General features: G+C 46.1%; 5 non-coding genes across 5 annotated transcripts; 4 read left to right on the plus strand and 1 right to left on the minus strand.

The window, feature by feature from the left end:
• Nucleotides 1–17,377: 17,377 nt before the first annotated feature.
• On the plus strand, nt 17,378–17,450 carry trnav-cac (transfer RNA valine (anticodon CAC)). Its single transcript has one exon. It is a non-coding gene; the product is annotated as a tRNA-Val (tRNA).
• Nucleotides 17,451–26,164: 8,714 nt separating this feature from the next.
• Nucleotides 26,165–26,237, plus strand: trnav-cac (transfer RNA valine (anticodon CAC)). Its single transcript has one exon. It is a non-coding gene; the product is annotated as a tRNA-Val (tRNA).
• A 3,875-nt stretch (nt 26,238–30,112) lies between these two features.
• Nucleotides 30,113–30,185, plus strand: trnav-uac (transfer RNA valine (anticodon UAC)). Its single transcript has one exon. It is a non-coding gene; the product is annotated as a tRNA-Val (tRNA).
• Nucleotides 30,186–44,456: 14,271 nt separating this feature from the next.
• On the plus strand, nt 44,457–44,529 carry trnak-cuu (transfer RNA lysine (anticodon CUU)). Its single transcript has one exon. It is a non-coding gene; the product is annotated as a tRNA-Lys (tRNA).
• Nucleotides 44,530–60,352: 15,823 nt separating this feature from the next.
• Nucleotides 60,353–60,441, minus strand: trnar-ucg (transfer RNA arginine (anticodon UCG)). Its single transcript is given in 2 exon segments — nt 60,353–60,388; nt 60,405–60,441. It is a non-coding gene; the product is annotated as a tRNA-Arg (tRNA).
• Between the last annotated feature and the right edge of the window lie 11,648 nt (nt 60,442–72,089).

Here is a 72,089-nt window from a genome sequence, read left to right on the forward strand (position 1 = left end):
ATCTTTTCCTTACCCCTGCTACGTGACAATTGAAACTTTTAAAAGTATTACCGAACACAACTGCCCAACTTCTGATGGAAGGTCATTAACCTGAAACGTTAACTCTGTTTCTCTCTCCACAGATGCTGCCTGGCGTGCTCAATGATTCCAGCATTTACTCTTTAATTCATCAAACTAATAATCAGAGTATCACTTCCCTTGTCATCTAACTACACTCCTTCCTGATATGTAGCCTTGTCCTACAAACAGGCTCCTTTCGCACGATATAGGCATTCATTGGAATTATAACTTCTTAAAGATAACAATTATGTGATGTATGTAACTCTGTAATACTTGCCACCAGAGGGCGCGACTGTTGGAGTCCTAATGGTCACCTGCCCACACAGGGCCAATATAAAAGGTAGGCTGCCATGTTGTTCAGACACTCTGGAGTTGTAATAAAGAAGACTAAGGTCACACTAAGTTTAGGTCACAGTACTCAGCCTCGGGGAGTTCTTCTATACACAACAATTGGCGACGAGTAACAGAATACGAACCTTCACGCAACCATGGCTGTTGTTGGAATATTAGAGAGATCCGTAGAGGGTGATGATTGGGAAGCCTTCGTCGAGCAGCTGGACCAGTACGTTGTGGTCAACGAGCTGGAAGGAGACACTAACATGGCGAAGCACAGGGCGGTTCTCCTCACCGTCTGTGGGCCTAAAATATACAGCCTCATCAAGAATTTGCTCACACCGACAAAACCAACGGAGTAGGAATATTCAGCTTTGTGCACACTGGTTTGCGACTACCTCAAGCCGAAGGAGAGTATCCTCATGGTCAGATATCGTTTTTACACGCACCATCGCTCCAGGGACCAGAACCTGGCGGATTATGTCACCGACCTGAGACACCTCACGGGAACTTGCGATTTTGCAGCTGCGTTGGGGCAAATGCTGTGGGAATTTTACGTGCTGGGAATCAGCCACGAGGTCATTCTTCGAAAGCTGCTGGCTGCTGAAACCCTAGACCTGAGCAGGGCCATCGCGATCGCCCAGGCAGGCATGGCCACGGACGATAACACGAAACAGATACCTTCTCAACATCGAAGCTCACCGGCAAGTACTGTGCATAAAATGATGTCGCTAGCTGGCCGAACTGTATATGGCAGAGCCTTTACGTCTGTGGCTGCAAGACCTGTGATGACTCAGAGTGCGCCATCGGGGGTGAATGTGAATCTATGAGCACCGTGTTGGTGCTCCGGGGGCAATCATCGTGCCCATCAATGTCGATTCAAGCACTACGTGTGCAAAGGCTGCACAATGATGGGGCACCTCCAGTGAATGTGCAAACGTGCTGTGACAAACCACGTGGCAGAGGATGATCGATCCGGCATGGATCACGCAGCACAGGCAACTCAACCCGAGGAACAAGGACTCCCAGGTGCCGCTGGGGATGTTGCATTTTATCAGGGAGGCTTTGAGTGTGTCCCCGAAACATTTCCTCTGCCTGTAAAATCCTGACCCTTGCAGTATAGACATGCACGAGGCACATGCTGAAGTCAAGGTCACTCTGGACCTGCACCTTTATTTCACAGATCTCAAGTGCCAGTCTTGCCTGAGACCTGCCTTTATATACATGTGTGGAACAGATATGCAGTGTCCCCTGCAAGTGCACCCTGGTGGTAAAGTACGCTTTGGTTCGAGGTCATATCTAGTTACAGTCATGTATAGCATGGTAAGGTACAGTTATATATAGTAGTGTGAGATACATGACATAACCCTCCCCCAAGGTATTATTGTCTTTATAGGTTCAGTCTCTCAGGTGGTCTCCGCTCTCGCGTGGAGCGTCTTAGTTGTGGTTCAGTTGTTTGCCTTGGTGCCTGTTTTTCTTTCGGTGTGATTGCTGGTATCTCGCCTGGGCTGTCGTTTGAGACTGCCCTTTTCTCAGGTTGTTCCCTCTGTCTGTCCACCAGGTGTGGTGTGAGTTCCAATTTGTAGTCTGCCTCTGGTTCTACAGTGTTATCAGTGAATCTGCTTTTTACTTGGCCTACATGCCTCCGGCAGGTTTGGCCATTGTCCATTTGTACCACAGTAGCCTGTTTACTTCCTTATCTGTTACTGTCCCTGCAAACCATTTGGGACACCGGCCATAGTTGAGCACAAACACTTTGTCCTCTATCATATTCCACCTCCCCCTCGAATTTCGGTCATCGTACTCAGTTAGCTTCCGGCGCTTTGCCTCAACAATTTCATGCATATCTGGGAGGATTAAAGGGAGTCTCGTCTTTAAGGTTCGTTTCATCAATAGTTGCGCGGGGGGAACCCCAGTCAACGAATGCGGACGAGGTCTGTATGTCAGCAGCAGTCGCGGCTCTGCAGCGTGGGACCTTGGATTTTTCGCATTCTTGTTTCACGATTTGCACTGCTCGCTCCACCTGGCCATTGGAGGCCGGCTTGAATGGTGCCGTCTGAACGTGATTTATGCCGTGGTCAACTATGAAATCTTGAAATTCTGCGCTGTTGACACGGACCATTATCACTGAGCAATATGTCAGGGATTCCGGGCGTAGCAAACATGGTTCTAAGGCTCTCCACAATGGTGGAGGTGGTGCTCGAGTTTAAAATGGTGCATTCGATCCACTTTGAAAATGCATCAACGACTACGAGGAACATTTTGCCCATGAATGCGCCCGCATAGTCTACATGCACCAGCGACCACGGTTTTGTGTGCGAGGGCCAGGGGCTTAGGGGGGCCTCACTGGGGGTATTACTGCGTTGGGCACAAATGGTGCATCGACGGACGCAGAGCTCCAAGTCCGCGTCAATGCCAGGCCAGCAGAAGTGGGATCTGGCTATGGCCTTCATCAGGATGATCCCTGGCTGCTCGCAGTGGAGCTCCGGGACAAACGCTGTCTACCTCGCAAGGGCATAACTACTCGGCTGCCCCACGTCAGGCAGTCTGCCTGTGGTGATAGTTCATGCATGCGCCTATGGAAAGGTTTGATCTCCTCGGACAGGCATCACGAGTCTCTGCCCAGTCACGAGTTAAAACATATCTTTTGACGAAGGATAACGAGGGGTCGCTGGTCGTCCAAGCTCTGATTTGGCGAGCCGTCATGGGTGAACCTGTGGATTCAAAGGCATTGATTGCCATGACCATCTCACAGTCCTGTTCGTCGGACCCTTCCGTGGTCGCCAGGGATAGCCTACTAAGCGCGTCGGCACAGGTGTCTGTGCCAAGTCTGTGCCTTATTGTACAGTCGTAAGACGCTAGCATGAGTGCCAACCGATGAATGCGCGCCGAGGCGTTGTCGTTTATTGCCTTGCACTCGGATAGCAGGGACGTGAGGGGTTTGTGGTCAGTTTCTCACGCGAACTTGGCCCCGAAAAGGTATTGGTGCAACTTTTTGACACCGTACACGCACACGAGCGCCACCTTCTCAACCATACAGTACCCGAGCTCCGCCCGCGAATGTGACCTGGAGGCAGAAGCTATGGGTTGTAATTTACCCGCATCATTGACATGTTGTAAAATGCACCCGACCCCATACGCTGACGCAGCAGATGTGAGAACTAGCTCTTTACCTGGATCAAAGAAAACCAAAACACTGTTCGAACATAGAAGGTTGCATGCCTTATTGAAGGCGCGTTCCTGGGTCTCCCCCCAAAACCAATCGCACCCCTTCCTGAGTAGCACATGGAGAGGCTCCAGCAGCGTGCTTAATGTCTGCATAATGTTCCCAAAGTAATTGAGTAGCCCGAGAAAGGCGCGCAGTTCTGAGACATTCCGGGGCCTGGGTGCCAGGCGAATTGCTTCTGTTTTGGATTCTGTTGGGCAGATTCCATCAGCGGCAATCCTTCTGCCCAAAAATTCAACCTCGGGCGCGAGAAACAGACACTTCGATTTCTTAACTCTTAGGCCTACCCGATCCCATCGACTTAGTACTTCCTCCAAATTGCAGAGATGGGAGTCGGTGTCCCTGCCCGTGATAAGTATGTTGTTTTGAAATACAACCGTCCCCGGGATGGACTTGAGCAGACTCTCCATTTTGTGCTGGAATATAGCAGCTGCCGACTTGATGCCGAATGGGCATCGATTGTACATGAAAAGGCATCGATATGTGTTGATGGTGGTGAGTAGCTTAGTCTCTTTGGTCAGTTCTTGCGTCATATACGCAGATGTGAGATCTAGTTTCGAGAAAAGTTTTCCTCCAGCCAATGTGGCAAATAGATCCTCCGCTCTGGTCAGCGGGTACTGGTCCTGCAGGGAGACTCTGTTTATGGTAGACTTATAATTCCCACAGATTTTTACGGATCCATCAGGCTTCATGACGGGGACGATGGGACTTGCCCAGTCGCTTAATTCCATGGGTGAGATAAAGCCTTCCCGCAGAAGCCTGTCCAGTTCGTGTTCAATCTTTTCCCTCATCACATAAGGCACAGCTCTAGCCTTGTGATGGACCGGTCTGGCATCCTGTGTGACGTAGATTTTAACTTTCGCCCCTTTGAAGGCTGAAAGAGATGTTCAAAACGACTTGAAACTGTTGAGCAGGAGGTCCGTTCCTCTGACGACACGGTGTGAACATCATCCCATTTCCAATTTAGTTTTGCCTGACAGCTTCTTCCCAACAATGTTGTGAGATCTCGGGGGACAATCCACATGAAAATCGGTTCACTGTCCCTTTGTGTGTGACAGAGAGCATGGCGCTGCCAAGGACTGGGATAATTTCTTTGGTATAGGTCCTTAGTTTGGTGCCGATCCTTGTGAGTTTTGGTCTGTTGCTTTTGTGCGGCCACAGATGTTCAAATTGTTGAACGCTCATGAGAGATTGACTAGCTCCAGTGTCCAGTTCCATGTTGACGGGTATCCCGTTGAGTAGGACCCTCATCATTATTGGAGGCGTCTTGTTGTAAGAACAGTGGACATTGATCGTGTTGACCCGCTGTACCTCGGTGTCCCGGGCACTGTCCCCACCTTCTTCTGGTCCGCTTTCCGACCCTTCTGATTCGTATACCAGCCGAGCTGCTGGTTTTTTGCACGTGAGCCAGATGTCCTGGAAAGTTGCAGTTTCTGCAAACAGCATGCTGAAATCGACACCCCCTTGTTGAGTGCCTTCCCCCACATCTCTATCACAGACCGCTTCCTTTGTTTCCGAAGGATGAGCTGCGTCTGGCTGATCTCTCTTGAGCTTCTCTCATTCTGAAGTTGATTGCTCGCATTGTGGGTTGATGAGGTGTGAATGGCCGCTCATTTGGCCCTTTATCGGCTTCTGGCGCCACTGCCTGCTGTGAAGCCCTGCTCTCCTGCCTTTGTCTGTGTGTGTGGGTAGCGGCTTGTTTCAAGCTGTGAACCCCTTGTTGCGATGTTTCGTTAGTTGTCGTACCCGCAGTGTAGATGAACCTTGTTTCTTCTTCTACTGCCAAGAATGTCTGTGCAATCAGTGCTGCTGCCTCTAGGGTCAAGTTCTTGGTCTCTATAAGCTTTCGGAATATGCCTGCGTGGCCTATTCCTTCAATAAAAAAAGTCTCTCAGTACTTCTCTCCTTAGTTCATTGAAGAACACACATAAACTAGCCAACGTCCGAAGTTCCGCCACAAAGTCGGGTATGCTCTGGCCCACACAGCGTCTGTAGTTGTAGAACCTGTGCCTGGCCATATGTAGGCTGCTCGCTTGCTTCAGGTGTTCTCTCACCAGTGTGCTCAACTCCTCAAACGACTTGCTTGCTGGTTTCTCGGGTGCCAGCAGGTCCTTCATTAAGGCGTATGTTTTCGAGCCACAGCTGGTCAAGAGATGGGCTCTTCTCTTGTCTGCCTTATCGTCGCCTAACCAGTCTTTGGTTACAAAGCTTTGCTGGAGCTTTTCTATAAAGTCCTCCCAATTGTCTCCAGCATTATATTTCTCATCTGAGCCGTTGGTAGCCATTCTGTGGATTCTGTGATCCCGTAACTCGTCGCCACTTTAAAGTCCTGACCCTGCAGTACAGACTTACACGAGGCACATGCTGAAGTCAAGGTCACTCTTGACCTGCACCTTTATTTCACAGCTCTTGAGTGCCACACTTGCCTGAGACCTGCCTTTATATACCTGTGTGGAACAGGTATGCAGTGTCTGGTGCAAGTGCATCCCTGGTGGTAAAGTATGCTTGTGGTTACAGGTCATATCTAGTTACAGTCATGTATAGCATGGTAAGGTACAGTTATATACTGTAGTGTGAAACAAATTACACTGCTCACCTGGGGCTCGCTTACCGTGTCGGAATTTTGAGTAGAGCGCTTGCTTAGGGAGTCTCGTGTCGGGCATGTGGACAATGTGGCCCGCTCAGCGGAGCTGGTCGAGTGTGGTCACTGCTTCAGTGCTGGGGATGTTGGCCTGAGCGAGAACACTGATGTTGGTGCGTCTGTCCTCCCAGGGGATTTGCAGGATCTTGCGGAGACAGCACTGGTGGTATTTCTCCAGTGATTTGAGATGTTTGCTGTATATAATCTATGTCTCGGAGACATACTGCGGGGCAGGTATCACCACCGTCCTGCACACCATAAGCCTGGTGTCAGATTTGACGTCCTGGTCTTCAAACACTCTCCTCCTCAGGTGATCGAAGGCTGTGCTGTCACACTGGAGGCAGTGTTGGACCTCGTCATCGATGTCTGCCCTTGCTGATAGTAGGTTCCCGCGGCATGGAAAATTGTCCACGCTGTCGAAGGCCACACTTACAGCCTTCCTAAATATAGCACCGTCATTCTATTCTCTTAAAACAAGTTCCTGAATTCTCGGCTAGCTGTGTAGGTTAGAGCTGTGGTTTTATCCTCAGATAGATTATATCACAGTGTTTCCGTAGTGAAGTAGATATCACATTCGCCTCACACACGAAAGGTCCCCGGTCCGAAACCGGGCGGATAAATCTTGAAAACTTGAAAATGAGACGATTGGCTGACTCCTGTTCCTAACGCTTACGTTCGTATGATCTCTTGACCTTTCACAGGAGAACAAACTCTCCTCTGAACATGCATGAGAAAGCTCCAGAAAATATTTTCCCCCGAGGTGCTTTCGTTTGTGAGGCGAACGTGTTAACCATTACACTGCAGAAACATCTCCATCTTTAGCACCAGATTACCAAAATTAAACCCAATGAGATCGGGATAAAAGTTCCTCACATGCTCAGGGCAAAACATATGATTGCCGGTCTACAAAAGAATGAAAACACTTCAGTACCAGGTCAGACGGAAATGTTAAGCGAGCAGGTGGACTGCTGAATTGTACTTTTAAGAAGTTGGTGCTGACAAAACAAATGGATTCCGCTTAATGATTAAGTATAAGAAATGTCAGAAGTGGGACATAAACCGACATTTCCAGAGGAAACAGTGACCTGAACACAGCACCTTACACCGCTCGGCCATCCTGAATATTCAGTGCTGCCTATGGCCACCTGCAGGTTGATTTTGAACTTTTGTGTCCTGTCACATGAAATAAATGAGGGCAGAAATCGTATCTCTGCCTGACACCGGGGAAACAGTTAGACAGACCTTGGAGCAAGGGTCTGGTTATTGCCAAACAGCCAAGGAAATAATAATTCTGGAAGAAAAATATCCAAGAGAACAGTGACCCCGAAGTGATGTGAACACACAACCTTCGGATCTGGATTCAGACACACTACTGTTGCACCATGAGACCTACACAGTGAGCTGGAGATATTTTACTATATGAAGGTTCTGCATACAAGGGGCTTTAAAATCCCCTCCCATTCCCACCAGGTGTCACAGGCAGCGCTCAGCTGAAAGGCACCGTATGATTTCTTCTTCAACTATTCTCTTGCTTTCACGGGAAACCATCAATAATTAACCCCTCACCTTCTGTTGCACAATCAAACAAATGCTTACGCAGGAACAGTCCATACTTCAATCATTTGTCCTGTGCTTTGCATCTTAACTCGAAAACCATATCCCATTTTACTCACTGTATTTTAGCTTTCTGGTTCAAAGTCTTCAGGGATCTGGGGCAAATTTATTATCAAATTTATCAGCACCGGTTATTCCTATCGTGCACACAAAATATAATCAGTAGTGAAGATAATATCCCACCGTGCGTATTTGCAGATTCAAAGGAATAGGATTTCAAATAAAGTGAAAGAATTTTACACTGAAAAGATTTGCAAGTGTTACTTGTATTTGTGTCTTTAATGAAACTTTGTGGCGTCTGACTCCCGTTCATGCCTCTGCTGAATAAGAAAGGAGGGTGTGACGTTGACCAGACTGCACTGCCCCTGATATTTGTCAGCTCATCCTGTATATTCAGTGGTTTCTCGCCCTTTGATGGGCTGCAGTGTGGCGGATATCACGTTGGCCTCACACGCAGAAGGTCCCCGGTGGATCCGTTTTCTCTCAGTCAATGTTATCCATTTATTGAAGTGAAATAAAGAGCAATTAATAAATAAGGGAGCCCTTTTGCCAGGAGAACAAATAGCAAATAAAAACAACAAATGCTGGAAATCTCAGCAGGTCAGGCAGCATTTTCCGGGAGACGAAACTCGCCTCCGATTGTTCATCCACAGAAAGTTTAAACATAAAGTTTCTGCCCGGGATTAAACCAGGGACCTTGTGCGTGTAAAGCAAACGTGATAAACACTGCACAAGTTTTAACAGCAAGTTTCAACATCTGGGGCGGAGCCAACAGGCGCCTGGCTGCAATGAGCGATAAAAACCTGCGTTGGGCGAAAGCCCGTCGAGCTCAGTCGGTAGAGTATGAGACTTTTAATCTCAGGGTTGTGGGTCCGAGCCCCACGTCAGGGATTACATTTATTTTAATTTAATGCAGCTTTCATGGAAAAACATCATTAATTAACCCACAATCTTCTTTTGCACAATTAAAGAAATGCTAACTGAATGAACTCCATAATTCAAGTTTGTGAGATACTTAATCATGATTTCAATCATCATTAATCCACCCACAATATTTGACAGACGTCAAGGATGCCACATTTGCCCAGCCAGGCGAGCTCAGTCGGTAAAGCTTGAGACTTTTAATCTCAGCGTCGTGGGTTCAGGGTTGGGCGAATAAGTTTTGTTAAACTTTTCTGTTGCTTTCACGCGAAAACATCATTAATTAACTGATCAATTGGAGAGGCTGGGTCCGTTTCCTTTGGAACAGAGTATTTGTCCTCCAGGATCGATAGTTTCCTTGCTGAATCACAATAACCAGACCCTTTATCTCCCTCTGGATGTTCGGGGGTGTCCCGTACATTCCCAGTCGTGTGATTGCCCCTTTTCTGTTCTCCAATTCAATCGATATGGCCTCGTCCAAAAATCTGTCCATCTCCACCTGAAATATATTCAATGACGCAGCCTCCACAGCTCTCTGGGGCAGAGAGCTCCAAAGATTCACCACCCTCTGAGAGAAGAAATTCCTCCTCATCTCCGTTTTAAATGAGCGACCCTTAAACCTTCAGGGAATAAGGGGTTATGATCGTATTGCATGGTGGAGCAGGATCGAGGGACCATGTGGCCTAATCCTGCTCCGACTTCTTATCTTCTTATGACCCCTTATTTTGAAACTGTGCCCCCAAGTTCTAGATTCCCTCACAAGGGGAAACATAGAAACAGAGAAAATAGGTGCAGTAGTAGGCCATTCGGCCCTTCGAGCCTGCACCACCATTCACTATGATCATAGCTGATCATTCCCTCAGTACCCCTTTCCTGCTTTCTCTCCATACCCCTTGATCCTTTTAGACATAAGGGACAAATCTAACTACTTTTTGAATGTGTGGGTTAATTCGCGTGAAAGTAACATAAACGTTTAAGGAAAATAATTCACGCAAGGTGGGGCTCGAACACATGACCTTAAAATTAAAAATCTCATGCTTTACAGACTGAGCTCGCCAGACTTGCCCACATCTACATTGTCAATGGTGACGCCCAGGATGTTGATGTGTATTAGTCAAAGGAACGTAAGAAATAGGAGCAAGAGTCGGCCATACGGCCCCTCGAGCCTGCTGCACCATTTAATAAGATCATGGCTGATCCGATCATGGACTCAGATCCACTTCCCCGCCCGCTGCCCATAACCCCTTAACCCCTTATTGTTTAAGAAACTGTCTATTTCTGTCCTAAATATATTCAATTTCCCAGCTTCCGCAGCTCTCTGGAACAGTGAATTCCACAGATGTACAGCCCTCTGAGAGAAGAAATTCCTCCTCATCTCAGTTTGAAATGGGCGGCCCCTTATTCTAAGATCATGCCCCTAGTTCCATACTCCCCCATCGGTGGAAACATCCTTTCTGCATCCACTGTTGGTGAAAATAAATTCACATAGACTCTGGTAAGGTAAGAGAAACAACTTTATCGCTAACAGAGCTCTGGGAGAAGAGTTGAGATCCAGCGATCTCCCCCAGTGCCTTGTGCCGCAGGCTTCTAAGCAGTTTACAGGGGGCGGAATACAATCATTTAAATTGATTGACAAACAACCAATCGATCCATATGGCAACGCAATTAATTTACATTCAACTTTTTAGTCCTAGTAAAACCTGATAGCATGGTGCGAGTTTGCGGGCCCTTCCTCTTTATCTTCTTTTGTGGTTAATTATTCTGTTGCAAAGCTTTCGATGAAACAATGGCCTGCACCTGGCCAGGAGTCACTTGTTGCTGCAGAGTTCATATCAGGGACAGCAGATAGGCTTCTTGGTACAAAGTTCATTTCGTGGTGGCTTACCCCATCATGCTTTGCTTTGTCTGAAAATCCACTCCAACATCGTCATTCTATTCTCGGAAAACCAGCTGCTGAAGTATCGGCCCGCTGTGTAGGTTAAAGCTCAGATTATATTCCTAAGATTACTTTAACCACTCCGTTTCTGTAGTGTAGCGGTTATCACACTTGCCTCACACGCGAAAAGTCCCTGGTTCAAGCCCAAGCGGAAACATTATTTTGGAGCCTATTTTGTTGTAAATAAATTGAACAAAAGTCGCCCAAGGTTCCTTGTCGCATGAGCAGTGAATATTTTAAACCAGTCTCCTACACACAGAGTGGATAAAGTCAGATAGGGGAGAAAACTTCATCAATGATTAAGCTCTTTAAATGATTGACATAAGAACAGAAGAAATACGAACAGGAGTCGGCCATTCGGCCTCTTGATCCTGCTCTGCCATTCAATAAGATCATGGCTGATCTGACCATGGATTCTGAGTTAAGGGACTCGGGGGCCTGTTCTCTCTCCCCTGAGAAGGTTCACTTTCTACAGTCCAGCCTCTAAAAGGCACCACTCTGTGCACAGTACTTGCCGGGTTTGAGTCCTGAGGATGAGTCATCCGCCTCGAGCCACAGGTCGAGGTCATGAATGCTTGGCTCACGGATATGGCCTTCTGCAGTGTGACTTTGGTATCCGCTGACAGTAGCTTATGAAGAAGGCCCTCGTGGCCGATTCCGATGACAAAGATATACCGCAGTGTTTCGGTGAGGTGGTCACCAAAATCCCACGGTGCCGCCAGCCTCCTGAGGTCTGCAGCATATTTCGATCTCCTGGCCTTCGGGCCGTCGGTGTGTATAAAACCGCTGTCTGGCTGTGAAGATGCTCTCTTTGGGCTTGAGTTGAGTGGGCCCACAACTGGTTAGCAGGATAGCTCTGAACTTATCAGCCAGTGTGACCGGGTTGTCACCTGCCAGATAGTTTGCTATGAAGAAATGGACAAGCCACTCCACAAAGGCTTCCCAATCATCACCATCGGCGAACTGCTGCAACGTACCAAGTTTAGCCATTTTCGTGTGAAGGGCCGTAATCGCGTCGCCAATTGTTACACCTTCAGATGCTCTGATAATGACTCCACGAGACAATGTGTAGTGCTTGAACTGTAGTGACCTTCGTCCTTTATTGATAACCACAGAGTTATCATCACACCTGATGGCTTGCCTTTTATACGAGGCCAGGCACACCTGAACAGGTAAGCTACAAGCCTCCCACTGCAGTGCCCTCTGGTGCACAACTTGCAATAGTACAAGCAATAACCATGCAGGACACATGACAGGTGTCACTGTGGAACCGTTTCTCTCACTCAAAGTTAGACACACTACCGTGGGCACCACGAGGTATAGGTAGGTTGCCATTGACATTCAGGTTCATATATAAATATATATAAATATATCGACATGTATCATAACTGTTCCCTGGTGGTCAAGGGGTTAAGATCCAGTGCGCTAACCTGGTTTCAATCCTCGATCAATTCATCGCATAAAAATAATTGAGGTCTGTGAGACGATTAATAATTGCTGTAATCACCATGAATACCAATACATTCTGTGATAGACCGACCTCACAGACGAACTGGCTTCTCCTGCCCTTTGCCAGGCACGTGTTCGAGGTATAATTTTGTAAACAGGGTGAGTTCGCTGATTGCGGGGAGATGGTAGGAGACTCTGTGGCCCCATTGTGAGGAAGTGAACACGGGGGCTGGGTGATTGGTTACATTTCTGTAAAGGTCAGCGGAGGAGAAGGATTGAGAACTTTCAGTGTGGGACAGAAGTTGTTTAAGGTGAGCCAACACATTCCCACTCAGCACAGAGGGAGCTCACTGGTCATTGTTCTTTTGGATATTGTCCTTCCAGAATTAATATTTCCTTTGCTGTGTCGAAATAACCAAACCCTTGCTCCAAGGTCTGTCTCACTGTTTCCCCGGTGTCAGGCAGAGATACGCCTGCTGCCCTCGTTTATTTCATGTGAAAGGACACAATAGTTCAAAATCAACCTGCAGGTGGCCACACACAGCACTGAATAGTCAGGGTGGCCGAGCGGTGTATGGTGCTGTGTTCACGTCACTGTTCTCCTCTGGAGATGTGGGTTCATATCCCATTTAATCATTAAGCGAAACCAATTTGTTTTGTCACCACCAACTCCTTAAATGTGCGATTCAGCTGTCCACCTGCTCGCTTAACATTTCCGTCTGACCTGGTGCAGAAGTTTGTTCATTATTCTGTCGACCATCAATCATATATTTTGCTCTGAGCATGTGAGGAACTTTTATCCAGATCTCATTCGGTTTAACTTTGGTAATCTGGTGCTGAAAGTGGAGATGTTTCCACAGTGTAACGGTTAACACGTTCGCCTCACACGCGAAAGCACCTCGGGGGGAAATATTTTCTGGAGCTTTCTCATGCATGTTCAGAGGAGAGTTTGTTCTTCTGTGAAAGGTCAAGAGATCAGAAGAACCGAAGAGTTAGGAACAGGAGTCAGGTATTCGGCCCATATTAAAGTTTTCAAGATCTTTCCGCCCGGTTTCGGAACGGGGACCTTTCGTGTGTGAGGCGAATGTGATAACTACTGCACTACGGAAACACTGTGATCGAATCTATCTGAGGATAAAACCACAGCTCTAACCTACACAGCTAGCCGAGAATTCAGGAGCTTGTTTGAAGAGAATAGAATAAGAGTGCTATATTTAGGAAGGCTGTAAGTGCCTTTTCCACGCCTCGGGAACCTACTATCAGCAATGGCTGACATCGATGACGAGGTCCAGCACCGCCTCCAGTGTGCCAGCACAGCCTTCGATCACCTGAGGAGGAGAGTGTTTGAAGACCAGGACCTCAAATCTGGCATCAGGCTTATGGTCTACAGGGCGGTGGTGTTACCTGCACCGCGATATGGCTCCGAGACATGGACTATATACAGCAGACATCTCAAATCACTGGACAAATACCACCAGGGCTGTCGACGCAAGATCCTGTAAATCCCCTGGGAGGACAGACGCACCAACATTAGTGTTCTCGCTCAGGCCAACATCACCAGCATTGAAGCACTGACCACACTCGACAAGCTCCGCTGGGCGGGCCACATTGTCCACATGCCCAACATGAGACTCCCTAAGCAAGCGCTCTACTCAGAACTCCGACATGGTAAGCGAGCCACAGGTTGCCAATGGAAACGTTTCGGGCACACCCTCAAAGCCTCCCTGATAAAATGCTACATCCCTACCTGCACCTGGGAGTCCTTGTTCCTTGGGTTGAGTTGCCTGTGCTGCGTGATCCGTGCCGGATCGATCATCCTCAGCCACGTGGTATGTCACAGCACGTTTGCACATTCACTGGAGGTACCCCATCGTTGTGCAGCCTTAGCACACGTCGTGCTTGAATCGACATTGATGGGCCAGAGGATTACCCCCGCAGCACCAACACGGTGCTAATAGATTCACATTTACCCACGATGGCGCACTCTGAGTCATCACAGGTCTTGCAGCAACAGACGTATCGACTCTGCCATATGCAGTTCGGCCTGCTAGCGACATCATTTTATGCACAGTATTTGCCGGTGAGCTTCGATGTTGAGAAGATATCTGTTTGGTGTTACCTTCCGTGGCCATGCATGCCTGGGCGATCGCGATGGCCCTGCTCAGGTCTCGGTTTTCAGCAGCCAACAGCTTTCAAAGACTGACCTCGTGGCTGATGCCCAGCACGTAAAAGTCCCACAGCATTTGCCCCAACGCAGCAAGGTCCCGCGAGGTGTCTCAGGTCGGTGACATAATCCGCCAGGTCCTGGTCCCCGGAGCGACGGTGCGTGTCAAAACGATATCTGGCCATGAGGATACTCTCCTTCGGCTTGAGGTAGTCCCAAATGAGTGTGCACAACTCTGAATATTCCTTCTCCGTTGCTTTTGTCGGTGTGAGCAGATTCTTGATGAGGCTGTATATTTTATGCCCACAGACGGTGAGGAGAACGACCCTGTGCTTGGCCACGTTAGTGTCTTCTTCCAGCTCGTTGCCCACAAAGTACTGGTCGAGCTGCTCGACGAAGGCTTCCCAATCATCACTCTCTACGGATCTCTCTAATATTCCAACGGCAGCCATGGTTGTTTGAAGGTTCGTATTCTGTTACTCGTCGCCAATTGTTGTGTAGAGAAGAACTCCCCGAGGCTGAGTACTGTGAGCTAAATTTAGCGTGACCTTAGTCTTCTTTATTGCAACTCCAGAGTGCCTGAACAACATGGCAGCCGACCTTTTATACTGGCCCTCCACGTGTGGGCAGGTGACCATTAGGACTCCAACAGTCGCGCCCTCTGGTGGCAAGTATTACATAGTTACATAATTCACATAATTGTTATCGTTCAGAATTTATAATTCCAATGAATGCCTGAATCATCCGAAAGGAGCCTGGTTTGTAGGACAAGGCTACATATCAGGAAGGAGTGTAGTTAGATGACAAGGGAAGTGATTTTCTGATTATGAGTTAGGAGAATAAAAAGAGTAAATGCTGGTAACAGTGAGCAGGTCAGGCAGCATCTGTGGAGAGAGAAACAGAGTTAACGTTTCAGGTTAATGACCTTCCATCAGAAGTTGGGCACTTGTATTAGGTAATACTATTAAAAATTTAAATTGTCACGTAGCAGGGATAAGGAAAAGATATAAAATGTGGCATTTGGAACAGATAGTTTCGAATCCGATTAATTTTTGATCAATTTGTTTACCGAGCTGGGAACTGTAACGTGTTTGAGTTCTTCGGCGAACATTCGCAAGGTTTGGGTGTAAGTACTGTTGTTAAGTGTATGTTTAATTATTGTCTGTTTAATAACTCTGACATTTAATGTTGCGGACCATATTACTGCACTTCGCGTGTTCCAGCTCTGTTTGAAGCACCGATCCCTTCAATCTGTCGCTTGACTGGGACAGTTGGATTCACCGTATCTTTGTTTGGTGAAATTTCAAAGATTGAAAGCGGCGCACATCAACCTGGTCACCTACTCACTATCCGCTACACGCTGCTCCCGTGAGATGAAGCCCAGTTGCTGTTTCAAGCTTGAATGCAGGTACAAGCAGAACTCATTCACAGAAAGGCCAAGTCCCTGAGATACCTGATTCTTTGCACCGAACTCCTTCGCAAAGAGTTGCAGTTCGTGTGGGTTAATTAGGGCACATCTTTCCCCACACTCCAACACTTCAAACAAAACTCAACGGCTGTGAAGCGCTTTCGGGCGTCATGAGTTCCTGAAAGGTGCTGTCGAAATGCAAGTCCTTCTTTGCAAAAATTCGATGCAAGTTCAAAATTCGTGGGTAAATTGAGGGCTCGTCCAGGATTTGAACGCGGGACCTCTCGCAAATATCAAATAACAACCCCAAAGCGAGAATCATTACCCCTAGACCAACGAGCCAACTACTGCGCAACTGTGGAGCTCAGGTGTAACCATTATTGAAGCATGTTTAGTGTGTTGCTATTCTTGATCGGAGGAGCACATGGGACGGAATCAGTGAATTTGCTTTTTCGACCTGTCTTCTGAAGTACGGCACAGTCCCACTCCGACAGTCAATGAGCTGTTGGGACGTTACTGTATCCAGGCTGCGGGTGGGCAACAGGCGCCTGGCTGCAATGAGCGATAAAATCTAGCGTTAGCCAGAAGCCCGGCGTGCTCAGTCGGTAGAACATGAGACTCTTAATTCCAAGGTCCTGGGTTTGAGCCCCATGTGGGCGATTGCATTTCCTTTAATTTTATGTTGCTTTCATGGAAAATCATCATTAATTAACCCACAATCTTCTTTTGTACAATTAAAGAAATGCTAACTGAAGGAACTCCATAATTGAATCATTTCTTCTCTGCTCTGCTAGTGAACTCTGAAACCATAAACCATTTTACACACTGTGCTTTCGGGGTCTGGGTCAAAATGTTCATTGCTGATAACATCAACAGGAGACTGGGGAAACAGTGAGACTGACTTTAGAGCAAGGGTCTGGTTATTGTGAAACACGAAAGAAAATAGCAATTCTGGAAGAATAACATCGAAACGAAATGTGAGCTGACACCCTGAAAGAAGTGTTAAGGCAGAAGGTTAAATGCTGCATCCCTTTCTGCAAAAAATTCCTTTCACAAATATTTCAATGTCCGAAACGGTACAAAGCAAAAATGTTCCTTTCAAAGTCAATAAACACCTGAATTTCTGCACCCCGCGAATCTCCTGAATCAGATGCCTCTAGTTTTGCCGACTCAATCCATGTCCCTTTGCAATGTTGTGCTCCCACCCACACTGTGAAACGTGCCACTAACTTATCGAATCATGGAATGGTTACAGCACGGAAGGCCATTCGGCCAATCGAGCCCGTGCCGACTCTCAGAGAGTCCCGCTCCCCCGCCCTTCCCCAGTAGCCCTGCAATTGTTTTCCTTCAGACACTTATCCAACTCCCGTCTGAAAGATAAGATTGATTCTTCCTCCACCGCCCTTTCAAGCCGTGCATTCCAGATCATAACCACTCGCTGCTAAATGGCCATCTCCTGTTCCTATGTGTAAAGTCTTGGAAACATGAGATCAATTCCTGCCACACTAACAGCCTGGCTAAATACAGCACCGTCATTCTATTCTCGTAAAACCAGCTCCTGAAGTATCGGCCAGCTGTGTAGGTTAATGCTCTGGTTATATTCCTGAGATTACTTGAACTGCAGCGTTTCTGTAGTGTAGCGGTTATCACGTTCGCCTCACACGCGAAAAGTCCCCCGTTCAAGCCCGGGCAGAAACATTATTTTGGAGACTATTTTTGCTGTGAAATAAATTGAACAAAAATCGCCCCAGGTTCCTTGTCGCATGAGCACTGAACATTTTAAACCAGTCTCCTAAATACAGAGTGTGTAAAGTCAGATAGGGGAGAAAACTTCATCAATGATTCAAAATCCTTAAATAATTAAAGTTCAGTTATTGAAGTTTCCACTGTCCCTCAGTAACGATTCTACAAAACAACGCTGTCGGTTAATGAATGGGGAAAAAACAAATAATCTTCACCCATCCCCATCCCACAACACAGAGTTTAATTCGTTGCATGTCATTCTTTTAAAGATTTTGAATGAAATAGTTACTTTCTGATTCCGGGATCCCTCTGTGAGCGCCGCACCACTAAACGAGCAGGAAACACATTAAATAGTTGACCACAATTGCTGAAATTTCTTTAGCTTTTTTCTTGTGTTTTTTCAGCTATTCGTCCTTTTCAGCTCCTGACTGCGGATATTGCTGTGATTAAACCTGAACACAATGCAATGTCTCACAGTCCCTGCCTCGGTTAATACCAGCAGATCTAAGCCGAATTTCAAACCCACAAACAACTCATTAGTTATTCGCTCTTCCCAGTTCCAGAGCTCAGAGGGTTATTGTCCATCCCTGTGATGCAAGCTACCTCAGACCCAGGCCAAAGCTCCCGTACACCGAGCACACGCTGAGGAAAACTCCGGGGGAGAGGATATCCTATTGTGTGGGGCTACAGGACCCTCGGACTCTTAAATAATCTCTCACAGCTCATCTGAAAGCAGCCGGAATGTGCCTGCCTCAGCCGTGAGGTAACACTTGTTTATTTATAAAAAGAGAAGCAACTATCCTCTTTCAGCAAATATAAGGCAAGATATCATCAAAAGAGGTTTATGGACATTTTAAGTGATGTGTTTAATGCTTCAGTACTTTTTGTGTTTAATTCCCACCCCCTCTCTGGCTGTGCCTGCACTGAGCTTACCTCCAGGTAAGTTTGTTCTGAACTTACAAAAGTGGGCACTTACTCCAGCCGGAGTTAATATGTAGTTAGTTTTCACTGTCGAATCTTGCAAAACAGGCTTGAGTGGCTGGACACACCCCCTTTTGAAAAAAAATACCTTACCTGAAGCCAACCTCAACGAACTCAGTTGAACTGGAGCAAACTAATATCCGAGAATTGCAATTTCTAACATTCTCCAAAGTAAACTAGTTGCTCCAAAAAACTAGGAGCAACTCCACCCGAAACTTGCGCCCTCAGTGTGGGACAGAAGTTGTTTAAGGTGAGCCAACACATTCCCGATCAGCACAGAGAGAGCTCACTGGTCAGCTCCCCTCTGTTGGGGCTGTTGTACCAGAAGTTTCTGTAAGGCAATAAACGGCAACGCCTCGGCGCAAATTCAACGGTGGGCACTCATGCTGGCGTCCTACGACTATACCATAAGGCACAGACCAGGCACAGACAACTGTTCCGACGCGCTCAGCATGCTACCCTGGCCACCACGGAAGGGTCTGACGAACAGGACTGTGAGATAGTCATGGCAATCAATGCCTTTGAGTCCACAGGTTCGCCCATAACAGCTCACCAAATCAGAGCCTGGACGGCCAGCAACCCCAAGTTATCCTTAGTAAAAAGATGTGTCCTAACCGGTGACTGGGCAGAGGCTCGTGATGCCTGCCCTGAGGAATTAAAACCCTTTCACAGGAGCATGCATGAACTATCACTTCAAGCAGACTGGCTAATGTGGGGCAGTCGAGTAGTCATGCCTCTGCGAGGCAGAGAGGCATTTGTCTGGCAGCTCCACCGCGAGCACCCGGGGATTGTTCTCATGAAGGCCATAGCCAGATCCCACGTCTGGTGGCCTGGTATTGACGCGGACCTGGAGCTCTGCGTCCGAAGGTGCACTATTTGTGCCCAGCTCAGCAATGCCCCCAGGGAGCCTCCACTGAGCCCCTGGCCCTGGCCTACCAAACCGTGGTCGCGGGTGCACGTAGACTATGCGGGCCCATTCATGGGCAAAATGTTCCTCGTAGTTGTAGATGCATTTTCAAAGTGGATCGAATGCACCATTTTAAACTCGAGCACAACCTCCACCACTTGGAGAACCACACGTGAAAGGTCCCCGGTTTGAACCGGTGTACAAACATTATTTTAAGACTACATTTGCTGTGAAATAAATTGAACAAAATTCGCCCCAGGTTCCTTGTTGCATGAGCACTGAAAATTTTAAACCAGTCTCCGAAATACAGAGTGTGTAATGTCAGATAGCGTAGAAAACTTCATCAATAATTCAAGCTCCTTAAATGATTAACAAAAGAACAGAATAAATAGGAACAGGAGTCGGCCATTCGGCCCCTCGATCCTGCTCTGCCATTCAATAAGATCATGGCTGATCTGACCATGGACATTGAGTTAAGGGACTCGGGGGCATTTTCTCTCTCCCCTGAGAAGGTTCACGTTCTACAGTCCAGCCTCTAAAAGGCAGCACTCTGTGCACAGTACTTGCCGGGTTTGAGTCCTGAGGATGAGTCATCCGCCGAGAGCCACAGGTCGAGGTCATGAATGCTTGGCTCACGGAGATGGCCTTCTGCAGTGTGACTGTGGTATCTCCTGACAGTAGCTTATGAAGAAGGCCCTCGTGGCCGATTCCGATGACAAAGATATCCCGCAGTGCTTCGGTGAGGTGGTCACCAAAATCCCACGGTGCCGAATGCCTCCTGAGGTCTGCAGCATATTTCGTGATCTCCTGGCCTTCGGGCCGTCGGTGTGCATAAAACCGCTGTCTGGCATGAGGATGCTCTCTTTGGGCTTGAGTTGTTCTTGGATCAGTGTTACAAGCTCCTCGTACATCTTGGTCATTGTCTTCGCTGGTGCCAGCAATTCCCTGACGAGGCTGTAGACGGTGGGCCCACAACTGGTTAGCAGGATAGCTCTGCACTTATCAGCCAGTGTGACCGTGTTGTCACCTGCCAGATAGTTTGCTGTGTAGAAATGGACAAGCCTCTCCATAAAGGCTTCCCAATCATCACCATCGGCGAACTGCTGCAACGTACCAAGGTTAGCCATTTTCGTGTGAAGGTCCGTAATCGCGTCGCCAATTGTTATACCTTCAGATGCTCTGATAATGACTCCACGAGACAATGTGTAGTGCTTGAACTGTAGTGACCTTCGTCCTTTATTGATAACCACAGAGTGAGGATCACACCTGATGGCTTGCCTTTTATTCCAGGCCAAGCACACCTGAACAGGTAAGCTACAAGCCTCCCACTGCAGTTACCTCTGGTGCACAACTTGCAATAGTACAAGCAATAACCATGTAGGACACATGACAGGTGTCACTGTGGAACCGTTTCTCTCACTCAAAGTTAGACACACTACCGTGGGCACCACGAGGTCTAGGTAGGTAGCCTTTGACATTCAGGTTCATATATAAATATATATAACTATATCGACATGTATCATAACTGTTCCCTGGTGGTCAAGGGGTTAAGATCCAGCGAACTAACCTGGTTTCATTCCTCGATCAATGCATCGCATAAAAATAATTGAGTTCTGTGAGACGATTAATAATTGCTGTAATCACCATGAATACCAATACTTTCTGTGATCGACCGACCTTACAGACTATCTGGCTTCTCCAGCCCTTTGCCAGGCACGTGTTCGAGGTATAATTTTGTAAACTCGGTGAGTTCGCTGATCGCGGGGAGATGGTAGGAGCCTCTGTGGCCCCACTGTGAGGAAGTGAACACGGTGGCTGGGTGATTGGTGACATTTCTGTAAAGGGCAGCGGAGGAGAAGGATTGAGAACTTTCAGTGTGGGACAGAAGTTGTTTAAGGTGAGCCAACACATTCCCAGTCAGCACAGAGGGAGCTCACTGGTCATTGTTCTTTTGGATATTGTTCTTCCAGAATTAATATTTCCTTTGCTGTGTCGAAATGACCAAACCCTTGCTCCAAGGTCTGTCTCACTGTTTCCCCGGTGTCAGGCAGAGATACGCCTGCTGCCCTCGTTTGTTTCATGTGACAGGACACAAAAGTACAAAATCAACCTGCAGGTGGCCACACACAGCACTGAATAGTCAGGATGGCCGAGCGGTGTAAGGTGTTGTGTTCACGTCACTGTCCTTCTCTGGAAATGTGGGTTCATGTCCCATTTAATCAGTAAGCGAAACCCATTTGTTTTGTCACCACCAACTCCTTAAAAGTGCGATTCAGCAGTCCACCTGCTCGCTGAACATTTCCGTCTTACCTGGTGCTGAAGTTTGTTCATTCTTCTGTCGACCATCAATCATATATTTTGCTCTGAGCATGTGAGGAACTTTTATCCCGATCTCATTGGGTTTAATTTTGGTAATCTGGAACTGAAAGTAGAGATGTTTCTGGAGTGTAATGGTTAACACGTTCGCCTCACACGCGAAAGCACCTCGGGGGGAAATATTTTCTGGAGCTTTCTCATGCATGTTCAGAGGAGAGTTTGTTCTTCTGTGAAAGGGCAAGAGATCAGAAGAACGTAAGAGTTAGGAACAGGAGTCAGGTATTCGGCCCATATTCAAGTTTTCAAGATCTTTCCGCCCGGTTTCGGACCGGGGACCTTCCGTGTGTGAGGCGAATGTGATAACTACTGCACTACAGAAACACTGTGGTCGAATCTATCTGATGATAAAACCACAGCTCTAACCTACACAGCTAGCCGAGAATTCAGGAGCTTGTTTTAAGAGAATAGAATAAGGGTGCTATATTTCGGAAGGCTGTCAGTGCCTTTTCCACGCCTCGGGAACCATTTCCACGCCTCGGGAAACTACTATCAGCAATGGCAGACATCGATGACGAGGTCCAACACCGCCTCCAGTGTGCCAGCACAGCCTTCGATCACCTGAGGAGGAGAGTGTTTGAAGACCAGGACCTCAAATCTGCCATCAGGCTTATGGTCGACAGGGCGGTGGTGATACCTGCACCGCGGTATGGCTCCGAGACATGGACTATATACAGCAGACATCTCAAATCACTGGACAAATACCACCAGGGCTGTCTACGCAAGATACTGCAAATCCCCTGGGAGGACAGACGCACCAACATCAGTGCTCTTGCTCAAGCCAACATCACCAGCTGTGAAGCACTAACCACACTCGACAAGCTCCGCTGGGCGGGCCACATTGTCCACATGCCCAACATGAGACTCCCTAAGCAAGCGCTCTACTCAGGACTCCGACACGGTAAGCGAGCCACAGGTGGCCAAAGGAAACGTTTCGGGCACACCTTCAAAGCCTCCCTGATAAAATGCTACATCCCCACCTGCACCTGGGAGTCCTTGTTCCTTGGGTTCTCTTGCCATATCGATCATCCTCAGCCACGTGGTATGTCACAGCACGTTTGCACATTCACTGGAGTTACCCCATCGTTGTGCAGCCTTTGCACACGTAGTGCTTGAATCGACATTGATGGGCCCGAGGACTACCCCCGCAGCACCAACACGGTGCTAATAGATTCAAATTTACCCCCGATGGCGCACTCTGATTCATCACAAGTCTTGCACCCACAGACGTATCGACCCTGCCATATGCAGTTCGGCCGGCTAGCGACATCATTATATGCACAGTACTTGCCGGTGAGCTTCGATGTTGAGAAGATATCTGTTTGGTGTTATCGTCCGTGGCCATGCATGCCTGGGCGATCCCGATGGCCCTGCTCAGGTCTCGGTTTTCAACAGCCAACAGCTTTCAAAGAATGACCTCGTGGCTGATGCCCAGCACGTAAAACTCCCACAGCATTTTCCCCAACGCAGCAAGGTCCCGCGAGGTGTCTCAGGTCGGTGACATAATCCGGTAGATCCTGGTCCCCGGAGCGATGGTGCGTGTAAAAACGATATCTGGCCATGAGGATACTCTCCTTCGGCTTGAGGTAGTCCCAAACCAGTGTGCACAACTCTGAATATTCCTTCTCCGTTGGTTTTGTCGGTGTGAGCAGAATCTTGATGAGGCTGTATATTTTAGGCCCACAGACGGTGAGGAGAACCACCCTTTAATGGGCCACGTTAGTGTCTCCTTCCAGCTCGTTGGCCACAAAGTACTGGTCGAGCTGCTCGACGAAGGCTTCCCAATCACCCTCTACGGATCTCTCTAATATTCCAACGGCAGCCATGGTTGTGTGAAGGTTCGTATTCTGTTACTCGTCGCCAATTGTTGTGTAGAGAAGAACTCCCCGAGGCTGAGTACTGTGAGCTAAACTTACTGTGACCTTAGTCTGCTTTATTACAACTCCAGAGTGCCTGACCAACATGGCAGCCGACCTTTTATACTGGCCCTCCACGTGTGGGCAGGTGACCATTAGGACTCCAACAGTCGCGTCCTCTGGTGGCAAGTATTACATAGTTACATAATTCACATAATTGTTATCGTTCAGAAGTTATAATTCCAATGAATGCCTGAATCATCCGAAAGGAGCCTGGTTTGTAGGACAAGGCTACATATCAGGAAGGAGTGTAGTTAAATGACAAGGGAAGTGATTTTCGGATTATAAGTTAGGAGAATAAAAAGAGTAAATGCTGGTAACAGTGAGCAGGTCAGGCTGCATCTGTGGAGAGAGAAACAGAGTTAACATGTCAGGTTAATGACCTTCCATCAGAAGTTGGGCACTTGTGTTAGGTAATACTATTAAAAATGTAAATTGTCACGTAGCAGGGGTAAGGAAAAGATATAAAATGTGGCATTTGGAACAGATAGTTTAGAATATGATTAATCTTTGATCAATTTGTACACCGAGCTGGGAACTGTAACGTGTTTGAGTTTTTCGGCGAACATTCGCAAGGTTTGGGTGTAAGTACTGTTGTTAAGTGTATGTTTTATTATTGTCTGTTTAATAACTCTGACATTTAATGTTGCGGACCATATTACTGCACTGCGCGTGTTCCAGCTCTGTTTGGAGCACCGATCCCTTCAATCTGTCGCTTGACAGGGACAGTTGGATTCACCGTATCTTTGTTTGGTGAAATTTCAAAGATTGAAAGCGGCGCACATCAACCTGGTCACCTACTCACTATCCGCTACACGCTGCTCCCGTGAGATGGAAGCCCAGTTGCTGTTTCAAGCTTGAATGCAGGTACAAGCAGAACTCATTCATAGAAAGGCCAATTCGCTGAGATACCTGATTCTCTGCACCGAACTCCTTCGCAAAGAGTTGCAGTTCGTGTGGGTTGATTCGGGCACATCTTTCCCCACACTCCAACACTTCAAACATAACTCAACGGCTGTAAAGCGCTTTGAGGCGTCATGAGTTCCTGAAAGGTGCTGTCGAAATGCAAGTCCTTCTTTGCAAAAATTCGATGCAAGTTCAAAATTCGTGGGTAAATTGAGGGCTCGTCCAGGATTTGAACCCGGGACCTCTCGCAAATTTCAAGTAACAACCCCAAAGCGAGAATCACACCTCTAGACCAACGAGTCAACTACTGCACAACTGTGGAGCTCACGTGTAACCATTATTGAAGCATGTTTAGTGTGTTGCTATTCTTGTTCGGAGGAGCACATGGGACGGAATCAGTGAATTTGCTTTTTCGACCTGTCTTCTGAAGCACCGCACAGTCCCACTCCGACAGTCAATGAGCTGTTGGGACGTTACTGTATCCAGGCTGCGGGTGGCCAACAGGCGCCTGGCTGCAATGAGCGATAAAATCTAGCATTAGCCAGAAGCCTGGCGTGCTCAGTCGGTAGAACATGAGACTTTTAATTGCAAAGTTCTGGTTTTGAGCCCCATGTTGGGCGATTGCATTTCTTTTAATTTTATGTTGCTTTCATGGAAAATCATCATTAATTAACCCACAATCTTCTTTTGCACAATTAAAGAAATGCTAACTGAAGGAACTCCATAATTGAATCATTTCTTCTGTCTCTGCAAGTGAACTCTGAAACCATAAACCATTTTACACACTGTGCTTTCGGGGTCTGGGTCAAAATGTTCATTGCAGATAACATCAACAGGAGACTGGGGAAACAGTGAGACTGACTTTCGAGCAAGGGTCCGGTTATTGTGAAACACCAAAGAAAATAGCAATTCTGGAAGAATAACATCGAAACGAAATGTGAGCTGACATCCTGAAAGAAGTGTTAAGGCAGAAGGTTAAATGCTGCATCCCTTTCTGCAAAAAATTCCTTTCACAAATATTTCAATGTCCGAAACGGCACAAAGCAAAAATCTTCCTTTCAAAGTCAATAAACACCTGAATTTCCGCACCCCGCGAATCTCCTGAATCAGATGCCTCTAGTTTTGCCGACTCAATCCATGTCCCTTTGCAATGTTGTGCTCCCACCCACACTATGAAATGTGCCACTAACTTATCTAATCATGGAATGGTTAGAGCACGGAAGGCCATTCGGCTAATCGAGCCCGTGCCGACTCTGAGAGAGTCCCACTCCCCCGCCCTTCCCCCGTAGCCCTGCAATTGATTTTCCTTCAGACACTTATACAACTCCCGTCTGAAAGATAAGGTTGAGTCTTCCTCCACCGCCCTTTCAAGCCGTGCATTCCAGATCCTAACCACGCGCTGCTAAATGGCCATCTCCTATTCCTTAGTGTAAAGTCTGGGAAACACGAGATCAATTCCTGCCACACTCACAGCCTTCCTAAATATAGCAGCGTCATTCTATTCTCGTAAAACAAATTCCTGAAGTATCGGCCAGCTGTGTAGGTTAAAGCTCTGGTTATATTCCTGAGATTACCTAAACCGCAGTGTTTCTGTAGTGTAGCGGTTATCACGTTTGCCTCACACGTGAAAGGTCCCCGGTTCGAGCCCGGGCAGAAACATTATTTTGGAGACTATTTTTGCTGCGAAATAAATTGAACAAAAGTCGCCCCAGGTTCCTTGTCGCATGAGCACTGAACATTTTAAACCAGTCTCCTAAATGCAGAATGTGTAAAGTCAGAAAAGGGAGAAAACTTCATCAATGATTCAAAATCCTTGAATGATTAAAGTTCAGTTATTGAAGTTTCCACTGACCCTCAGTAACAATTGTACAAAACAACGCTGTCGGTTAATGAATGGGGAATAACACAAATAATCTTCACCCATCCCCATCCCCCGACACACAGTTTAATTCGTTGCATGTCATTATTTTAAAGATTTTGAATGAAATAGTTACTTTCTGAATCCGGGCTCCCTCTGTGAGCGCCGCACCACTGAACCAGCAGGAAACACATTAAAGAGTTTACCACAATTGCTGACATTTCTTCAGCTTTTGTCTTGTGTTTTTTCAGCTCTTCGTCCGTTTCAGCTCCTGACTGCGGATATTGCTGTGATTAAACCTGAACACAATGCAATGTCTCACAGTCCCTGCCTCGGTTAATACCAGCAGATCTATGCCGCATTTCAAACCCACAAACAACTCATTAGTTATTCGCTCTTCCCAGTTCCAGAGCTCAGAGGGTTATTGTCCATCCCTGGGATACAAGCTACCTCGGACCCGGGCCAAAGCTCCCCGTACACCGAGCAGAAGCTGAGGAAAACCGCGGGGGAGAGGATATCCTGCTGTGGGGGGCTACAGGGCCGTCGTACCCTTAAATAATCCCTCACAGCTCATCTGAAAGCAGCCGGAATGTGCCTGCCTCAGCCGTGAGGTTACACTTGTTTATTTATAAAAAGAGAAGCAACTATCCTCATTCAGCAGATATAAGGCAAGATATCATGAAAAGAGGTTTTTGGACATTTTAAGTGATGTGTTTAATGATTCAGTCCTTTTTGTGTTTAATTCCCACCCCCTATCTGGCTGTGCCTGCACTGTGCTTACCTCTAGGTAAGGTTGTTCTGAACTTACAAAAGTGGGCACTTGCTCCAGCCGACGTTAGTTTGTATTAAGTTTTCACTGCTGAAACTTGCAAAACAGGCCTGAGTGGCTGGACACGCCCCTTTTTGAAAAAAAATACCTTACCTGAAGCCAACCTCAACTAACTCAGTAGAACTGGAGCCAACTAATATCCGAGAATTGCAATTTCTAACATTCTCCAAAGTAAACTAGTTGCTCCAAAAAACTAGGAGCAACTCCACCCGAAACTTGGGCCCTCAGTGTGGGACAGAAGTTGTTTAAGGTGAGCCAACACATTACCGATCAGCACAGAGGGAGCTCACTGGTCAGCTCCCCTCTGTTGGGGCTGTTGTACCAGAAGTTTCTGTAAGGCAATAAACGGCAACGCCTCGGCGCGAACTCAACGGTGCGCAATCATGCTGGCGTCCTACGACTATACCATAAGGCACAGACCAGGCACAGACAACTGTGCAGACGCGCTCAGCATGCTACCCCTGGCGACCACGGAAGGGTCTGACGAACAGGACTGTGAGATAGTCATGGCAATCAATGCCTTTGAGTCCACAGGTTCACTCCAAACAGCTCACCAAATCAGAGCCTGGACGGCCAGCAACCCCACGTTATCCTTCTAAAAAAGATGTGTCCTAACCGGTGACTGGGCAGAGGCTCGTGATGCCTGCCCCGAGCAATTAAAACCCTTTCACAGGAGCATGCATGAGCTATCACTACAAGCAGACTGCCTGATGTGGGGCAGCCGAGTAGTCATGCCTCTGCGAGGCAGAGAGGCATTTGTCCGGTAGCTCCACCACGAGCACCCGGGGATCGTTCTGATGAAGGCCATAGCCAGATCCCATGTCTGGTGGCGTGGTATTGACGCGGACTTGGAGCTCTGCATTCGAAGGTGCACTATTTGTGCCCAGCTCAGCAATGCCCCCAGGGAGGCTCCACTGAGCCCCTGGCCCTGGCCTACCAAACCGTGGTCGCGGGTGCACATAGATTATGCGGGCCCATTCATGGGCAAAATGCACCTCGTAGTAGTAGATGCATTTTCAAAGTGGATCGAATGCACCATTTTAAACTCGAGCACAACCTCCACCACTTTGGAGAACCACACGTGAAATGTCCCCGGTTTGAACCCGTGTAGAAACATTATTTTGGAGACTACTTTTGCTGTGAAATAAATTGAACAAAATTCGCCCCAGGTTCCTTGTCGCATGAGCACTGAACATTTTAAACCAGTCTCCGAAATACAGAGTGTGTAATGTCAGATAGGGGAGAAAACTTCATCAATGATTCAAGCTCCTTAAATGGTTAACAAAAGAACAAAAGAAATAGGAAAAGGAGTCGGCCATTCGGCCCCACGATCCTGCTCTGCCATTCAATAACGTCATGGCTGATGTGACCATGGACATTGAGTTAAGGGACTCGGGGGCATGTTCTCTCTCCCCTGAGAAGGTTCACGTTCTAGAGTCCAGCCTCTAAAAGGCTCCACTCTGTGCACAGTACTTGCCGGGTTTGAGTCATGAGGATGAGTCATCTGCCTAGAGCCACAGGTCGAGGTCATGAATGCTTGGCTCATGGAGATGGCCTTCTGCAGTGTGACTTTGGTATCTGCTTACAGTAGCTTATGAAGAAGGCCCTCGTTGCCGATTCCGATGACAAAAATATCCCGCAGTGCTTCAGTGAGGTGGGCACCAAAATTCAACGGTGCCGAATGCCTCCTGAGGTCTGCAGCATATTTCGTGATCTCCTCACCTTCGGGCCGTCGGTGTGTATAAAACCGCTGTCTGGCTGTGAGGATGCTCTCTTTGGGCTTGAGTTGTTCTTGGATCAGTATTACAAGCTCCTCGTACGCCTTGGTCGTTGTCTTCATTGGTGCCAGCAAGTCCCTGACGAGGCCACAGACCGTGGGCCCACAACTGGTTCGCAGGATAGCTCTGTACTTATCAGCCAGTGTGGCCGGGTCGTTTGCTGTGAAGAAATGGACAAGCCTCTCCACAAAGGCTTCCCATACATCACCATCAGCAAAATGCTGCAACGTACCAAGGCTAGCCATTTTCGTGAGAAGATCTGGAATCTCGTCGCCAATTGTTATACCTTCAGATGCTCTGATGATGACTTTCCGAGACAATGTGTCCTTTATTGATAACCAGAGTGAGGATCACACCTGGTGGCTTGCCTTTTACACTAGGCCAGGCACACCTGCACAGGTAAGCTAAAAGTCTCCCACTGCAGTGCCCTCTGGTGCACACCTTGTAATAGTACAAGCAGTAACCATGTAGAACACATGACAGGTGTCACTGTGGAACAATTTCTCTCACTCAAGTTTGGACACACTACCGTGGGCACCACGACGTCTAGGTAGCTAGCCATTGACATTCAGGTTCATATATAAATATATATAAATATATTGACATGTATCGTATCTGTTCTCTGGTCGTCAAGGGATTAAGACCTGGCGCACTAACCTGGTTTTCATCCTCGATCAATTCATCGCATAAAAATAATTGAGGTCTGTGAGACGATTAATAATTGCTGTAATCACCAGAATACCAATACTTTCTGTGATAGACTGAGCTTACATACTATCTGGCTTCCCCTGCCCTTTGCCGGGCACGTGTTCAGGGTTTAATTTTTTAAACTGGTTGAGTTAGCTGATCGCGGGGAGACGGTAGGAGCCTCTGCGGCCCCACTGTGAGGATGTGGAAGTGAACACAGTGGCTGGGTGATCCGTGACATTTCTGTAAAAGGCAGCGGAGGAGAAGGATTGAGAACTTTCAGTGTGGGACAGAAGTTGTTGAAGGTGAGCCAACACATTCCCGATCAGCACAGAGGGAGCTCACTGGTCAGCTCCGCGCTGTGGGGGCTGTTCTGCCAGAGGTTTCTGTAGTGTAGTTGTTATCACGTTTGCTTTACACGCAAAAGGTCCCTGGTTCGATCCTGGGTGGAAACATTATGTTTAAACTTGCTGTGGATGAACAATCGGAGGTGAGTTTCGTCTCCCTGCAAATGCTGCCTGACCTGCTGAGATTTCCAGCATTTGCTGTTTTTATTTGCTATTTATTCTCCTGGCAAAAGGGATCCCTTATTCCTTAATTGCTATTTATTTCACTTTGATAAATAGATTACTTTGAGTGAGAGAAAACGGATCCACCGAGAACCTTTCGCGTGTGAGGCCAACGTGATATCCGCTGCAATGCAGCCCATCAAAGGGCGAGAAACCACTGAATATAAAGGATGAGCTCACAAATATCAGGGGCAGTGCAGTATGGTCAATGTCAAACCCTCCTTTCTTATTCAGCAGTGGCATGAACGGGAGTCAGACGCCACAAAGTTGAATTAAAGACACAAATACAAGGAACACTTCCAAATCTTTTCAGTGTAAAATTCTTTCACTTTATTTGAAATCCAACTGCGTTGAATCTGAAAATACGCATAGTGGGATTTTATCTTCACTACTGATTGTATTTTGTGTGCACGGTAGGAATAACCGGTGCTGTTAAATTTGATAAAAGTTGCCCCAGATTCGTGGTGTCATCGGCAATGAAGAGTTTGAACCAGAAAGCTAAAATACAGTGAGTAAAATGGGATATAGTTTTCGAGTTAAGATGCAAAGCACAGCACAAATGATTGAAGTATGGAGTGTCCGAGTTAGTATTTGTTTGAATGTGTAAAAGAAGGTGAGGTGTTAATTAATGATGCTTTCCTGTGAAAGCAAGAGAAAAGTTTTCGAACAAATCATCCGGTGACAGTCAGGTGAGCGCTGCTTGTGATACCTGGTGGGAATGGGCGAGGATTTTAAAGCCCCTTGTATTGCAGAACCGTCATATAGACGAACATCCGTTAACTACTGTGTCGACCTTGTGGTGCAACGGTAGTGTGCCTGACTTTGGGTTAAAGGGTTGCGTGTTCAAATCATGTCGGGGTCACTGTTCTTTTAGCAATTGCTGTTTCACAATAACCAGACACTTGCTGCAATGTCTGTCTCACTGGTAAGTAGTGGTAAGGTTGGTGACAGCATCAAACAAGAAAGAAGGGATGTGTGCAGTGGTGGTACAGCAGTTATCATGGGTGACTTTAATCTACACAGTGATTGGGCTAACCACATGGCAGTAATGTGGTGGAGGAGGATTTCATGGAGTGTGTTGTGGATGGTTTTCTCAACCAAGAAGGGAGCTGGCCATCCTTGACTGGGTGATGTGTAATGAGAAGGGACTAATTAGCAATCTTGTTGTGCGAGACCCCTTGGGGAAGAGTAACATAATATGGTAGAATTCTTCATTGAGATGGAGAGTGTCACAGTTAATTCGGAAACTTGGGTCCTGAACTTAAGGAAAGGTAATTTTGACGGTATGAGGTGTGAATTGGCTAGAATAGACTGGCCAAGGATACTTAAAGGGTTGACGGTGGATAGGCAATGGCAAATATTTAAAGATCACAAGGGTGACTTCAGCAATTGCACATCCCTGTCTGGAGTAAAAATAGAACGGAGAACGTTGCTGAACCGTGGCTAACAAGGGAAATTAAGGATAGTGTTAAAACCAAGGAAGAGACAGATAAATTGGCCAGAAAAAGGAACAAACCTGAGGACTGGGAGAAATTTAGAATTCAATGGAGGAGGACTGAGGGTTTCATTTGGAGGGTGAAAATGGATTCTGGGAAGAAGCTTGCTTGGAACATACAAACAGACTGCAAAAACTTCTGTAAATATGAAGAGTAAAAGATTAGTGAACACAACTCTAGGTCCCTTCCAGTCGGATTCAGGTGAATTTATAATGGGGAACAAAGATATCGAAGGCCAATTGACCAAATACTTCAGTTCCGTCTTCACGCAGCAAGACACGAATAACCTTCCAAAAGTACGAGGGGACCGAGGGTCTAGTGAGAAGGAGGAACTGAAGGATATCCTTATGAGGTGGGACATTGATGGGATTGAAGGATGATACATCCCTGGGGCCTGATAGTCTACATCCAAGAGCACTTAAGGATGTCGGCCTAGAAATGGTGGATGCATTGGTGATCATTTTCCAACAGTCGATTGACTCGGGATCAGTTCCTATGGACTGCAGGTTAGCTAATGTAAAACCACTTTTTAAGAAGGGAGGGAGAGAGAAAGCGAGTAATTATGGACCGGTTAGCCTGACATCAGTCATGGGGAAATGTTGGAATCAATTATTAAGGATGAAACAGCAGCGCATTTGGAAAGCAGTGACAGGATCGGTCCAAGTCAGCATGGATTTATGAAAGGGATGGATTTATGCTTGACAAATCTTCTGGAATTTTTGAGGACGTAACTAGCAGAGTGGACAAGGGAGAACCAGTGGATGTGGTGTATTTGGACTTTCAAAAGGCTTTTGACAAGGGTCCAAACAAGAGATTGGTGTGCAAAATCAAAGCACATGGTATTGGGGGTAATATACTGACGTGGATCGAGAACTGGTTGTCAGACAGGAAGCAGAGAGTCTGGAATAAAGGGTCCTTTTTAAAATGGCAGGCAGTGAATAGTGGAGTGCCGCAGGGCTCAGTGCTGGGTCCCCAGCTCTTTACAATGTAAATCAATGATTTGGATGAAGGAATTGAGTGTAATATCTGCATGTTTGCAGATGACACTAAACTGGGTGACGGTGTGAGCTGTGAGGGGGACGCTAAGAAACTGCAGGGTCACTTAGACTTGTTAGGTGAGTGGGGAAATTCATGGCAGTTGCAGTATAATGTGGATAAATGTGAGGTTATCCACTTTGAGGGCAAAAACGTGAAGTCAGAATATTTTATGCATGGTGGCAGATTAGGAAAAGGGAGGTGCAACGAGACCTGGGTGTCATGGTTCATCAGTCACTGAAAGTTGGCATACAGGTACAGCAGGCAGGAAAAAGGTAAATGGTATTTTGGCCTTCATAGCTAGGGGATTTCAGTATAGGAGCAGGGAGGTCTTACTAGCGTTGTACAGGGCCTTGGTGAGGCCTCACCTGGAATATTGTTTTCAATTTTGGTCTCCTAATCTGAGGAAGGACGTTCTTGCTATTGAGGGAGTGCTGCGAAGGTTCACCAGACTGATTCCCGGGATGACTGGACTGACATATGAGGAGAGACTGGATCAACTGGGCCTTTATACATTGGAATTTGGAAGGATGAGAGGGGATCTCATCGAAACATACAAGATTCTGATGGCACAATACTGGTTAGATGCGGGTAGATTGTTCCCGATGTTGGGGAAGTTGGAGCAGGCTCGAAGAGCTAGATGGCCCACTCCTGTTCCTAATTCTTATGTTCTTATAGCAATTCTGGAAAAATAACATTGAAACGAAATGTGACCTGACACCCAGAAAGAAGTGTTAAGGCAGAAGGTTAAATGCTGCATCCGTTTCTGCAAAAAATTCCTTTCCCAAACATTTCTCTGACCGAAACGGCACAAAACAAAAATGTTCCTTTCAAATTCATTGAACTCCCGAATTTCCATGCCCCGCGAATCTCCTGAATCAGATGCCTCTACTTTTGCCGACTCAATCCATGTCCCTTTGCAATGTTGTGCTCCCACCCACACTATGAAATGTGCCACTAACTTATCGAATCATGGTATGGTTACAGCACGGAAGGCCATTCGGCCCGTCGAGACCGTACCGACTCTCAGCGAGTCCCACTCCCCCGCCCTTTCCCCGGAGCCCTGCAATTGTTTTTCCTTCAGACACTTATCCAACTCCCATCTAAGAGATAAGATTCAGTCTGTCTCCACCGCCCTTTCAAGCCGTGCATCCCAGATCCTAACCACTCGCTCCTGTTCCTATGTGTAAAGTCTGGGAAACACGAGATCAATTCCTGCTACACTCACAGCCTTCCTAAACAGAGTACCATTATTCTATTCTCATAAAACCAGCTGCTGAAGTATCGGCCAGCTGTGTAGGTTAAAGCTCTGGTTATGTTCCTAGCACCATGTTAATCGCAGTGTTTCTGCAGTGTAGTGGTTATCACGTTCGTCTAACACGCGAAAAGTCCCTGGTTTGAAACCGGGTGGGAACATTTTGAACATTGTTCAATTAAATATTAGAAAAAATGGAATAATTGACATTAATGGTTCAATATTACAAAGTTGGTGTTTGTTTCTGCTGATGTTAGTAACCCTTCAACTAGGCTGGAGTTTAATATTTTGATATTTCAAATAACAGTGTTGATATTTGATGTCTCCAAGATAAGAGAGGCTAATTGATGTCCTATTTCTGACTGCTCCATTTTTGATCGGAGCGGAGGAGCGGTGAGAGATCGGGGCCCAGGAGCGTCGTGATCGGTGCTCAGGAGAGGCGAGGGACCAGGGACAGCACGGGCCAGCCCACACTTCGATCTATGGATAGTCGGCGCATGTGTACACACTAGGTCCATGCAGCAGAGCTTGGTCTATGGTCGTCTTGGGTAATCCTTGCCACTGAACCAAGACCTCGCCCATGAACCAAGACCTCGCCCCCGTGTGGTGGCTGGTGTGCAACGGTCACCCCACATTAAAACAATCCACTCACAAGCATCTTCCACCCTTCAGGATGTAGTTCGGGACCTAGATTGTCAGATCCCTCATCGAAACACCTGTAAACTCATCTCTTTTTCGTGTGGAAACAAGTCATCCTCGATACGAGGGACTGCCAATACTATACTATGAAAAAGAAATAGTGTCTCACAGCCCTGTTACACTGGCTGGTTTCTCTGTACAGTTCTGTACGCACTCAAACTCGACACAGTGTCTCTCACTCCCTCTCGTTTCCAGCCCTGACGGTGCAGAAAGCCCCTCTCAAAGCTGCACGTTCCGGCTGCATTCAGTTGAGCTGTGAGAGATTATTAAAGGATCCTACATCTCAGCCTTGCTTGACAACAGGAGATTGAAGCCGAAAACAACCCATCGACTAATCGCTCGTCCCCAGCTCCAGAGGGAGTGAGGCCGGGACTGTCATGTATTCAACCAGCATCGTAACCCATGTATAATCTGACCTAAGTTGTACACTGCGAGAACATTGACCACTAGGTGGTGAACTTGTGGGAGACAATCCTAACCTGGATCTTCAGGTATAAAAGGGGAAGCTCCACCCACTTCCATCAATTGAGTGCTAAGGAATAAAGGACAGGTCACAGACTGACCTTCTCTAAAGCATTGGCCTCGTGTGCATTTACACTGTATAGTAAGGACGTATCAATGGCGACGAGAAACTGGGATTTAAATCACGCGAGCATGGCCACTAGCAGAACTAACGAGAGGTACTGTGTTAAGCAATGGTTGGGACAGGGATTCAACATTGTTAAAGCATCACACACTTCTCGAGGCAGCCAAGGGCAGTCAGGCATGCCCCAATATGTAGCCGAACCCAGAGGGGGAGTTCGACAGAGACAATGGCAAGCTGAGCGGCGATTCACGTCATTGCAAGGGACAATGCGGCCAGTAATGGGGCCATCAACACCTGTTAATGGTGCACTCAAGGACAATCACGGGGCAGTCAGTGACGATCGACTGGCAAGAGACATTTTGTTTCCAACAGCAGCTCATGTTGGAGGCGTGCATGCTCACACTCAGCCGGAGTTTGCAGAGATGAGCAAAATACCTGCAGAAATTGCAGAAATGGACACTGGGGGAAATCGCTGGAAGCTAAAGTTCAGCGACTAAATGTGGAGCATGTATACAGTTCATACACAAGGACGCCACCGATAATGATGAAAGTGCTCCTCAATGGCATCCCAGTATCAGTGGCGCTAGACACGTGGGCCAGCCAGTCCCTGATGGGTATCAAATAGCTCAACAGGTTGTGGGCGTCCAAGGACAGGAGGCCAAAATTATTGCCGATTGACGCACAGCTGCGAACATACACAAAGGAGATCATTCCGGTGCTAGGCAGCGCCATGGTAGTCGTGACCCACAAAGTTGGCTTGCTGTAATGAACTGGAAATGGGGCGATGTCAATGCAATTTCCTCTGTGGAGCGAGTATCATGCTCACAGATCCTGGACAAATTTGACTCATTATTTCAACCCGGCATTGGCACTTTCATGGGGGCCAAGGTAGTGATTCACAGAAACACGGACGCCAGGCCAGTGCACCACAAGACCAGGGCGGAGCCGTACGTGATGCGGGAAAAGATAGAAGGCGAATTGGACTGCCTGCTAAAGGAAGGCATCATAACGCCAGTCGAATTCAGTGACTGAGCGAGCCCGATTGTGCCGGTGCTCAAGGCGGATGGGTCGGTCAGGATATGTGGTGATTACAATGCCACCATCAATTGGGTGTCACTCCAAGACCAGTACCCGCTACTGATAGGGGAGGACCTCTTTGCGACGCTATCCGGTGGCAAACCTTTTTCAAAATTAGACCTGTCCTCAGCTGACATGACCCAGGAGCTGGCGAGTGAGTCGAAGAAGCTGACCACCGTCACGACACACAAGGGGTTGTTTGAGTACAACAGATGTCCGTTCGGGATTCGCTCGGTTGCCACGATCTTCCAATGAAATATGGAAAGCCTCCTCAAGTCGATTCCAGGGATGGTGGTTTTTCAGGACGATATCCTCATCACGGGTTACGATACTGAAGAAAACCTCCACAATCTGTAGGAGGTGCTACGCAGACTGTACCGGATAGGGCTGCGACTGGAAAATGCGAAGTGCGTCTTCCTAGCTCCAGAGGTAGAATTCCTGGGGAGGAGGGTAGTAGCAGACGGGATCAGCCCTACTGCCTCCAAAACGGAAGCGATCCAGAGAGCACCCAGATCCCGTACCACGACGGAGCTGCATTCGTTCCTGGGGCTCCTGAACTATTTTGTTAACTTTCTTCCAAATTGAGCACGCTGCGAGAGCCGCTACACATGCTTCTACGCAAAGGTCGCGCATGTGTCTGGGGGGACAGCCAGGAAAGGGCTTTTAATAGAGCACGCAATTTGTTATGTTCCAACACTCTATTAACGCTGTATGCCCCATGTAAGAAACTTGTGTTAACGTGCGGTGCGTCGTCCTATGCTGTCGGGTGTGTGTTGCAGCATGTCAATGCCAAGGGTCAGTTACAGCCGGTAGCTTAGGTCTCCAGAAGTCTGTCCCAGGCAGAAAGGGGCTATGGGATGGTAGAAAAGGAGGCGCTCGCATGTGTATATGCGGTAAAGAAAATGCACCAGTGCCTGTTTGGCAGGAAATTTGAGCTGGAGATAGATCACAAACCCCTAACGTCCCTTTTGGCCGACAACAAGGCCATAAATGCAAACGCATCGGCCCGCATACAGAGGTGGGCACTCACGTTAGCCGCCTATGACTACACAATTCGGCACAGACCGGGCACCGAAAACTGCGCCGATGCAATCAGCAGGCTCCCACTAGCCACCACTAAGGGGGCTACCGAGCATGGTTCTGAGATGGTCATGGCTGCTGAAGCTTTCGAAAGCGAAGGCTCACCCGTGACAGCCCGTCAGATTACAGTCTGGACAAATAGAGACCCGCTATTGTCTCTGGTCAATAAATGTGTCCTGAATGCGGACTGGGCAGCCACGTACAGGGCATGCCCTGAGGAAGTTAAACTATTCCACAGGCGCAGGGATGAACTCTCGATTCAGGCCGATTGCCTACTGTGGGGAAACCGCGTAAAAACCACATGGGCAGAGAGGTGTTCATCAGAGAACTCCACAATGAGCACCCGGGCGTTGTCATGAGGAAGGCAATTGCCAAGTCACACATTTGGTGTCCAGGGATAGACGCAGATCTGGAACTTTGTGTTCGCAGGTGCAACACGTTTGCCCAACTGGGTAATGCGCCCAGGGAAGCCCCTCTTAGCCCCTGGTCCTGGCCAACCAAGCCTTGGGCACGCATCCATGAGGACTACGCAGGTCCTTTCAAAAATGTTTTTGGTTTTAGTCGACGCCTACTCCATAAGAAACATAAGAAACATAAGAATTAGGAACAGGAGTAGGCCATCTAGCCCCTCGAGCCTGCTCCGCCATTCAACAAGATCATGGCTGATCTGGCCGTGGACTCAGCTCCACTTACCCGCCCGCTCCCCGTAACCCTTAATTCCCTTATTGGTTAAAAATCTATCTATCTGTGACTTGAATACATTCAATGAGCTCGCCTTAACTGCTTCCTTGGGCAGATAATTCCACAGATTCACAACCCTCTGGGAGAAGAAATTCCTTCCAACTCGGTTTTAAATTGGCTCCCCCGTATTTTGAGGCTGCGCCTCCTAGTTCTAGTCGCCCCTGCCAGTGGAAACAACCTCTCTGCCTCTATCTTGTCTATCCCTTTCATTATTTTAAATGTTTCTATGCAATCACCCCTCATCCTTCTGAACTCCACCGAGTAAAGACCCAGTCTCCTCAATCTATCATCATAAGGTAACCCCCTCATCTGCGGAATCAGCCGAGTGAATCATCTCTGTATCCCCTCCAAAGCCAGTATATCCTTCCTTAAGTAAGGTGACCAAAACTGCATGCTGTACTCCAGGTGCGGCCTCACCAATACACTGTACAGTTGCAGCAGGACCTCCCTGCTTTTGTACTCCATCCCTCTCGCAATGAAAGCGAACATTCCATTCACCTTCCTGATTACCTGCTGCACCTGCAAACTAACTTTTTGGGATTCATGCACAAGGACCCCCATGTCCCTCTGCACCGCAGCATGTTGTAATTTCTCCCTATTCAAATAATATTCCCTTTTACTGTATTTTTTCCCAAGGTGGATGACCTCACACTTTCCGACATTGTATTCCAGCGGCAAAATCTTAGCCCATTCGCTTAACCTATCCAAATCTCTTTGCAGCCTCTCTGTGTCCTCTGCACAACCCGCTTTCCCACTAATCTTTGTGTCATCTGCAAATTTTGTTACACTACACTCTGTCCCCTCTTCCAGGTCATCTATGTATATTGCAAACAGTTGTGGTCCCAGCACCGATCCCTGTGGCACACCACTAACCACCGATTTCCAACCTGAAAAGCACCCATTTATCCCGATTCTCTGCTTTCTGTTCGCCAGCCAATTCTCGATCCATGCTAGTACATATCCTCTGACTCCGCGTACCTCTATCTTCGAAAGTAACCTTTTGTGTAGTACCTTATCGAATGCCTTTTGGAAATCTAAATACACCACATCCATCGGTACGCCTCTATCCACCATGCTCGTTATATCCTCAAAGAATTCCAGTAAATTAGTTCAACATGATTTCCCCTTCATGAATCCATGCTGTGACTGCTCGATTGCACTAAGCCAATCTAGATGTCCCGCTATTTCTTCCTTAATGATAGTTTCAAACATTTTCCCCACGAGAGATGTTAAACTAACCGGCCTATAGTTACCTGCCTTTTGTCTGCCCCCTTTTTTAAACAGAGGCGTTGCATTAGCTGCTTTCCGATCCGCTGGTACCTCCCCAGAGTCCAGAGAATTTTGGAAGATTATAGCCAATGCATGTGCTATAACTTCCGCCATCTCTTTTAATAACCTGGGATGCATTTCATCCGGACCAGGGAACTTGTCTACCTTGAGTCCCATTAGCCTGTCCAGCACTACCCGCCGAGTGATAGTGATTGTCTCAAGGTCCTCCCTTCCCACATTCCTGTAACCAGCAATTTCTGGCATGGTTTTTGTGTCTTCCACTGTGAAGACCAATGCAAAATAATTGTTTAAGATCTCAGCCATTTCCACATTTCCCATTTTTAAATCCCCCTTCTCATCTTCTGAGGGACCAACATTTACTTTCGTCACTCTTTGCCGTTTTATATATGGGTAAACGCTTTTACTATCTGTTTTTATGTTTTGCACAAGTTTAATTTCGTAATCTATCTTTCCTTTCTTTATTGCTTTCTTAGTCATTGTTTGCTGTCGTTTAAAATTTTCCCAATCTTCTAGTTTCCCACTAACCGTGGCCACCTTATACGCATTGGTTTTTAATTTGATACTCTCCTTTATTTCCTTGGTTATCCAGGGCAGGTTATCCCTTCTCTTACTGCACTTCTTTTTCACTGGAATATATTTTTGTTGTGCATTGTGAAAGAGCTCCTTAAAAGTCCTCTGCTGTTCCTCAATTGTGCCACCGTTTAGTATGTGTTCCAACTACTTTAGCCAACTCTGCCCTCATCCCACTGTAGTCCCCTTTGTTTAAGCATCGTACGCTCGTTTGTGACACTACTTCCTCACCCTCAATCTATATTACAAATTCAACCATACTGTGATCACTCATTCCGAGAGGATCTTTTACTAGGAGATCGTTTATTATTCCTGTCTCATTGCACAGGACCAGATCTAAGATAGCTTGCTCCCTTGTCGGTTCTGTAACATATTGTTCGAAGAAACAATCCCGTATGCATTCTATGAATTACTCCTCCAGGCTACCCCGTGCGATTTGATTTGACCAATCAATATGTAGGTTAAAATCCCCCATGATTACTGCCGTTCCTTTTTCACATGTCTCCATTATTCCCTTGATTATTGCCCACCCCACCGTCAAGTTATTAATTGGGGGCCTATAAACTATGCCCACCAGTGACTTTTTCCCATTATTATCTGTAATCTCCACCCACAATGTTTCAACATTTTATTCATTAGAGCCAATATCATCTCTCACAACTGCCCTAATATCATCCTTTATTAACAGAGCTACCCCATCTCCTTTCCCTTCTTGTCTATCTTTCCGAATTGTCAGCTACCCCTGTATGTTTAATTCCCAGTCTTCACCACCCTGCAACCACGTTTCTGTAATGGCCACCAAAATATACCCATTTGTCATGATTTGTACCGTCAACTCATTTACTTTTTTTTGAATGCTGCGTGCGTTTCGGTAGAGTGTTTAATACTAGTTTTTAAACCATGATTTTTTGTATTGACGCCTCCTGCAGCCCCTTTATATTCATACATATTGTCCCTTCCTATCACCTTGTGGTTTACACTTACCCCAGTGCTACTCTGCTCTGTTGCCTCCTGCCTTTTGCATTCTTTCTTGAGGTCCTGTTTATCTGTGCTCTCAGCCGCTCGAACTAGCTCAGAGCCCTCTCCTGCGTTCTGAACACTCCTCGCATTGAGGCACCGAGCTTTCAGGCTTGCCTTTCTCTTACACTTTGACCCTTTAGAATTTTGCTGTACAGCGGCCCTTTTTGTTTTTTGCCTTGGGTTTCTCTGCCCTCCACTTATACTCATCTCCTTTCTGTCTTTTGTTTCTGTCTCCATTTTGTTTCCCTCTGTCTCCCTGCATTGCTTCCCATCCCCATGCCATATTAGTTTAACTCATCCCCAACAGCACTAGCAAACACTCCCCCGAGGACATTGGTTCCGGACCTGCCCAGGAGCAGCCCGTCTGGTTTGTACTGGTCCCACCTCCCCCAAAACCGGTTCCAATGCCCCAGGAATTTGAATCCCTCCCTGCTGCACCACTGCTCAAGCCACGTATTCATCTGAGCTATCCTGTGATTCCTACTCTGACTAACACGTGGCACTGGTAGCAATCCCGAGATCACTACTTTTGAGGTCCTACTTTTTAATTTCGCTCCTAGCTCCTTAAATTCATCTCGTAGGACCTCATCCCTTTTTTTACCTAAATCTTTGGTACCAATGTGCACCACGACAACTGGCTGTTCACCCTCCATTTTCAGAATGTCCTGCACCAGTTCCGAGACATCCTTGACCCTTGCACCAGGGAGGCAACATACCCTCTGGAGTCTCGGTTGCGGCCTCAGTAAACGCCTATCTATTCCCCTTACAATCGAATCCCCTATCACTATCGCTGTCCCACTATTTTTCCTGCCCTCCTGTGTAGCAGAGCCAGCCACGGTGCCATGAACTTGGCTGCTGCTGCCCTCCGCTGATGAGTCTTCCCTCTCAACATTACTCAATGTGAGGCCAACGTGATATCCGCTACACTGCAGCCCATCAAAGGGCGAGAAACCACTGAATATAAAGGATGAGCTCACAAATATCAGGGGCAGTGCAGTATGGTCAATGTCAAACCCTCCTTTCTTATTCAGCAGTGGCATGAACGGGAGTCAGACCCCACAAAGTTGAATTAAAGGCACAAATACAAGCAACACTTGCAAATCTTTCCAGTGTAAAATTCTTTCACTTTATTTGAAATGCTGCAGCGTTGAAACTGAAAATACGTATGTTGGGATTTTATCTTCACTACTGATTGTATTTTGTGTGCATGGTAGGAATAACTGGTGCTGTTAAATTTGAAAAAAGTTGCCCCAGATTCGTGGTGTCATCGGCAATCAAGATTTTGAACCAGAAAGCTATAATACAGTGAGTAAAATGAGATATGGTTTTCGAGTTAAGATGCAAAGCACAGGACAAATGATTGAAGTACGGACTGTTCCTGAGTTGGCATTTGTTTGATTGTGCAAAAGAAGGTGAGGGGTTAATTAATGATGGTTTCCCGTGAAAGCAAGAGAAAACTTTATGAAGAAACCATACGGTGCCTGTCAGGTGAGCGCTACTTGTGATACCTGGTGGGAATGGACGGAGTTTTTAAAGACCCTTGTATTACAGAACCTTCATATAGAGGAACATCTCCAGCACGCTATGTAGGTCTCATGGTGCAACGGTAGTGTGTCTGACTTTGGATCCGAAGGTTACGTGTTTAAATCACGTCGGGGTCACTGTTCGTTCGGATATTCTTCTTCCAGAATTAATATTTCTTTTGCTGTTTGGCAATAACCAGATCCTTGCTCCAAGGTCTGTCTCACTGTTTCCCCGGTGTCAGGCAGAGAATATTTTTTTATTTAAAAAAATACTTTATTCATATAAAAATTTGTACAGTACATTCAAAAGCAGTTCAGTACATTTAGCTGCGGTCAGTAATCCCAGACACTACATTTGGGTTCTGACGGCAGTTCCTGCTGATATATTCCCTTGCTTTTCAGTTCCAGTACAAATCGGTACAATACGGGATACCTTCTAGTACATTCAACAAATTACATCACACGTGTCACTGTGCAGTACATGGAATGGGTAACGGTACATTTACACTTTTTTTCAACGTGCCTCACGAAACAGACCTTACATTGTACACGGCACTACAGATGTGTTTACAGATCATGGTGCTCCATGCACACAATAAAGAAGTTACAAGTACGACCCGAGGGGAGTTTTATATTGATTCCTGCCCCGGGGTTTACCGTGTCAGAAGGGCTTTAAACTGTGGCCCTTCCCCACCCTGCCTTTGCGGCAACTGCACCACTTTTAATTGCGTCCCTCAGCACGTAATCCTGGATATTGGATTGCGCCAGTCTGCAACACGCAGAGGTGGACATCTCCTTGCTCTGGAAGACCAGCAAGTTCGGCAAGACCAAAGAGCATCTTTGACTGAGTTGATGGCCCTCCAGCAGCAGGTGATGTCTGTCTCGGTGTGTGTCCCGGGGAACAGCCCGAAGAGCACAGAGTCCTGTGTTACGGAGCTGCTTTCTCACGGCTGCGACTTGGTTCGATTCCCGGTCAGGGAAATTGTACTTTTAAATCAGAACCTTATAAAAAAAATAGTTCATCTCTTTTACACATCTTTATGCATCTACTGTGTAAAAAAAATAGAAGCATTGATTTAAACATCATTTATTTATTCATAAAATTCTATTGTCATATGATATATTTTGGTCTGAGCATATGAGGAAATTTTCTCCCGATCACATTGGGTTTTATTCTGGTAATCTGGTGCTGAAAGTAGAGATGTTTCCGCAGTGCAGCGGTTAACACGTTCGCCTCACACGCAAATCATCGACATCCTCAGAGGCAGTCCCTCGGGATCGAGGAGGACTTGTTTCCACTCCCAAAGTGAGTCCTTTGATGGCTGAACAGTCCGATATGAGAGCCACAGATCCTGTTACAGGTGGGACAGACATACGTCGAGGGAAGGGGTCGTTGGGACTGTTTTGCCGCATGCTCCTTCCGCTGCCTGCGCTTGGTCTCTTCATTTTCGTCCTCCCGGATGGACTTTCTCCACCTCGCGCGGTCTTCTGCCAGGGTCTCCCAGGTGTCAGTGGTGATGTCGCACTTTACCAGGGAGGCTTTGAGGGTGTCCTTGTAGCTTTTCCGCAGTCCTCCTTTGGCTCGTTCACCCTGAAGGAGCTCCGCATAAAGACGTAAACATAAACACATACGGATTAGGGGCCGGAGTTTGCCGTTCGGCCCCTCGAGCCTGGTCCACAATTGAAGAAGACCCTGTCAGTTCTTCAACAGCAAGTTTTAACATCTGGGGCAGAGCCAACAGGCGCCTGGCTGCAATGAGTGATAAAAACGTGCGTTGGTCAGAAGCCTGGCTAGCTCAGTTGGAAGAGCATGAGACGCTTAATCTCAGGGTCGTGGGTTCGAGCCCCACGTTGGGCGATTTCTTTTCATTTCATGTTGCTTTCATGGAAAACCTCTGACCGAAACGGCACAAAACAAAAATATTCCTTTCAAAGTCATTAAACTCCGAAATTTCCACGCCCCGCGAATCTCCTGAATCAGATGCCTCTAGTTTTGCTGACTCAATCCATGTCGCTTTGCAATGTTGTGCTCCCACCCACACTATGAAATGTGCCAATAACTTATCGAATCATGGAATGGTTACAGCACGGAAGGCCATTCGGCCAAACGAGCCCGTGCCGACTCTCAGCGAGTTCCTATCCCTCACCCTTTCCCCGTAGCCCTGCAATTGTTTTTCCTTCAGAAACTTATCCAACTCCCGTCTGAAAGATAAGATTGAATTTGCCTCCACCGCCCTTTCAAGACATGCATCCCAGATCCTAACCACTCGGTGCTAAATGGCCATCTCCTGTTCCTATGGGTGAAGTCTGGGAAACACGAGATCAATTCCTGCCACACTCACAGCCTTCTTAAATATAGCACCTTCATTCTATTCTCGTAAAACCAGCTCCTGACGTTTCGGCCAGCTGTGTCGGTTAAAGCTCTGGTTATATTCCTAAGATTACTTTACCCACAGTGATTCTGTAGTGTAGCGGTTGTCAGTTTTGCCTCACACGCGAAAGGTACCCCGTTCGAGCACGGGTGGAAAAATTATTTTGGAGACTATTTTTGCAGTGAAATAAATTGAACAAAAGTCGCCCCCGGTTCCTTTTCGCATGAGCACTGAAAATTTTAAACCAGTCTCCAACATAAAGAGTGAGTAAAGTCAGTAAGGGGAGAAAACTTCATCAATGATTCAAAATCCTTAAATAGTTAAAGTTCAGTTATTGAATTTTCCACTGTCCCTCAGTAGCAATTCTACAAAACAACGCTGTCGGTTAATGAATGGGGAATAAAACAAATAATCTTCACCCATCCCCATCCCCCGACACACAGTTTAATTTGTTGCATGTCATTATTTTAAAGATTTTGAATGAAAGATTTACTTTCTGCATCCGGGCTCCCTCTGTGAGCACCGCATCACTAAACGAGCAGGAAACACATTAAAGAGTTTACCACAATTGCTGACATTTCTTAGCTTTTTTCTTGTGTTTTTTCAGCTCTTCGTCCTTTTCAGCTCCTGACTGCGGATATTGCTGTGATTAAACCTGAACACAGTGCAATGTCTGTCTCACTGTTTCCCCGGTGTCAGGCAGAGACAAGCCTGCTGCCCTCATTTATTTCATGTGACAGGACACAAAAGTTCAAAATCAACCTGCAAGTGGCCACACACAACACTGAATAATCAGGATGGCCTAGCGGTCGAAGGTTCTGTGTTCAGGTCACTGTTTCCTCTGAAGATGTGGGTTCATGTCCCCTTTCTGGTATATTTTTTGAACCAAAAACTGATGTGCGATAAAATGGAACAAGAGCAGTCCGGTGTGTATTGTCACATGATGCAAGCTACCTCGGACCCGGGCCAAAGCCCCATACACCGAGCACATGCTCAGGAAAACCCCGGGGGAGAGAATATCCCGGTCATTGGTCCTTCCAGTAACACAGAACAAGTGTCCGGTCTGAAACATTCCAGAGTAATAACTTGCAACTGGAGTATCTAACAGTCAGGAGGGCCAACCGGTCTAAGGTACTGTGTTCAGTTCACAGTCTCTTCTGGGTGGTGTGAGTTCAAATCCAGCTCCTGACATTCAGTGTTTTTAATTACAAACTCATTTGTTTGGACACCACTCTCAAGTGCTTTGGGCGATCCATCGAACTTAATAAAATGACCCCACTTCAATGACAAACAACGATATCAAAGTTACTTCTCAAACCGGGAATCGATCCTGGGTGGCTGTAGCGAAAGGGATGGTTTTGTGAAACATTGAAATGTGCCATATCAATATCTCGCACTGCTCGTTTAAAAACACGGTTATAATTTGTTTCAGTGCAAAAGAAGGCAGGCTCGAAGGGACAAACGGCCGACTCCTGTGCCTGGTTCTTGTGTTCATATACAGAACAAATGATCAAATGAACAACTCTCCCTAAGTTCGCATTTCTTTCATTGTGCAAGAGAAGATTGTGGGTTCATTAATGATGTTTTCATGTGAAAGCACCATAAAAGTTGAAGGAAAATAATTCACCCAACATGAGGCTCGATCCCACGACCCGGAGATTAAAAGTCTAATACTATGCCGACTGAATGAGCCGGGCCTGCTAAAGTTGCATCTTCCGGTCGCTGATTGCTGCCAGGCGCCTGTTGCCATCGCCCCGTGGGTTTATCTCGAGCTTCATACCACGAAACCGATTCTCCTGAATTTCAAGGCTTGTAAGGAGATCAATCATCAAAAGACGTGTCATTAACCACAGCTGGGCCGTCAATTTTCTGATCGCAAAGTTCTTTCAGTCCTTGTCAATATTTCTTGTCTATTTGCCGGTGTTTCCCGATTCTGTCAGTCTCTCTGGCTCTCTTTAGATTTGTGTGGTCTCCTGCAGGTTGATTCTCGATGAATGCCTGTGTTTGTGTCTTCAACACCAACAAAAAATGTTTCTTATATATTTCTTACGTTCTCTCCAATGCCTTGATATCCTTCCTAAATTGTGGTGCTCAGAACTGTAAACAGTTCACCAACTGAGACCTAAACCGGGATTGAAAAGGTATGGTATAACTTCCTCGCTGGTGTCCTCCATTTCACGACATATAAAGCCAAGGGCCCTGTATTCTTTTTAAACAACTTAGCAACTTATCTACCCAGCTTCAAAGATTTATGTGTGTAAATCATTCAATCGTTCAACTTCCCTTTTAAAATAATACCATTTAGTTTATGTTTTCTCATATCACCTTCCTTTGTTTCCCAGACCTTACACACAGGAAGAGGAAGTGGCCCATTAAGCCCCTTCAGCCTGTTATACAGGAACAGGAGGAGGCCCATTCAGCCCCTCGAGCCTGTTACACAGGAGCAGGAGGAGGCCCATTCAGCTCCTCGAGTCTGTTACACAGGAACAGGAGGAGGCCCATTCAGTCCCTCGAGCCTGTTACACAGGAACAGGATGAGGCCCATTCAGCCTCTCGAGCCTGTTACACAGGAACAGGAGGAGGCCATTCAGGCCCTCGAGCCTGTTACACAGGAACAGGAGGAGGCCATTCAGCCCCTAGAGCCTTTGACACAGGAAAAGGAGGAGGCCATTCAGGCCCTCGAGCCTGTTACACAGGAACAGGAGGAGGCCATTCAGCCCCTCGAGTCTGTTACACAGGAACAGGAGGAGGCCATTCAGCCCCTCGAGCCGGTTCCGCCATTCAATGTGATCATGGCTGATCTGTGACGAAACTGCATATACCCACCTTTGGCCCGTATTCCTTAATAATTTTGGTCAAAATGCGATGTAAAATGAACAACTGACCCCGCACCAACTGCCCTTTGCTGAAGGGAGTTCCATTCCTCTCCCACCATGTGTGTGTAGGAATGTTTCCGAATTTCACTCCTGAAACGTCTGGCTCCAATGTTTAGACTATGGCCCCTAGTCTGGTACTCCCCAACCAGCGGGAATCATTTCTCTCCACCTAATCTATCTGCTCCCTTATTATCTTGAAAATTTTGATCAAATCACTGCTCGACCCTGTAATTTCCAGTGGGTGTAATCTCATATCTTAATGTACACCTTGGAATCCAGGTATCATTATGGGAAACCGACACAGTGCTCCCTCCAAAGCCAATATAGCCTTCCTAAGGCAAGGTCAGTGAAAACTGAATCAAGGGACGGGTCTTACTAGATTTAATCTGATGGTTTCCAGCAGGCATTTGGAAAGGTCCCACACATCATCATCATCATCATCATAGGTGGTTCCTCGAACGAGGAAGGCTTACTTCCACATGGGTTAACAGGTGTTTCAATGAAGGACCCGATGTTGCAGTCCTGAACTCCAATCAAAGGTTGAAAGATGCCTGTGGGTGGATGGTTTTAATGTGGTGTGACCATTGCACACCAGCCACCACACGGGCTTGACAGAGCGAGGCCTTGGTCCAGTGGCAAGGGTTAACGAGGACGGCTGCAGACCTGCTCTGCTGCACGTCATAAAAACCCAGGTCGCCGTTTGGTGCATGGGCAGGAACATCGGCGGGACCCAGGTACAGCGGAGGAACTCGAATGTCAGTGTGGAGGAACGGTGAGAGATCGTGGTGGAGGAACGGTGAGAGATCGTGGTGGAGGAACAGTGAGACATCTTGGTGGAGGAACGGTGAGAGATCGTGGTGGAGGAGCGATGATAGGTCGTGGTGGAGGAGCGGTGAGAGGTCGTGGTGGAGGAGCGGTGAGAGGTCGTGGTGGAGGAGTGGTGAGAGGTCGTGGTGGAGGAGCGGTGAGAGGTCGTGGTGGAGGAGTGGTGAGAGGTCGTGGTGGAGGAGCGGTGAGAGATCGTGGTGTTGGAACGGTGAGAGGTCGTGGTGGAGGAGCGGTGAGAGGTCGTGGTGGAGGAGCGGTGAGAAGTCGTGGTGGAGGAGTGACGAGAGGTCGTGGTGGTGGAACGGTGAGAGGTCGTGGTGGAGGAACGGTGAGAGATCGTGGCGGAGGTGCGGCGAAGGTTAAACACAAGGGATGTTGGCAGAAATCAAAGTTGAGGCAATGTCTGTGTTGTGTATCTGTAAAGCATGCACTCCCATGTTCTGCCACCAGGGAGCTCATCCCCTGAAGTCCCAAGGGATCCAAGCACTACTTGGGAGCATTGTATGTAAGCCGGCCCCTAAGGCGAGCTTCTCACTCTGGAGTGTCTTATGAAAGACTGAGGTCACTCTTACTTTAACCTCCCTGTGTGCAGCATCATCTGTGTTAGGACGACAATAATTGGCGACGAGAATACGAATCCAACACAAACTTGCAGCAAACTGTTGGCATCCTGAAGAAGTTCTCGGAGGGTGAGGACTGGGAATCCTATGTCGAATGGCTAGACCAGTACTTTGTAGCCAATGAGCTGGACGGAGAATGAAGTGCTGCAAAAAGGAGAGCGGTCCTCCTCACATTCTGTGGGGCACCGACCTACAGCCTCATGAAGAATCTTCTGGCTCCAGTGAAACCCACAGATAAGTCGTATGAGGAGCTGTGTACACTGGTTCGGGAGCATCATAACCCGAGGGAGAGCGTGCTTTGGTGAGGTATCGGTTTTACACGTGCCAGCGATCTGAAGATCAGGAAGTGGCGAGCTAAGTCGCCGAGCTAAGACGACTTGCAGGATAATGTGACTTTGATGGCTACCTGGAGTAAATGCTCAGAGACTTTCTTGGACTGGGTATTGGCCAAGAGACCATCCTACGAAAGCTTTTGGCTGTAGAGACACCGGCCCTCAGTAAGGTCATAGCGATTACACAGGTATTTATGGCCACCAATGATAACACCAAACAAACCTCTCAGCACACAAGTGCTAGCAATCTTCATAAATTAACTGGAACTGTGTTTGTCAGCAGACATGTACAGGGCAGAAACCACGAGTCTGCAACTGTCAGCAGGCCTCAGGTGACCCAGATGACTCAGAGTCCCCAACAAAGGATGAATGCAAGGCAATTCACACTTTGTTGGCGTTGTGGAGGCTTCCATTCAGCCTATTCATGCCGCTTCAAAGGGTATGTTTGCAAGAGCTGTGGAAGAATGGGGCATCTCCAACGGCCTTGCGAATGAGCTGCAAGCTCTGCAATACCTGCTAACCAGCATATGGCAGAGGAAGATCGGTCCATGGTGGATCAAAGCAATTTAGAGCTTCAGAGAGAGGAGGCAAATGCTGAAGTACACGGGGTGCACACTTTTTCGACGAAATGTCCACCTAAACTGCTAAATGTAAAATTGAATGGCTTACCCATAACCATGGAACTAGACACTGGCGCTAGCCAATCCATCGTGAGTAAAAATATGTTTGAGAAACTGTGGTGCAACAAGGCATTCAGAGCAGCCCGAAGCCCCATCCACACGAAAATCAGAATGTACACCAAAGAGCTTATCACTATCCTGGGCAGCGCCATGGTCAAGGTCACCTACGAGGGCACGGTGCACAAACTGCCACTCTGGATTGTCCCGGGCGATGGCCCCACAGTGCTTGGAAGGAGCTGGCTGGGCAAAATCGGCTAGAACTGGGATACCATCCGAGCGCTATCACATGACGATGAGGCCTTATGTACCCAGGTTCTGAACAAATTTCCTTCCATTTCTGAGCCAGGCATTGGAAGCTTTTCCGGGGCGAAGGTGCGGATTCACTTGGTCCCAGAAGCACGACCCATTCAGAACTTAAAGAAGGCTAACTTTGAAGGTATGAGGCGTGAATTGGCTAAGGTGGATTGGCGAATGATACTTAAGTGGTTGACTGTGGATGGGCAATGGCAGACATTTAGAGACCGCATGGATGAACTACAACAATTGTACATTCCTGTCTGGCATAGAAATAAAAAAGGGAAGGTGGCTCAACCGTGGCTATCAAGGGAAATCAGATATAGTATTAAAGCCAAGGAAGTGGCATACAAATTGGCCAGAAATAGCAGCGAACCTGGGGACTGGGAGAAATTTAGAACTCAGCAGAGGAGGACAAAGGGTTTGATTAGGGCAGGGAAAATGGAGTATGAGAAGAAGCTTGCAGGGAACATTAAGACGGATTGCAAAAGTTTCTATAGATATGTAAAGAGAAAAAGGTTAGTAAAGACAAACGTAGGTCCCCTGCAGTCAGAATCAGGGGAAGTCATAACGGGGAACAAAGAAATGGCGGACCAATTGAACAAGTACTTTGGTTCGGTATTCACGAAGGAGGACACGAACAACCTTCCAGCTATAAAAGGGGTCGGGGGGTCTAGTAAGGAGGAGGAACTGAGGGAAATCATTATTAGCCGGGAAATTGTGTTGGGGAAATTGATGGGATTGAAGGCCGATAAATCCCCAGGGCCTGATGGACTGCATCCCAGAGTACTTAAGGAGGTGGCCTTGGAAATAGTGGATGCGTTGACAGTCATTTTCCAACATTCCATTGACTCTGGATAAGTTCCTATGGAGTGGAGGGTAGCCAATGTAACCCCACTTTTTAAAAAAGGAGGGAGAGAGAAAACAGGGAATTATAGACCGGTCAGCCTGACATCGGTCGTGGGTAAAATGATGGAATCAATTATTAAAAATGTCATAGCAGTGCATTTGGAAAGAGGTGACATGATAGGTCCAAGTCAGCATGGATTTGTGAAAGGGAAATCATGCTTGACAAATCTTCTGGAATTTTTTGAGGATGTTTCCAGTAGAGTGGATAAGGGAGAACCAGTTGATGTGGTATATTTGGACTTTCAGAAGGCGTTCGACAAGGTCCCACACAAGAGATTGATGTGCAAAGTTAGAGCACATGGGATTTGGGGTAGTGTACTGACATGGATTGAGAACTGGTTGTCAGACAGGAAGCAAAGAGTAGGAGTAAATGGGTAGTTTTCAGAATGGCAGGCAGTGACTAGTGGGGTACCGCAAGGTTCTGTGCTGGGGCCCCAGCTGTTTACACTGTACATTAATGATTTAGATGAGGGGATTAAATGTAGTATCTCCAAATTTGCGGATGACACTAAGTTGGGTGGCAGTGTGAGCTGCGAGGAGGATGCTGTGAAGCTGCAGAGCGACTTGGATAGGTTAGGTGAGTGGGCAAATGCATGGCAGATGAAGTATAATGTGGATTAATGTGAGGTGATCCACTTTGGTGGTAAAAACAGAGAGACAGACTATTATCTGAATGGTGACAGATTAGGAAAAGGGGAGGTGCAAAGAGACCTGGGTGTCATGGTACATCAGTCATTGAAGGTTGGCATGCAGGTGCAGCAGGCGGTTAAGAAAGCAAATGGCATGTTGGCCTTCATAGCAAGGGGATTTGAGTACAGGGGCAGGGAGGTGTTGCTACAGTTGTACAGGGCATTGGTGAGGCCACACCTGGAGTATTGTGTACAGTTTTGGTCTCCTAACCTGAGGAAGGACATTCTTGCTATTGAGGGAGTGCAGCGAAGGTTCACCAGACTGATTCCCGGGATGGCGGGACTGACCTATCAAGAAAGACTGGATCAACTGGGCTTGTATTCACTGGAGTTCAGAAGAATGAGAGGGGACCTCATAGAAACATATAAAATTCTGACGGGGTTAGACAGGTTAGATGCAGGAAGAATGTTCCCAATGTTGGGGAAGTCCAGAACCAGGGGTCACAGTCTAAGGATAAGGGGTAAGCCATTTAGGACCGAGATGCGGAGGAACTTCTTCACCCAGAGATTGGTGAACTTGTGGAATTCTCTACCACAGAAAGTTGTTGAGGCCAATTCACTAAATATATTCAAAAAGGAGTTAGATGAGGTCCTTACTGCTAGGGGGATCAAGGGGTATGGCGAGAAAGCAGGAATGGGGTACTGAAGTTGAATGTTCAGCCATGAACTCATTGAATGGCGGTGCAGGCTAGAAGGGCCGAATGGCCTACTCCTGCACCTATTTTCTATGTTTCTATGTTTCTACCACAAGGCGCGAGCGGTACCACACATGATGAGGAGAGAGTGGAAATCGAGCTGGACAGGCTGCAACACGAGGGCATCATCTCCCTAGTGGAATTCAGCGAGTGGCCAGCCCGATTGTTCCAGTACACAAAAGTGATGGCACGGTCAGGGTTTGCAGCGATTATAAAGTAACTATAAATCGTTTGTCGCTACAGGACCAATACCCGCGACCTAAGACAGACGACCTATTTGGCGCGCTGTCAGGAGGCAAGGCGTTCACCAAGCTTGACCTGACTTCGGCCTGCATGACGCAGGAGCTGGAGGAGTTATCGAAGGGCCTCACCTGCATCAACACGCAAAAGTGACTATTCATCTACAACAGATGCCCGTTTGGAATTCGGTCGGCTGCAGCGATCTTCCAGAGAAACATGGAGAGCCTACTCAAGTCAGTACCACACACGGTGGTCTTTTAGGACGACATATTGGTTATGGGTCGGGACACCACGGAACACAGTCAAAACCTGGAGGAGGTCCTCCAGCGACTGGATCGTGTAGGGCTGCGGCTGACGAGGTCGAAATGCGTCTTCATGGCAACAGAAGTGGAGTTTTTTGGGAGGAAGATCACGGCGGACGGCATTCGGCCCACAGACGCCAAGACAGAGGCTATCAGGAATGCGCCCAGGCCACAGAACGTCACGGATCTGCGGTCGTTCCTGGGACTCCTCAACTATTTTGGTAACTTCCTACCGGGGTTAAGCACCTTTTAGAGCCCATACCTGTGTTATTGCACAAAGGTGAGAACTGGGTATGGGGGAAAAAAAACAAGTAATTGCTTTTGAGAAAGCCAGAAACCTTTTATGCTCCAACAAGCTGCTTGTATTGTATAACCCATGTAAAAGACTTGTGCTAGCATGTGATGCGTCGTAGTACGGTGTCGGGTGTGTATTACAACAAGCTGACATTGCGGGCAAGTTGCAAACTGTCGCCTATGCTTCCAGGAGCTGTCTGAGGCCGAGAGGGCCTACAGCATGATTGAGAAAGAGACATTAGCATGTGTGTTCGGGGTAAAGAAAATGCATCAGTACCTGTTTGGCCTCAAATTTGAGCTGGAAACCGATCACATACCCCTCACATCCCTGTTCGCTGAAAACAAGGGGTTAAATACTAATGCCTCAGCCCGCATCCAAAGGTGGGCACTCACGTTCTCAGCGTATAACTATACCATCCGCCACAGGCCAGGCACTGAGAACTGCGCGAATGCTCTCAGTCGGCTATCATTGCCCACCACGGGGATGGAAATGGCGAAGCCTGCAAACTTGTTGATGGTGGCGCAGTCCGCTGACTTGTTGATGGTTAGGGAAGCGTTTGAAAATGATAAATCACCTGTCACGGCTCACCAGATTAGGACTTGCACCAGCCAAGATCCTCTGCTGTCTCTAGTAAAAAACTATCTACTGCATGGGAGCTGGGCAAGCATCCCCGTTGAAATGCATGAGCCAATCAAGCCGTTCGAGCGGCGAAAGGACGAGCTGTCCAGTCAGGCAGACTGCCTGTTGTTGGGCAACCGCATCGTGCTAACAAAAAAGGGCAGGGAGTCGTTCATTTCGGATCTCCACAGCACACACCCGAGTATCGTAATGATGAAAGTGACAGCCAGATCCCACGTGTGGTGGCCCGGTATCGACTCTGACTTAGAGTCCAATGTATGGCAATGCAGCGTATGTGCTCAGTTGTCCAACGCGCCAAGAGAGGCACCACTAAGTTTGTGGTCCTGGCCATCCAGACCATGGTCGAGGATCCATGTCAACTATGCGGGCCCATTTCTAGGTAAAATATTCCTGGTGGTGGTGGATGCTTTTTCAAAATGGATTGAATGTGAAATAATGTCGGGAAGCACCGCTACCACTACCATTGAAAGCCTGAGGACCATATTTACCACCCACGGCCTGCCTGACATACTGGTCAGTGACAACGGGTCATGTTTCACCAGTGCCAAATTTGAAGAATTCATGACCCGCAATGGGATCAAACATGTCACCTCGACCCCAGTTACACCAGCCTCCAATGGGCAGGCAGAGTGGGCAGTACAAACCATCAAACAGAGCCTTAAACGAGTCACAGAAGGCTCACTCCAAACCCGCCTGTCCCGAATACTGCTCAGCTATAGCACGAGACCCCACTCGCTCACAGGGGTGCCCCGGGCTGAGCGACTCATGAAAAGGACACTTAAAAGCAGACTCTCGCTGGTCCACCTCAAACTGCATGATCAGGTAGAGAGCAGGCGTCAGCAACAAAATGTAAATAATGGTCGCGCTACTGTGTCATGGAAAATTTTTCTGAATGACCGTGTATGTGCTAAACTATGGACATGGTCCCAAGTGGATCGCGGGCACGGTGATAGCTAAAGAAGGGAGTAGGTTGTTTGTCGTCAAACGAGACAATGGACAAATTTGCAGAAAGCACCTGGAGCAAATGAGGCTGCGGTTCACAGACTGCCCTGAACAACCCACAGCAGACACCACCTTTTTCGAAACACAGTAAGCCCATGGTGGAAGACAAGCCATCGTGGGCAACAAAGGCGATCTTTTAAAGTCGCGAGTGCCTTTCTGCTGGATCTGACAGCAGCTGCGTGTGCTAGTAAAGAGCTCAAATCTAATAGAGCCCAGTGCAGGCAGAACAGAAAAAGTACATTTATTGTGAAAGTTAAAATGTAGGGAATGTATGTAATTATACGTATATATAAATACTTATATATCTATATATATACATAAACAAAGTTAGTCAGTCAGTCAGTCATGTCTTGTCTTGCCTTGTCTTGATTTGATTTGTATTTGAAAATAAGGGGGAAGGAGCTCATCATGTCACACAGCCCACACGCAGCCTCTCTCTAAAATTGCAATGTTTCTAACTTATGTCATTTGCCATATTTCAGATGTGGAGTAACAAAATCCCACAGCAGATTCTTCTCCTGTCAGGCAGTCCTCGAATGCGTGTTCAATCAAATCAGTATGACTTCAAGTTGCATGTAATGCCTTTTTTCTCAGGCGACATGAAATGCACAGTAAGATCACGAATCACGTTTGCACGCACTCTCTCACTTACACAAACACACAAACAAACTAAAATTCCAGCACCCTCCAAAGGCAGTTTTTGAAATTAGAAATTTGAAATCCGGGACAGACAGCACATCCCTTTTAAACAGACAGAGAACGAACCGGGACTGATCGCACACCATTTTCGAGAGACAGGGAATGACCCCGACCATCAGCACATCACCTTAAAAGGGATACGGAAACAGAATGAACAAAAACAGAGAATTCTGTAAAATTCAGCAGGTCGTGCAGATTCTGTGGATGAAGATCCCGGGCTTACGTTCAGTCAGATGATTATTGCGATATTTTAGGAAAAATGTAAAGTTTACAGGTTTTTTCAACTAAAATAGCGCCTGGAAAGAAATAGGCAGCGAGGAAGGACAAATGGGGATCTCTGTGATACGGACGAGTGATTGAATAATAAATAGCACAATGCGAAAGGGCAAAAGGGTTGTAAGCTTGCAATAAAGTAACAAAGGATGGTCCAGACGAGGTTTAAGTGCGAACAGCAGAACCATTACCATACAATGGGATCGGCGCTTATGATCCGATACACTGAACCTAATGTTGAAGCCAGAAGTCGAAAACATCCTGAAATATAGGGTGTGGACGCCTTTTAATCAGACCAGGCAGCTTGGCCACCCCGGATTGATTTCCTGTCCGGTTTGAATTCGGCAGCCAAGGGTCTAATTCAAAAGCCAGCTTCTCACATCTTTTCGGTGCTAGAGAAACAGGACACAATCATATTAAGGTCAGAGTATCTTTCACTTTGAATTGAAGATTGACGCCGAATGTATGCTTATCCCAATGGAGGTGAGCTCATGCATGCAGAAATGAAGAGATACTGATCAATATTGGCCGGTACCAAACATGGCATTCGGTTGTCCAATGAGACATAAAGCCGAGTACATCTGAGATACTTTGACTTTACTCAGTTAGGTGTGCTACTTTTTACATCCAAACAGAAATAATGTGCAAGGAAATCTCCTTCACCGCCTGTTCTGCCCGTGCAACCAGATCGACAGTGATGAAAATGAGCCATTAGCTTCTTAAAGCAAACAGCCTTCCTTGACTTCATGTGAGTGACTGTCCGAAATGGTTGATTTTGAGGCAGAATCATAACAAAGAATATAAAATTCCAGCGGCGAGTTAGTTGACCGTGGTATGACTCGAGCCTGTAATTTTCTGATAACATCACTGTGACAATCGAATTCAGATGCCTTATCCATTAGGCCACGCGGCCGCTGCCATCGGTATAAAATGTGTTGTTTTTTATATTGAGAGCAAATTTGGGACAAGGGTTATTTCAAGGAACTAATGTTGGAAAACTTGAGCATATTTCGAGTAATGAATATATGCGCTGCGATATGTATGCGCACCGGCACAGGCAATGTCAATGTAGCTTGAAACACAACAATTTAACAATTCGATCATCGCAGCTGAAATCACACTCCTTTTAAAACTATACAGGATGATCCAGATTATGAGAAAATACGTCATAAAGGGGCAAATTATGAACCGGAACTGACAACCATATCGTTTAAGCAGACACCGAATGATCCTGAACAGCAAGCACATCCCTATTACAAAGATGTACAATGTCCCTTGACTGACAGCAGTTCGCTTTTAATACAATAATGTGGGATTTCTATCATTCTTGAAGGCAATTGTGCTGTGCGTGAGTGAGCGTGGGGCTCAGGACAAGTCGGGGCTGGGACGGTTCTTGAAGCCACAGGTAATAGACAGTCTGGAAGGAGGGAGGGAAGAAAACCAACCCAGAAAAAAAGACAATTTAAAATATCTATATATTATCATAATAAGAAAATAAATAATTTTACAATATTTTTTGTATAAAATTGAATTTGATTTGATTTCAATAAATGAATAATGTTTCATAATCTATATATTGTTGATTGAACGAAGGCTGTGTGACTGGGTGAATTCCACTGGGAATCAGGTGGTGCAGTCAGTAAATACGCAAACACAGTCAGACCATGGTGGAAGACAAGGCACATGGAAGATTGGGCAATAAATGCGATCTTTTAAAGTCACGAGTGCCTTTCTGTTGGATCTGACAGCAGCTGCGTGTGCTGTGAAAGAGGTCAAATGTAATAGAGCCCAGTGCAGGCAGAACAGAAAAAACTACAATTATTGTGAAAGTTAAAAAGTCGGCAATTTATGTAAATATACGTATATACAAATATTTATATGCATATATATATATATATATATAAAAACAAAGTTAGTCAGTCAGTCATGTCTTGTCTTGTCTTGATTTGATTTGTGTATGAAAATGTAGAGGAAGGATTTCATCATGTAACACAGCCCACACACAAGCTCTCGCTAAAATCGCTATGGTTCTAACTTATGTAATTTTCCTTCTTTCAGATATCCCACAGCAGATTCTTCTTCTGTCAGACGTTCCTCCAATGCGTGTTCAATCAAATCAGTGTGGCTTCAAGTTGCAAATAATGCCTTTTTTCTCACATGACATGAAATGCACAGTAAGATCGCGCAGCACGTTTGCACGCACTCTCTCGCTTAAACAAATACAAAAACAAATTAAAATTCCTGCACCCTCCAAAGGCAGTTTTTGAAATTTGATATTGAAATCCGGGACAGACAGCACATCCCTTTTAAACAGACACAGAAGGAACCGGGACTGATCGCACACCATTTTCGAGAGACAGAGAATGACCCCGACCATCAGCACATCACCTGAAAAGGGATACTGAAACAGAATGAACAAAATCAGAAAATTCTGTAAAACTCAGCAGGTCGTGCAGATTCTGTGGATGAAGATCCCGGGTTCACATTCAGTCAGATGATCATTCCGATATTTTAGGAAAACATGTAAAGTTTACAGATTTTTCAACAAAAATAACGCCTGAAAAAATAATCAGCGAGGAAGCACAAAAGGCAATATCTGTGTTACAGTGGAGCACAGGAGTGATTGAATAATAAATGTCACAATGCGAAAAGGCAAAGTGGGTGGTAAGCGGGCAATAAAGTAACAAAGAATTGGCCAGAGGAGGTGTTCGTGGGAACAGCAGAACCATTACCAGACAATGGGAGCGGTGCTTATGATTCGATACGCTGAACCTAATGTTGAGGCCTGAAGACTATAACATGCCTGAAATAAAGGGTGTGAACGCCTTTTCATCACACCAGGCAGCTTGGCCACCCCGGATTGATTTCCTGTACGGTTTGAATTCGGCAACCAAGGGACTAATTCAAAAGCCAGCTTCTCACATCTCTTCGGCGCGAGAGAAAAAGGACGCACCCATATTCAGGGCAGAGTATGTTTCACGTTGAAGTGGAGATTGACGCCGAACGTCTGCTTATCCTTATGGAGGTGAGCTCATGCATGCAGAAATGAAGATATACTGATCAAGTATTGGCCGGAAACAAACACGTGTTTAGGTTGTCCAATGAGACACGGAGTCGAGAACATCTGAAATGCTTTTATTTTACTCAATTCGGTGAATTTCACTTTACTCCTGGGAAACTTCAGGATTTGGACGATGTGGGAACAACGGAGCGAAATCACACGTTTTAATTTGAAATTTGTCTGTTTAACCATTTGTCGACAGGCTCAGAAGCGGTTCTTTTACTAAAAATTGACAGGGCTCGACCGTGAATTGACCCCGTGACCGATCGCATTTCCAAATATGAAAATCTAGAAGCGAGAAACGTACCCCTGGACCAACGAGCCTCCGACATGAATGAGCGTAGCTCTCAGATTCTGACGGTAGTTTACCATTCTGCCCATCGTGCCTATGCTGTCTCTCAGAGACCGATTTAATGAGTCGCCCTATCCATAGTCCTGTTAATGTTTTCCCTTTGATGAATATATTATTAATTTGTGACATTACATTGCCGAAGAGCTGCATCCTTATCAGTAAAAGGTGAATTTGGTAATGAGATTAAGTGTGATTGACACAAAAAACAGAGGGGTCAAATGACGTTGGTGGGTGCACACTGGATCAGCAGTCCATCGCCTGAACCTCTCGGACACCTCGTCTCCTGTTCACAGCGAAGTCAGACAGCCATCCCTTACTTTTTGCATCCAAACAGGTAAATGTGCAAGAAAGTCTACTTCAACGCCTGTTCTGCCCGTGCAACCAGAGCGGCAGTGATGAAAATTTACCATTAGCTTCTTAAAGCAAACAGCCATCCTTTACTTAAGGTGAGTGACTGTACGAGTTGGTTGGTTTTGAGGCAGAATCATAATATTAAATATAACATTCCACGCAGCGAGTAAGTTGACCGCGGCAAGACTCGAACCTGCACTCTTCTGATAACAACGCGGTTATAACCGAAGTCAGACGCCTTATCCATTAGGCCACGCGGCCGCTGCAGTGCACGCAACATTTGTTGCTTTTTATATTGAGAGCAAATTTGGGACAGGGGTTTTTTCAATGAATGGATGTGGGACACCATGAGCATATTTCGAGTAATGAATAGATGCGCTGCGTTATGGATGCGCACGGGCACAGGCAACGTCTCTGTAGGTTGAAACTCAACAGTTTAACAATTCGGTCATCGCAGCTGAAATCACACTCGCTGTATTACCCTAACAAACCTAGCTCATCCCAGCACAGCTATCAGGCAATTCATAGCCAGTGTGCAAACATGCACATTTTGAACTTAGCAACGTGGGCAAGACTGGAATCAGAAAGTGCCTGGCCCGTGGGAAGTGATAACTTAATTTGAGCAGTAAGATTTTCATTGTCATTATACATGACATTAACACAATCTGATCTCCGAGATCTGTTTGGGACCCATCGCCCCGAAGTGAGGACTGAGTGGGCGAGACATTACCTTCCAGGGTTAGGTATTCTTTCAAAAAGGTGTGAGAAAATTCTGGTTCACTTCCTTGCAGTCCGATATATCTCAGTTCGGAGAGCATTAGCGTTAAGACCAAAAAGTACCTGCTTCAATTTCGGGTTTCGGAAATTTTTGATTATTTTGTTTAAGGGGAGTGGCTGGTTTTGTATGAGGACAGTGCTTGAGGGATGGGATGTTCACCGGTTCCATGATAATTTTCAAAACGAATTTTGTTAGATGCAGCGCTCTTTTTCTGTTACTTTCTATTCACACTCTGCTCAGTTTTGAATATAAACAGTGAAAAATGTTTAAGCGATGTGATGTGTTCAATGTTTATGCAGTAACTCTGTCACCCAGTGTGAGCCGGAAACACAATCCGACATGCTGTGTTTATACACACCGTCAGGGCACTTGGTGGTCAGTTAGCTTCGTTGGTCAGAGCATGGTGCTACTCACGCTAAGGTCGCTGGTTTGATTATTGTACGGGTCATTTGAATGCAATTTATATTTTTTTCGGTTTTTCATAACATTTAAAATCCAATCTTTATAATGAAACAAATCTATACAATATCACAAGGGTTGGGAATTATTTGGTATAACATCCATTGCTTCTTTGCCGCCGGGGTGGAGAGGCACATCCTTCTGTTTATTTGTGTTTCTTGGTCTGCTTATAAACAATAAACTGGCGGCTTGTTCCCGTAAATGGTCATTAGCAGGAACGGACAGACAGAACGGTTCTGTCCCCCGAGATAAGAAAAAGGCTGCAGATCAGGACAAATACACCAAATGAAATTTTAACCCGGCACCGAGAGTGAACAACCCAGAGAAAAGGACAGAATGAAATAGATTTCAGTGGATGCCTACCCGCACTTAATGCTGTGGTTGCACGGACATGCCTTTCGTGTTCTCAGCAAATTTGCCATTTGCTACGAACAGTTTTACCTGGCACGAATGTGATATGAATATCGAAGGAGCAAGGAGGAAAGACTGCGTTTGTCTGCTTGCTGGCAAAGTCACTTGCAGCAGCTTCCCTGGTGGTCTCGTGGCTAGGATTTGCACTTTCACTGTTCGTGCTCAGGGTTTGCTTCCCGGTCAGGGAACAGTGTATTTTGGGTTGTTTGAACTGCAAGGTAAACGGCTGCTCCTGAACAAATTTGCAGCTCACCACAGTGCTGCTGCCCCAACCTTCAGCAGCGCATCATTCGTTGCAACAATACAAGATACTTCTGTGCTTGCTATTTCAAAGTCAGCAGTAAATGACTAGATCTCTCTCAACAAATGGAACTAGAATTGCTCATCGATGCTCTAAATGTTTATAATCATGGCTATCATTAGTCTTCCATGTACCTTTTTGCACCACATCACCCTGGCTTATCACATCACGGCTATTAATCAATGCATTGCCAGTGTGGAAAAATTCAACATTGTAATCTTAGTAACTTGTGCAACACTGTAATCAGAGAATGCCTGGGCCATGGGCTTATCCTGAACATTAAGATATCCATTTGGCCTGGCCCTTCCTGGATTGCACATTGGCTCACTGTATATCTATGTTTAAGTTTCACAGGCGATTTCCCAGATCTGAATTCCCCAGCAGAGACTTCATGGAGTGTCTGATTTAAAGGAGATTCAACATCAGTACCGTTAACTCTCTCCTTGTTTCACGACTCTTATCTCTCTTCAGCATCTCACTGCTAAGGACTGAACCTATTATAATTTCACCTTGGCTCGAATTCAGTGCGGCTCAGTGTGACTTCGGCACATCTCCCATTCACAACCCATCAGTGCCATCAAAAGAACGGGGAATTTTACTAAAATTTTATATTCTGAAATTTGAATAAACACACCAGCTAATTTCACTGTGTCTTCAACACCGTGAGATTTAGCCTGGTGAGCTTTGCATCATTATGAACACTTCAGCAGAACATTAAATCAACATATGGAACGAGAGTTACTGATTGACACTAATTTTTGCCAAACATTTAACTGCTGTGTGAGAACAATCACAATTATCATTTGGCTTCCATTTACGTTCTAGGGCGGCATCACTCTAACAAACCTAGCTGCTCGCAGCACGGCGATCAGTCAATTCATTGCCAGTGTGAAAAAATACACATTTTGAACTGAGCAACGTGTGCAAGACTAGCATCAGATACTGCCTGTGCCGGGGGCAATGATAACCTAACCTGAACGTTAAGATTTTCATTATCATTATACATTACATTAACACAACCTGAGCTCCGAGATCAGTTTGGGACCCATTGCCTGAGTGGGCGGGGCAATTCCTCCCGGGGTTCGGTTTGCATTCAAAAAAGTGTGAGAAAGTTTTGCTTCATTTGCTTTCGGGCCGAAAAAGCTCAGTTGAGAGAGCGTTAGGCTGAAGATCGAAAGGTCCCTGGCAGGGCACAAATCTTGGGTTTGGGCAATTTCTGTTTATTTTGTGTTTTCTTCAAATTGAAGGGGAGCAGCTGGTTTTATATGTGGATAATGCTTGAGGGACAGGCTGTTCAGCGGTTGTGTGATAATTATCAAAATGAATTCTGTTATATTCAGCGCTCTTTTTCTGTTACTTTCCATTTACACTCTGCCCAGTTTTGTATATGAACAGTGATGAAAATGTACCATTAGCTTCTTAAAGCAAACAGCCTTCCTTTACTTCAGGTGAGTGACTGTCCGAGATGGTTGGTTTTGAGGCAGAATCAAAACAAAGAATTCTAAAAATTCACCCGGCGAGTAAGTTGACCATGACAGGACTAGAACCTGCAATCTTCTGATAACATCGCTGTTGCAACCGAAGTCAGACGCCTTATCCATTAGGTCACGCGCCCGCTGCTGTCGGACGAACATTTCCGGTTTTTTATATTGAGAGCAAATTTGGGACAAGAGTTATATCAAGGAATGGATGTCGGAAAACATGAGCATATTTCGAGTAATGAACAGATGCGCTGCGATATGGTTGCGCACGGGCACAGGTAACGTCAATGTAGCTTGAAACATAACAGTTTAACAATTCGGTCATCGCAGCTGAAATCACACTCCTTTTAAAACTATACAGGATGATCCGGATAGTGAGAAAATACGTCACAAATGGGCAAATTATGAACCGGAACTGACAACCATCCCGTTTAAGCAGACACCGAATAATTCAGAACAGCAAGCACATCCCTATTACAAAGAGGTAGAATGACCCTTGACCTCAGCAGTTCCCTTTTAAAGGAATAAAGTGAGATTTCTATCATTCTTGAAGGCAATTATGCTGTGCGTGATTGAGCGTGGGGCTCAGGACCACGCGGGGCTGCGGCGGTTGTTGCAGCCACAGGAGATAGACAGGCAGGAAGGAGGGAGGGAAGTAAAACCAACCCAGACAAAAAGCCAATTTAAAATATATATATATTTATCATAATAAGAAAATAAATAATTGTACAATTTTATTGCAAAAAAGTGAATTTGGTTTGAGTTATATAAATAAATAATTGTTTCATAACCTATATACTTTTGATTGAAAGAAAGTTGTGTGACTGCATGAATTTCACTTGAAATCAGGTGGTGAAGTGAACAAATACCCAAACACAGTAAGCCCATGTTGGAGGGCAAGCCACGAGGGAAGATATGGGCAACAAAGGCAATATTTTATAGTCGCGAGTGCCTTTCTGCTGCATCTGACAGCAGCTGCGTGTGCTGTGAAAGAGGTCAAATGTAATAGAGCCCAGTGCAGGCAGAACAGAATAGGTACATTTATTGTTAAAGTTAAAAAGTAGGGAATGTACGTAAATATACGTAAATATAAATATTTATTTATATATATATATATAAACAAAGTCAGTCAGTCAATCATGTCTTGTCTTGTCTTGATTTGATTTTTATTTGAAAATAAGGGGAAAGGAGGTCATCATGTCACACAGCCCATATGCAAGCTCTCGCTAAAATCGCTATGTTTCTAACTTTTGAGATTTGCCTTCTTTCAGATGTGGAATAGCAAAATCCCACAACAGTCTCTTCTCCTGTCAGGCGGTCCTCGAATGCGTATTTCAATCAAATCAGAATGGCTTCAAGTTGCATATAATGCCTTTTTTCTCACATGAAATGAAATGCACAGTAAGATCGCCGAGCACGTTTGCACGAAATCTCTCGCTTACACAAACACACAAACAAACTAAAATTTCTTCACCCTCCAAAGGCAGTTTTTGAAATTTGGACGCTGTGGGAACAACGGAGCGAAATTACACGTTTTGATTTGAAATATGTCTGTTTTCTCACATGTCGACCGGATCAGAACCGGTTCTTTGACTAAAAGTTGGTAGCGCTCGGCCAGGATCTCTCGCATTTCAAATATGATCATCCCTAAACAAGAATCATACCCCTACACCAAGGAGCCTCCGACAACGAGGAGCGTAGCTGTCAGATTCTGACGGTAGTTTACTATTCGGCCCAACCTGCCTGTGCTCACTCTCAGAGACGGATCTGATGAGTCCCCCTCTTCATAGTCCTGCTTAGGTTTTCCCTTTGATGAATGTATTATTACATTGCATAAACAAACTGCAGTATCCTTGTCAGTAAATGTTGAATTTTGCCATGAGATTGATTGATAAAAAAAACAGAGAGGTCAAATATTTAACACAATAACGACGAGGGGAGGAGCACACTGGATCAGCAGTCCTTCGCCTGAACCTCTCGGCCACCTCGTCTCATATTTACAACGACGTCAGATATCCATCCCTTACTTTTTGCATCCAAACAGAAATAATGTGCATGAAAATCTACTTCACCGCTTGTTCGGCCCGTGCAACCAGATCGACAGTGATGAAAATGTGCCATAGCTTCTGAAAGCATACAGCCTTCCTGAACTTCAGGTGAATGACAGTCCGAGATGGTTGGTTTTGAGGCACAATAAAACAAAGAATATAAAAGTCGACAAGGCGAGTTAGTTGACCGCGGCAGGACTCGAGCCTGCAACCTTTTGATAACATCGCGGTTACAATTGTAATCAGACGCTTATCCGTTAGGCCACGCGGCCGCTGCTGGCTGCAGAAAATTTGCTGTTGGTTATATAGAGAGCAAATTTGGGACAAAGGTGAAATCAAGTTGTGGATTTCGGAAAACATGAGCATATTTCGAGTAATGAATAGATGCGCTGCGATATGGATGCGCACGGGCACAGGCAACGTCAAATTCGCTTGACACATAACAGTTCAACAATTCGGTCATCGCAGCTGAAATCAACTCCTTTTAAAACTATACAGGATGATCCGGATTATGAGGAAATACGTCTTAAAGGGGCAAATTATGAATGGGAACTGTCAACCTTCGCATTTAAACCGACATCGAATGATCCGAGACTGCAAGCACATCCCTCTTACACCGATGCAGAATGACCCTTAACGGACAGCAGTTCCCTTTTCAAAGAATAAAACGGGATTTCTATCATTCCTGAAGGCTGTGAGTGAGTGAGTGTGGGGCTCAGGACCAGTCGGGGCTGGGACGGTTGTTGAAGCCACAGGTGATAGATAGGCAGGAAGGAGGGAGGGAAGTAAAACCAAACAAGACAAAAAGCCAATTTAAACTATATATATATTTATCATAATAAAAAAAAAAATTACAATTTTATTGCAAAAAATTGAATTTGATTTGATTTAAATAAATAAATAATTGTTTCATAATCTGTATACTTTTGGTTGGACGAAGGCTGGGTGACTGGATGAATTCCATTGGAAATCAGGGGGTGCAGTCAGTAAATACCCAAACTCAGTAAGCCCATGGTGGAAGACAAACCACGAGAGAAGATGTGGGCAACAAAGGCGATCTTTTAAAGTCGCGAGTGCCTTTCTGCTGGATCTGACAGCAGCTGCGTGTGCTGTGAAAGATGTCAAATGTAATAGAGCCCAGTGCAGGCAGAACAGAAAAAGTACATTTGTAGTCAAAGTTAAAAAGTAGGGAATGTATGTAAATTTGCTTATATATAAATGTTACATATGTATATACATAAACAAATTCAGTCAGTCAGTCATGTCTTGTCTTGTCTTGATTTGATTTGTATTTGAAAATAAGGCGGAAGGAGTTCAACATGTCACACGCAAGCTCTCGCTAAAATCGCTATGTTTTATCCAGCTTTTACCACTAGGCTGGAAAATTCAGCTCATGATTTGCGGCGGTGCAAAAGGTTACCGGCCCGCCTTCTAGTTTCACTGAAATTATGATGTCAATCGTCATGCAGTGCTCTGCCAGCACCCCGGATGGAAAATTAGGCCCTAACGCCTCATTATACGCCCTCCCCAGGAAACGCCTGAAAAACCAGACATTCGCAGGGTGCAGCAGGCAGTATTTGCGGCGTAGTTAAATAGAGTGATGAGGATCCTACATCGCAGGTCACATTGACTGTAACAGTTCCGCACAGCACACTGGCTGAAGTTGTGACTTGAAAGCGGCAGTTTTATTTGCCATTACAGTGTCCTAACAACGTCAGTGGTGCAGGTAAATATCTCATGATCTCAGTAGCGAGAAGTCTGACCTTTTCGATGTGCAGTTAAAATCAGTCGAGTTTAGTGGGAATTCCATCGCATGAGGTGTTGTGACGTTAAAAAGCTGTCTAGCAGCCAATCACAATGCAGAATTCTCACAGCCAGCGAGCCATTCAGATGGAGAGTGACACAGTTAATTCAGAAACGAGGGTCCAAAATTAAGGAAAGGTAACTTCCCTGGTTTGAGGCGTGAACTGGCTAGAATAGACTGGCAAATGACACTTAAAGGGCTGACGTTGGAAAGGCAATGGCAAACATATAAACATCACATAGATGAACTTCACCAATTGTACATCCCTACTTGGAGTAAAAATAAAATGAGGAATGTGGCTCAACCATGACTAACACGGGAAATTAAGGATAGTGTTAAATCCAAGGACGAGGCAAATAAATTAGCCAGAAAAACCAGCAAACCTGAGGACTTGCAGAAATTTAGAATTAAGCAGAGGAGGCCAAAGGGCTTAATTAAGAGTGGGAAAATAGAGTACGAGAGGAACCTTGCCGGGAACATAAAAACTGACTGCAAAACTTCGATATATATTTGAAGAGGAAAAGATTAATGAAGACAAATGTTGGTCCCTTGCAGTCGGATTCATGTCACTTCGTAATGGGGAACAAAGAAATCGCAGACCAATTGAACAAAAGCTTTGGTTCAGTCTTCATGAAGGAAGACACAAATAACCTTCCGGAAGTACTCGGGGACCGAGGATCGAGTGAGAAGGAGGAACTGAAGGATATTCTTATTAGGTGGGAAATTGTGTTAGGGAAATTGATGGGATTAAAGGCCGATAAATCCCCGGGGCCTGGTAGTCTGCATCCCAGAGTACTTAAGGGAGTGGTCCGGAAATAATGGATGCATTTGTGATCATTTTCCAACAGTCTATCGATTCTGGATCAGTTTCGATGGACTGGAGGGTAGCTAATGTAACACCACTTTTTAAAAAGGGAGGGAGAGAGAAAACGGGTAATTATAGACCGGTTAGCCTGACATTAGTCGTGGGGAAAATGTTGGAATAAATTATTAAGGATGAAATAGGAGCACATTTGTATAGCAGTGACAGGATCGTTCCAAGTCAGCATGAATTTATGAAACAGCAGATTTTTCTCCTGTAAGGCAGTCCTCGAATGCGCGTTCAATCAAATCACTGTAGCTTCAAGTTGCATGTAATGCCTTTTTTCTCACATGACATGAAATGCTCATAAGATTGGATAGCACGTTTGCAAGCACTCTCTCGCTTACACAAACACACAAATCAACTAAAATTCCAAAGGCAGTTTTTGAAATTTGAAATCCGGGACAGACAGCACGCCCCTTCAAACAGACACAGATTGATCCGGGACTGATAGCACAGCATTTTAGAGACACAGAGAATGACCCCGGATAGACAGCACATCACCTTAAAAGGGATATGGAAACAGAATGAACAAAAACAGAGAATTTTGTAAAACTCAGCAGGTCGTGCAGGTTCTGTGGATGAAGAACCCGGGTCCACGTTGAGTCGGATGATCATTCCGATATTTTAGGAAATATTTAAAGATTGCTGATTTTTTTCAACATAAGTAGCACCTGGAAGAAATAGGCAGCGAGGAATGACAAAAGGGGATGTCTGTGAAACAGTGGAGCGTAGGAGTGATTAAATAATAAATGGCACAATGCGAAAAGGCAAAGTGGGTAGTAATCGGGGAATAAAGTAACAAAGAATGGTCCAGAGGAGGTGTTAGTGGCAACAGCAGAACCATTACCAGACAATGGGAGCGGTGCACGTGATTCGATACGTTGAACCTAATGTTGAGGCAAGAATTCTATAACATGCTTGAATTAAAGGATGTTAACGCCTTTTAATCAGACTAGGCAGGTTGGCCATCCCGGAATGATTTCCTGTACGGTTTGAGTTCGGCAGCCAAGGGACTGATTCAAAAGCCAGCTTCTCACATCTTTTCAGAGCTAGAGAAACAGGACGCACTCATATTCAAACCAGAGTATGTTTCACGTTGAAGTGGAGATAGACGCGGAATGTATGTTTATCTCAATGGAAGTGAGCTTATGCGTGCTAAAGGAAGATATGCTGATCAAGTATTGGTCGGAACCAAACACGAGTTTAGGTTGTCCAATGAAACACAGAGCCGAGTACATCTGAGATACTTTAACTTTACTCAGTTCGATGAGTTTCACTTTGCTCCTCTGAAACTCGATGATTTGGATGCTGTGGGAACAACGGTGCGAAATCACAAGTTTTAATTTGAAATATGTCCGTTTTCTCACATATCGATTGGCTGAGAAGCGGTTCTTTGATTAAAAGTTGGCAGGGGTCGTCCCGGATTTGAACCCGTGTCCTCTCGCATTTTAATTATGAATATCGCTAAATGAGCATCATACTTCGAGAAAAGCGAGACGCCGACAGTGAGGAGCGTAGCTCTCAGATTCTGACGGTAGTTACTATTCGGCCCATCGTGCCTGTGTTGACTCTCAGAGACCTATCTAATGAGGTCCCCTCTCCATAGTCCTGCTAATGTTTTCCCTTTGATGAATGTATTATTAATTTGAGACACAACTTAAACAAAGTGCAGCATCCTTGTCAGTAAAAGTTGAATTTTGAGGTCAAATGTGATTGACAAATAAACTCGATGGGTTAAATGTTTAATACAATAACGACGAGGGTGGGAGCACACTGGATTAGCAATCCATTGCCTGAACCACTCGGCCACCTCGTCTCTCATTTACAGCAACGTCAGACATCCATCCCTTACTTTTTGCATCCAAACAGAAATAATGTGCACGAAAGTCTACTTCACCGCCTGTTCTGCCCGTGCAACCAGATCCGCAGTGATGTAAATGTGCCATTAGCTTCTTAAAGCTTTCCTTTACTTCAGGTGAGTGACTGAACGAGATGGTTGGTTTTGAGGCAGAATCAAAACAAAGAATATAAAATTTCATGCGGCGAGATGGTTGACCGCAAACAGGACTGGAACTTTCAATCTTCTGATAACATTGCGTTCAACAATCGAAGTCAGACGTCTTGTCCATTACGCCACGCAGCAGCGACCGTCCGCGCAAAATTTGTTGCTGTTTATATTGAGAGCAAATTTGGGACAAGGTTTCGATCAAGGAGTGCATTTCGGAAAACATGAACATATTTCGAGTAATGAATCGATGCGCTGCGATATGGATGCGCACGGGCACAGGCAACGTCAATGTAGCTTGAAACACAATAGTTTAACAATTCGATCATCGCAGCTGAACTCACACTTCTTTTAAAACTATACAGGATGATCCGGCATGATGAGAAAATCGGACTTCCATGTGCAAATTATGAACCGGAAATGACAACCATTCGGTTCAAACAGACACCGAATGATCCGGGACTTGATGCATATCCCTCTTACACAGAGACAGAATGACCCTTGACGGACAGCAGATCACTTTTAAAAGAATAAAGTGAGACTTCTATAATTCCTGAAGACAATTGGGTTGTGCGTGAATGAGCGTGGGGCTCAGGACCACGTGGGGCTGGGACGGTTGTTGATGCCCCAGGTTATAGAAGGCAGGAAGGAGGGAGGGAATTAAAACCAACCCGACAAATCCAATTTACACGTTTTCACGTTCAGTCGGATAATCACGCCGATCTTTTAGGGAAAAGTTAAAGATTACTGATTTTTTTCATCAAAAAAAGAGCCTGGAAAATATAGGCAGCGAGAAAGGACAAAAGCGAGCGCCTGTGTACAGTGAAACGCAGCAGTGATTAATTAATAAATGGCACAATGGGAAACGCCAAAGTGAGTGGTAATCGGGCAATAACGTAACAAAGGATAGTCCAGAGGAGGTGTTCGTGGGAACAGCAGAACCATTACCAGACAATGGGAGCGGTGCTTATGATCCGATACTTTGAAGCTAATGTTGAGGCCAGAAGTCTATAAAATTCCTAAAATATAGGTTGTCAACGCCTTTTAATCAGACCAGGCAGCTTGATCACTCCGGATTGATTTCTTGTACGTTTGAATTCGGCAGCCAAGGGACTAATTCAAAAGCCGTCTTCTCACAACATTTCAGCGCTAGATAAACAGGACGCACTCATGTTCAGGGCAGAGTGTGTATCACGTTGAAGGTAAGATTGACGCTGAATGTATGCTTATCCCAATTGAGATGAGCTCATGCGTGCAGAAAGGAAGATTTCCTGATCAAGTATTGACCGAAATTAAATACTGTTTAGGTTGTCCAATGAGACACCGAGCCGAGTATATCCGAGAGAGTTTAATTTTACTCACTTATTAAATTTCACCTTATTCCTGTGAAACTCTGCGATTTTAACGCAGTGGGAACAACTCCGCGAAATCACACGTTTTCATTCTTAATTTTTCTCACATGTCGACCGGCTGTGAGAAGCGGATCTTTAACTAAAAGCTGGCGCAGCGCGTTCGTGCTTTGAACCCGGGATCTCTCGCATTTCAATTTGAAAATCCCAAAACAATCCTACCCCAAGACCAACAAGCCGCCGACAGCGAGAAGCGTAGGTCTCAGACTCTGACGGTAGTTCACTATTCGGCCCATCCTGCATGTGCTGTCTCTCAGAGACCTATCTAATTAGTCCCAAATGACCATAGCCCTACTAATTTTTTCCTTTTGATCAATATATTATTAATTTGAACATTACATGAACGAA

The sequence above is a fragment of the Pristiophorus japonicus genome, unplaced genomic scaffold (assembly GCF_044704955.1).
Source record: "Pristiophorus japonicus isolate sPriJap1 unplaced genomic scaffold, sPriJap1.hap1 HAP1_SCAFFOLD_66, whole genome shotgun sequence".
Classification (NCBI taxonomy): domain Eukaryota; kingdom Metazoa; phylum Chordata; class Chondrichthyes; family Pristiophoridae; genus Pristiophorus; species Pristiophorus japonicus.